Source organism: Oncorhynchus tshawytscha, linkage group LG13 (genome assembly GCF_018296145.1).
Source record: "Oncorhynchus tshawytscha isolate Ot180627B linkage group LG13, Otsh_v2.0, whole genome shotgun sequence".
NCBI lineage: Eukaryota > Metazoa > Chordata > Actinopteri > Salmoniformes > Salmonidae > Oncorhynchus > Oncorhynchus tshawytscha.
In genome coordinates, this window is record NC_056441.1 from 42885202 (window position 1) to 42949253 (window position 64052).

General features: G+C 43.3%; 1 protein-coding gene across 1 annotated transcript; it reads left to right on the top strand.

Annotated features, from left to right (window-relative positions):
* The first annotated feature begins 32689 nt into the window (after window positions 1-32689).
* LOC112267341 (adhesion G protein-coupled receptor B1-like) lies at window positions 32690-60648 on the top strand. Its single transcript, XM_042295749.1, has 30 exons — window positions 32690-33169; window positions 37519-38427; window positions 39277-39426; window positions 39549-39647; window positions 39859-40029; window positions 40304-40468; window positions 42297-42461; window positions 42621-42785; window positions 42938-43039; window positions 43187-43293; window positions 43599-43793; window positions 43976-44044; window positions 45969-46077; window positions 46974-47117; window positions 47374-47443; window positions 47738-47840; window positions 48193-48236; window positions 50981-51107; window positions 54603-54706; window positions 54824-54926; window positions 55076-55226; window positions 55498-55567; window positions 55694-55760; window positions 55969-56226; window positions 56346-56444; window positions 56567-56603; window positions 56902-57566; window positions 57821-57928; window positions 58269-58319; window positions 58657-60648. Exons 2-30 carry the CDS (start codon window positions 37710-37712, stop codon window positions 58852-58854), a joined length of 4614 nt encoding a protein of 1537 aa, XP_042151683.1. The 5' UTR covers window positions 32690-33169; window positions 37519-37709; the 3' UTR covers window positions 58855-60648.
* The last annotated feature ends 3404 nt before the right edge of the window (window positions 60649-64052 follow it).

Sequence of the window (64052 nt, forward strand, 5' to 3'; positions counted from 1 at the left end):
AACCTTAAATCCGTAACCATGGGCACCCTCATAGATATCATCCTGACCAACTTGCCCTCTAAATACCCCCCTGCTATCTTCAACCAGGATCTCAGCGATCACAGCCTCATTGCTTGTGTCCGTAATGGGTCGACCTCCCCACATCACTGTCAAACGCTCCCTAAAACACTTCAGCGAGCAGGCTTTTCTAATCGAATCTGGCCCGGGTAATCCTGGAAGGATATTGACCTCATCCTGTCAGTAGAGGATGTCTGGTTGCTCTTTAAAAGTGCTTTCCTCACCATCTTCAATAAGCATTCCCCGTTCAAAAAATGTAAAACTAAGAACAGAGATAACCCTTGGTTCACCTCAGACTTGACTGCCCTTGACTAGCACAAAAATATCCTGTGGCGTACTGCATTAGCATCGAATTGCCCCCACGTTATGCCATTTTTCAGGGAATTCAGGAACCAATATACACAGTCAGTTAGGAAAGCTAAGGCTAGCTTTTTCAAACAGAAATTTGCATCCTGTAGTAGCACTAATCCCGAAAGGTTTTGGGACACTAATGTCCATGGAGAATAAGAGCAAATCTACAATAATCGATCATTTCAAGAAGCATTTTTCTATGGCTTGCCATGCTTTCAACCTGGCTACCCCTACTCCGATCATCAGCTCTGCACCCCCTGCAGAAACTCGCCAAAATCCACCCACTTCTCCTTCACCCAAATCCAGACAGCTGATGTTCTGAAAGAGCTGCAAATTCTGGATCCCATTCTGGACCCTCTCTTTCTAAAATGATCCACTGAAATTGTTGCAACCCCTATTACTAGCCTATTCAAATCAAATCAAATGTATTTATATAGCTCTTTGTACATCAGCTGATATCTCAAAGTGCTGCCCTTTCGCACCCCAGTATCTCTACTTGCACATCATCTGCACATCTATCACTCCAGTTTTAATGCTAAATTGTAATTATTTCGGCCTATTGGCCTATTTATTGTCTTACCGCCCTAATCTTACTACACTTACACACGCTGTACATAGATGTTTCTATTGTGTTATTGACTGTACGTTTGTTTATGTGTAACTCTGTGTTGTTGTTTTTGTCGCACTGCTTTGCTTTGGCCAGGGTTAGGGTTGTAAATGAGAACTTGTTCTCAACTGGTCTACATGGTTAAATTAAGGTTAAATAAATCAAATACTGACAAAGCGAACATTTTACAAATTCATAATATTTTGTAAACAGAAACACCCTATTTACATAAGTATTTAGACCCTTTGCTATGAGACTCAAAATTGAGCTCAGGTACAGCCTGTTTCCATTGATCATCCTTGAGATGTTTCTACAACCTGTGGTAAATTCAATTGATTGGACATGATTTGGAAAGGCACACACCTGTCTATATAAGGTCCCACAGTTGACAGTGCATGTCAAAGCAAAAACCAAGCCATGAGGTCGAAAGAATTATCCGTAGAGGTACTAGACAGGATTGTGCCAAGGCACAGATCTGGGGAAGGGTACTAAAACATTTCTGCATCATTCTCAAATGGAAGAAGTTTGCAAACACCAAGACACTTCCTAGAGCTGGCCTTCCAGATGGACAACCATCTCTGCAGCACTCCACAAATCAGGTCTTTATGGTAGAGTGGCTAGACGGAAGCTATTCCTCAGTGAAAGGCACATGACAGCCCACTTGGAGTTAGTCAAAAGGCACCTAAAGGACTGTCAGACCATGAGAAACAAGATTCTCTGGTCTGATGAAACCAAGATTGAACTATTTGGCCTGAATTCAAAGTGTTACGTCTGGAGGAAACCTGGCACCATCCCTACGGTGAAGCATGGTGGTGGCAGCCTCATGCTGTGGAGATGTTTTTCAGCGGCATGGACTGGGAGACTAGTCAGAATCAAGGGAAAGATGAAGGGAGCAAAGTAAAGAGAGATCCTTGATGAAAACCTGCTCCAGAGTGCTCAGGACATCAGACTGAGGTGAAGGTTCGCCTTCCAACAGGACAATGACCCTAAGCACACAGCCAAGGCAATGCATGAATGACTTTGGAGACAGCTAGACCCCAGACTTGAACCCGATCAAACATCTCTGGAGAGATCTGAAAATAGCTGTGCATCAATTCTCCCCATCCAACCTGACAGAGCTTGAGAGGGTCTGCAGAGAAAAATGGGAGAAACTCCCTAAATACAGGTGTGCCAAGCTTGTAGCGTCATTCCCAAGAAGAGTCAAGGCAGTACTCGCTGCCAAAGGTGCTTCAACAAAGTTCTGAGTAACGTGTCTGAATATTAATGTAAATGTGATATTTCATTTTTGGGGGGCAAACATTTCTAAAACACTATACATTTCTAAAACACTATATACAGTAAAACTGAAGAGTAAGACTAAAATGCATCAACTATGCCATCCAATAAGGAGGAAGTAAAGGGGGGAGGGTGGCCTCCCTTAAAAGTCCAATTTAGTTTTTGCAATATCAAATCATTTCTGGATAACAATTCAAAAATGAACAAAAATAGCTTCTTAGAAAAATGGTATATCTCAAGCAAGAATTTTGCTAGGATTGTCTAGGAGTGCTCTGAGAGATGGGCCTATTTGGGGGAGCCTAATGGGAGGAGCCTCTGTACGTAAACCTGTGATACTCCGTTTAGTATGATTTGTTATGTTATGTTAGGTTGCATTATGAATGGGATAGCGGTAATACAATATCATACGAACTAGATTATGAATGGAATAGTGGTCGTGCAATATCATACAAACTAGATTACGAATGGAATAGTGGTCGTACAATATCATACAAACTAGATTATGAATGGAATAGTGGTCGTGCAATACGAACTAGATTATGAATGGAATAGTGCTCGTACAATAACATGCAAATTAGAGAACATACACTGGGTATACAAAACATTAGGAACACCTGCACTTTCCATGACACAGCTATCCTGGTCAGTCTATGATCCCTTATTGATGTCACCTTTTAAATCCACTTCAATCAGTGTAAATGAAGGGGAGGAGAAAAGTTAAAGAAGTATTTTTCAAGCCTTGAGACAGTTGAGTCATGGATTGTGTATGTGTGCCATTCAGAGGGTGAATGGGCAAGAGAAAATATTTAAGTGCCTTTGAAAAGGGTATGGTAGGAGGTGCAGGCGCACCGGTTTTAGTGTGTCAAGAACTGCAATGCTTCTGGGTTTTCCCGTGTGTATCAAGAATCACCCAAAGGACATCCAGCCAACTTGACACAACTGTGGGAAGCATTGGAATCAACATGGGCAAGCATCCCTGTGGAATGCTTTTGACACCTTCTAGTCCATGCCCCGACTAATTGAGGCTGTTTTGAGGGCTAAAGTTCCTAATGTTTTGTACACTTACTGTATAGTATCATAAGTTTTACCTGGTCATACAATAGCATACAAATTGGATGAAGTTAGTTATTATTCATCTTGAAGGATGTATAGTATTATATTTTATATCTTTCTCTGAGACCAGGTTGCTTGTTGAGTTGTAACAACAAAGGAGAATTAAGGGAAGAATTTATGTTGGTAGTTAGAACTTCTTAAGGCAAAGGTGGGACGCTAGCGTCCCATCTCGACAACATCCGGTGGAATTGCAGAGCGTAAAATTCAACATACAAAAATCGTAATATTAAACAGTCATGAAAATACAAGTGTTGTACATCATTTAAAAGCTTAACTTCTTGTTAATCCAGCCGCTTTGTCAGATTTCAAAAAGGCTTTACTGCAAAAGCATACCATGCGACTATCTAAAGACAGCGCCCCGCATACAACAGCATTAAAACATTTTCCAAACCAGCAGAGGCGTCACAAAAGTCAGAAATAGTGATAAAATAAATTACCTTTGAAGATCTACCTCTGTTTCCAATCCCAAGGGTCCCAGCTGCACAACAAATGGTCATTTTGTTCGATAAAGTCCTTCTTTATATCCCAAAAAAGTAATTTTAGTTGGTGCGTTTGATTCAGTAATCCACACGTACCACTAGTTCAACATGCATTCAAAGGAATCCCAAAAGTTAACAATAAACTTCATCCAAACAAGTCAAACAACGTTTCTAATCAATCCTCACGTACCCTAATATGTAAATAAATTATACAATTTAAGACGGAATGTAGTATGTTCAATACCGGAGATAAATAACGAGGTGCGCGCCCTCATCCACGAGCGCCACAAAACTACAGTCAAAATGAGAGCCACCTTGAAAAACTACAACTACTAATTCCTTTTTCAAAAACAAGCTTGAAACCCTTTCTAAAGACTGTTGACATCTAGTGGAATCCATAGGAACTGCAATCTAGGAGGATTTCCTTTGAATTTCCCATAGACAAGCATTTCAATGGGTGGTTACCTCAAAAAAAACTATTCCAGATATATTCTCCTCGGGTTTCTGCCTGCCAAATCAATTATGTTATAGGCCTTGTTGTCGGTTTTTCATCTAGTAGAATTCGCTGCACACTACTGAGGAAGAGAATTGTCTTTCGAGAACCAGGTGTGTCTGACAATATCTGATAATCAGCTGAGGGGACGCGCTGTACCAAAATGAACGAATGGTGGGAATCGACACAATTGTGGGTTGGATGAAGCATTCTCAGTAGGATGAGCCTAGTGTGCTGATATTTGTTGCTTACTGCATTCATCTTTACTAAACAGTACGTTCTAAATAGTATTTAGTACGATTAGAACACAGTAAGCAATTTAAGTAGTAAACAAGACAGATTTCGGACACGGCCAATGACTTCTCGGCTATTGAGTCTATTGAGCTGTTGAAGTATCAGTCCATGGTACTGCTTATTGTTATCCTCTTCCTTGTTATACAACCTAACGCTTTTGAGCATGGACTAGTAATAGCTTAATCATACAGGGGGCAATTATTTACAGTGCTTTGTGTAACAACAACGTCCCTGAGCTACAGAACACTCTGGACATGCTCTAAAAATGGTACAAACATGTCGGTTTGTTTGTTAATGTGAAGGTTATCAACAGCATGTCTTGATTCTTTTGTCAATGTACAGTATTAAACTCTTGCGCCAGAGGTACGTACACACGGCAAGGGGCCATTTCAGTGTTCCCAAAAATGGCATCCATTCATCATGCAGTTCATTTGAATTGATGACACCCTGTTGGTGCCTGTCGTAGTCACTGTTATCAAGATATACTGCCATGTAGATGTCCTCACCGATGTCCTCACTGTTGGTGTTTTTATTGACGGGCTGTTCCTCCTATCTTTCATTTGAAAACACCATCTTTAACGTCAGAAAATGTTTGTTTACAAAAATATATTTGTATTTATTATGGATCCCATTAGCAACATGAAGGCAGTTTATTCCATTTTTAAACATTACAATGCCTTCACAGATTTCACAACACACTGTGTGCCCTCAGGCCCCTACTCCCCCACTACCACATATCTACATTACTAAATCCTTGTATATGTATCGTGTGTGCGTGTGCGTGTGCGTGTGTGCCAATGTTTGTGTTGCTTCACAATCCCCACTGTTCCAAAAGTTGTTGTTTTTTAAATCTAATTTTACTGCTTGCGTAAGTTACTTGATATGGAATAGAGTTCCATGTAGTCATGGCTCTATTTAGTACTGTGTGCCTCCCATAGTCTGTTCTGGACTTGGGGACTTTGAAGAGACCTCTTGTGGCATGTCTTGTGGGGTATGCATGAGTGTCCGAGCTGTGTGCCAGTAGTTTATTTAGACAGACAGCTCGGTGCATTAAACATGTCAATACCTCTCATAAATAAAAGTTGTGATCTAGTCAATCTCTCCTCCTTTCAGCCAGGAGAGATTGACATGCATGTTATTAATATTAGCTCTCTGTGTATATCCAAGGGCCAGCCGTGCTGCCCTGTTCTGAGCCAATTGCAATTTTCCTAAGTCCTTTTCTGTGGCACCTGACCACACGACTGAACAGTAGTCAATGTACGACAAAACTAGGGCCTGTAGGACCTGCCTTGTTGAAAGTGTTGTTAAGAAGGCAGAGCATTGCTTTATTATAGACAGACTTCTCCCCATCTTAGCTACTACTGCATCAATATGTTTTGACCATGACAGTTTACAATCTAGTGTTACTCCAAACAGTTTAGTCATCTCAACTTGCTCAATTTCCACATTATTTACTACAAGATTTAGTTGAGGTTTAGGGTTTAGCGAGTGTTTTGTTCCAAATACAATGCTTTTAGTTTTAGAAATATTTAGGGCTAACATTCCTTGTCACCCACTCTGAAACTAACTGCAGCTCTTTGTTGAGTTGCCCCCAGCCTTTCAGAAAATAAGTGTACAGTTTGATTAACTTGTCACCACTTTGTGCCATTGGAGATGGAGTTTGTTTTGTTTCTCAGAATAGCCTGCCTAAGCAAAATAGGGAATATTAAGTGTAGTAGCCTCCAGTACGGGACATTGGGCAAGATTGTAATTGTCTCTGTATTAGATTCTCTGCCATTGTCATTGTTCACTGTCATTGTCTCTGTCATAGATTCAAAAGCAAACACAACAAATGCATTATATTCCCAAAGCATCTCAACTGATAGAGTTGGATTTAATGTGTCTATAGTCTGTACTCACTATAGATGTATAGTTGTTGGGAAACATGACAAACTGTACAGATACAGGGAGGGATAGGGCCTAAACAAAGATCATCTGCGATTTAATCAGTGCTTGTAAGAATTGTTGTACTGACAGTGCTTGTAAGAATTGTTGTACTGACAGTGCTTGCTTCCCTAACTGTTCCTTGATACTTCTTGACCCATTCTGTTCAATTTGCCACTGTAAAGGATGGATTCAGGAGGAAAAAGACCACACACTTGCATAGCATGTTTTCAAACATTTGTATTTCTCCAGCATCATCCTTTCTTCACCTTTGTTGACACAGTAAAACCATGTATTTCTCTGCCATTTCTCTGCCGTTCTTCATCCTGTTTGTCATAGAGGAGCTTTTTAAGCCACGGTCACCACTCAGCGCACACCGTTACATTCTTCTGATGCCTCCTCAGACTCTGCACTGCTCAGGTGGAGGTCCTTCTACTCAGTGGACTCTTCTCCTCCTTGCACCACTTCACATGATGCACACATCAAACAGAGCGTGGCCTCACATCGCCCCGTCTTCACAACAGAAGGCCTGCGTTGATGACACACGCAATTTGAGCATATATTACCATCATCAGCACAATGGTGGAAGAGGATGGACATACGTCACCAAGGGACTATGTGTTAGTGTCTACCCTGCTCAGAGTTGACATTAAACACACTTGATAGACCAAATGCACAACCGGATGACATGTATTGTAGTGTACGTTAGATTTCCTCTTGGTGTGTGATGTCAGCACTTGACCTAATTTCCATTCACCTTGGTTTGGTTAGTCCTCCAGTTCATTTTGATGAGCTCCTTAAGGGAATTGTTGATGTGAGGGTTTTATTTTAAAGGCCCAGTGCAGTAAAGAAAACAGATGTTCATTTGTTTATATATATTTCCATACTATGAGGTTGGAATAATACTGTGAAATTGTGAAAATTATGATAATGCCCTTTTAGTGTGGGAGCTGTTTTTTTTTTTTAACACCTAAAACTTCAGCCTGTTGTGAAGGGATGGAGTTTTGACCTGCCTGAGGACATCACCAGGTGGTAAATTAGTTAATAGACTGATAAGAAAGAGAGTTCCAAACCTCTCTGCCAATAACAGAGAGTTTTCAGTTTTAGCCTCCACACTCAGTCCAGACGGTCCTAGCAAAATTCTTGCTTGAAAAAAACTGTTCTTTGCTAAGAAACTATTTGTTTCTTTTTGACCGTTTTAATTGAAAACATTTACAGTAAGGTACTTCATTTTTACCCAGAAATGATTTGATATTGAGATTTTAAAAAATGGCTGCATTGGACCTATTGGAAGTATACAGTGCCTTGCGAAAGTATTCGGCCCCCTTGAACTTTGCAACCTTTTGCCACATTTCAGGCTTCAAACATAAAGATATAAAACTGTATTTTTTTGTGAAGAATCAACAACAAGTGGGACACAATCATGAAGTGGAACGACATTTATTGGATATTTCAAACTTTTTTAACAAATCAAAAACTGAAAAATTGGGCGTGCAAAATTATTTAGCCCCCTTAAGTTAATACTTTGTAGCGCCACCTTTTGCTGCGATTACAGCTGTAAGTCGCTTGGGGTATGTCTCTATCAGTTTTGCACATCGAGAGACTGACATTTTTTCCCATTCCTCCTTGAAAAACAGCTCGAGCTCAGTGAGGTTGGAATGTGGCAAAAGGTCGCAAAGTTCAAGGGGGCCGAATACTTTCGCAAGGCACTGTATTTGCTGAATATTGTCATCATACACTTACTGTACGTAAACTAACATAATTATCAACAGGTCACTATGACAGCAACTATCAACATAGCCAAAAAATGCAAACTTGATCGATCCCGTCGAGGGAGGAGCAGCTTTTTTTATATGACCGTAAAAACATTCTTATGATTACTAGAAAATGTGTTGGCACCTTCAATTCTTGCACATTTTCTCATAAAAGGTATATTTCTACACTGTCTGCTCAGACAAATTTGCCAAACTGCTCAATTTGGAAACAATCAGAACTCCCGTACCTATCCCTCGTGATGAAGGCAGACAACGGCTTGCTTCTAGCTGCTGTCTGATGAAGAGGACCAGATATAGCTATTTCCCAAAGACTGAAATTAAATAAATATCTGTTTTTGAGTGCACTTGAAATATGCAGCATGCAATACAAATTGACTTAAGCGTATGAAGAAGTAACTCTGTTGACCATTTAGCCACTTTATTGAATGCGCTGTTACAGCCAATGTTTGTAATGTTCCATTTTTCAATGATTACAAGCATACCCATAACATGATGCAGCCATCACTATGCTTAAAAATGGGGAGAGTAGTACTCAGTAATGCGTTGGATTGGATTTGCCCCAAACATAACTTTTTATTCAGGACAAAGAGTTAATTGCTTTGCCACAGTTTTTACAATATTACTTTAGTGCCTTGTTGCAAATAGGATGCATATTTTGGTATATTTTTATTCTGTACAGCTTCTTTCTGTCAATTAGGTTACTATTGTGGAGTAACTACAATGTTGTTGATCCTCAGTTCTCTCTTATCATAGCCAATCAACTCTGTTACTGTTTTAAAGTCACAATCACTGAGCGGTTTCCTTCCTCTCTGGCAACTGAGTTAGGAACGACGCCTGTATCTTTGTAGTGACTGGGTGCATTGATACACCATCCAAAGTGGAATTAATACACTTCACTATATTCAAAGGGATATTCAATGTCTACCAATAGGTGCCCTTCTCTCCCTGGTCTTTGTGGTTGAATGACCTTACAGGTGTTGCGTGTGGGGTGTACAGAGATGATAGTCCTTAAACAATCCTGTTAAACAATATTATTGCAAACAAAGTGAGTCCATGCAACTTATTATGTGACTTGTTAAGTACATTTCTACTCCTGAAAATGTAAAATGTAAAAAATGTAAAAACATAACTTTATCCACTTTATCGTTATGGGATATTGTGTATAGGCCAGTGACACAAAAATCTGAATTTAATCCATTTTAAATGCAGACTGTAACACAACAAAATGTGGAAAAAGTCAAGGGGTGTGATGAATGCTTTCTGAAGGCACTGTACATAGTGATGGCAGGGCTAGTTCAAACTGCAGGGCTTGGTGAATATATCATGGGAGACAAAAGTAAGGGACGATAATGAATAAAGATGCTCAAACAAGCACATGTATCTGTAGTGGGTGTTCTTCAACTCTGAAATGCACTAGATTGTAACACAAAACCCACAAAGAAAAGACAACAGGCAAATGCATATGTGGTCCCAATGTCTGAATAGTGACGGCAGAGCGAGTTCAAACTGCAGAAGGATGGTTCTCCTCACAGATGAGTGAAACAGACAATACTTGGTGAATAGACCTTTGTGATCTCTGGGAGCAGGACACAGGGGAGCTGAAAATATTGTGTGAGACAGAAGTGAGAGACAAGAATGAATCAAATAAATCCTCACAGCAAAGGAATGTAGTTTGTGAGCTCAAAAATTAACATCCTGACAGTCTGAGACTGGGTGATCACCAATCATTCTACTCCAACTATTGACAGGGATAATGTGGCATTCCTTATTTGTCAGTATGAATGAAGTTAGTGGGCCGGTCCTTGACCAAGAATGACATGCAAGCTAGTGATAAAGCTATCTGCTTCTGCCAGCTAGCAACAGATCTGCTTGTTGCAACTACCTAGCTCACTCTTCTAAATTGGGACTCATTTTACAGCTTACACTGATTGTATGACGTTTCTATAACAAAATAGTTAGATTACAAATAAATGAACAAGACTTTACCTGATCTCTCGAGATGTCACCAACTGTCTACTACCTTGACAGTGGTGCAAAGTACTTAAGTAAAAATACTTAAGTCGTTTTTTGGGGTATCTGTACTTTACTTTATTATTTCTATTTTTGACAACTTTTACTTTACTACATTCCTAAAAAATATATATACTTTTTACTTCATACAGGAATTTTTTATTATTTATACTTTAACTTTTGATACTTCAGTATATTTTTGCAATTACATTTACATTTGATACTCAAGTAAATTTAAAACCAAATACTTTTACACTTTTACTCCAGTAGTATTTTACTGGGTGACTTTCACTTTTACTTGGCCTCCCGGGTGGCGCAGTGGTCTAAGGCACTGCATCACAGTGCTAGCTGTGCCACCAGAGATTCTGGGTTTGAGCCCAATTGGCCCAGCGGGTTAGGGAGGGTTTGGCCAGCAGGGATATCCTTGTCTCATCGCGCACTAGCGACTCCCGTGTTGGGCCGGGCGCAGTGCACGCTGACCAGGTCGCCAGGTGTACGGTGTTTCCTCCAACACATTGGTGCAGCTGGCTTCCGGGTTGGATGTGCATTGTGTTAAGAAGCAGTGCGCCTTGGTTGGGTTGTGTTTCGGAGGACGCATGGCTCTCGACCTTCGCCTCTCGAGTCCGTGCGGGAGTTGCAGCGACAAGACTAACTACTACCAATTGGGGAGAAAAAGGGGTAAAATAAAAAAATACTTTTACTTGAGTCATTTTCTATTAAGATATCTTTACTTTTACTCAAGTATGACATTTGGGTACTTATTCCACCACTGTGCCTTACATACAGATAACGTGATTGGCAGACGTGATCAGCAGAGATAGTAGAATGGATAGTACACAAGTTTTGATTGATTTACAGTTTAGTACTCAACGAGGTTTGCTTGTCCAGCTAGCAAACATTAAAGTAAGTATTTTGAAAATCTAAAACTGACATTTCCAACAAATGGAAATGTGCTCAGAATAAATAAATATACACAATATATAAAAACCAGCTCGTCCATCGACAGTGATTGGACTATCTGCTTTAGTTTTGGAGATGATCAACACCTAACACTATAATTTTAATTTATTGGTCAAGAGTTTGTTTACTATTTTCCCTCTACATTATGGTGTCAATCATTAGGGTCCAACTGTGTCAGAATGCTATGCCAATTATGATTATTAAGAGGTAGGCAGCACAAGGTCATTGCACTACTACCGTAATAATAATAATATCATTTTCTAATTATTAAGATGTAATTATTAATTAAAATCGGTTTAATAATAATATTCTTAACTTAATAAGAAGTCCTCTTATCTTAATAACAACTTATTAACTTTTTATACATTTGGTAGTTTGGGAGGTAATGTTGTTTTGCTCCTATTTCTGTTTTCCAATTTTATTACCTGATCTTTCCAGACCCATAGAAATACATATTCTGGGGTTATTTTCATTCACAGATTGAGTCACTTCAATACATGAGGGAAATGTGTTGCTTTTATAGAATCCTACAGTTTTTTACCATCTTCCTCAATGTGCCGTTTCTCACAAATCCACAATTTTGGCAAACACATTGAAACTTTTCTTTCACAGTGTTACTTTCCTCGCTTATTTTGGTGTACACCTGTTACATAATTTATTTTGCCACAGTTCCTGCTTTCACTTCAATGACCAGTGGAGAAATTGCCATGTGGTTGGATTACCTACCTATAACTTTAACGCCTGTGTTACTGTTTTCCTCCTCTTCTGACGAGGAGTATGAAGGATCGGACCAATGCGCAGCGTGGTAAGTGTTCATGTTATATTTATTAAACTGACCACAAACATAATAAAGGTGAAACCACAACAAAACAGTCCTATTAGGTCACAAAACAGGAAACAACTACCCACAACCCATAGTGGGAAAACAGGCTGCCTAAGTATGGTTCTCAATCAGAGACAACGATAAACAGCTGCCTCTGATTGGGAACCATATCAGGCCAAACACAGCAATACAAAAACAAAAACACAATACAAAAACACATAGAATGCCCACCCCAACTCACGCCCTGACCAAACTAAAATAGAGACATAAAAAAGGAACTAAGGTCAGGACGTGACAGCCTGTCATGCCCTGACCATAGAGAGCCTTTGTTTTTCTATGGTATAGTAGGTCAGGGCGTGACTGGGGGGGTTTCTAGTTATTATTTTCTATGTGGGATTCTAGTTTAGTTTTTCTATGTTGGTGTTTAGTATGATTCCCAATTAGAGGCAGCTGGCTATCGTTGTCTCTAATTGGGGATCATATTTAAGTAGCATTTTTTCCCGCCTGTGTTTTATGGGATATTGTTTTGAGTTAGTGCACGTAAGCACTTCTTTAGTCATGGGTCATTGTTTATCGTTTGTTTTGCTAAGTTTTCACTTTATAATAAATTATGTGTAAACCATATCGCGCTGCTTCTTGGTCCGTCTCTACAAACAAACATGACAACGCCTCTGTAGCATAAATTAGTCAAGTCACATTCCTGAAAGATATGATGACATGGTGTATTTGGAATACATTATCAGTTGATGGAACACATTAGTACTTCAGGCTGCCTTGAAAGATGTATCTATATAAAATTGGGATATCACTCAGATGACTGAAAAAAAATGCGAGTGTCACTTGTCAATGTTGTTTATGAATGGAAAAGTAGTGCTTGCTTGCCAAGTCTAATGTATTCAACTTCCATTACTGTCAATCCACTGTTATTCTTCTAATTCATTACTTCCTACATTTAAAAAGTAAATGTCGGCATCGGAAATGGCTCCCGATTCCCTATATAGAGCCCCATGGGCCCTGGTCAAAAGTAGTGCACTATATTGGAAATAGTGTACCATTTGGGAGGCAGCCTATGTCAGATTGGTTCATGTTGCTGTAGCCACCCTGACAGAGTGTATAATAGTGTTATTTCCTTTCAGAGCCAGTCACAGCCAGTCAAAAAGCAGTTTGAATTCGACTGTGACTCCTTCACAGTGAGATGTGATGTATTCTGACGGCTGGGACGTCTAATGAATCACACAAAAATGATACAGGAGAGTCTGTATAATATGCATTTGTCTGCGTCCCAAACAGCACCTTATTAATTGTATAGGGCTCTGGTCAAATTGATTGCACTTAATAGGGAATAAGGTGCCATTTGGGACAAAACCCATTGTGTCAAGTGCCTCTGATAAAAATCTGGAAAGTTCTCTGTGACAGCAGAGTGATCCAATTAAGATAGGTCTGTGCAAGTCTAGTATATAAATTAGCGTTCACACACGCACAAGCATGCTGAAATACACTCAGCATCTTTATGTGAGTAGTACCACATCTAATAGTACCACCATGTCCTCTGAGTGAATTCAGCGCACATTGACTCATAACGTTACATGTCTTAATTAGATCTCTTGGCACATTGGATAGTGATTAATCTAATATTATTAAAGAGGAAACATTAATGACATATTACATTGTCCTCGGGATGTTCTCCCTGCTGAGATAATAGAGTGAACCTATCATTAGATTGGTTACGTATATGCCAGATTATGAAGGCTCTCCTCATTTCGTTTGGTTGTTGCACGTCATACAGTATAGCCTGATATTGATATATTTATATACAAATAAACATGAGCTGTTTTTAGCCTGCTTCTTATCCGCCAGCTATACACCATCCATATAACTGTTTCTCTCTGGCCTCCTTATGATTTAAGCATACAAAGACCAAGATGCATCTATAGTTGAGCACAACAGATTTTTAATTTGAATGTATTTATTGCCCACTGAGTTTGTGATCCAAAAGGAGAGCAAAAAAATCCTCTCCTCACAGGTCTGCTGACCCAGAGAAGTGTCTGACCCAGAGAAGTGTCTGACCCAGAGAAGTGTCTGACCCAGAGAAGTGTCTGACCCAGAGAAGCGTCTGACCCAGAGAAGCGTCTGACCCAGAGAAGCGTCTGACCCAGAGAAGCGTCTGACCCAGAGAAGCGTCTGACCCAGAGAAGCGTCTGACCCAGAGAAGCGTCTGACCCAGAGAAGTGTCTGACCCAGAGAAGTGTCTGCTTGTGTGTGTGAAATACTTTCTACAAGATCAAATCGCACTGTTTTCACGAAGCCCCTCTCTCCATGTTTGTAAATGGGAGAGAGATTTTTTTGTGCTATCCAGTTGTGAAAAGGTACTTTTTGAGTAAAGGTTGTTGAGTCAAAGAAACAATCTCCTAACTTCCGTAACCACAGCATTCTTTATCAAACTCAAACACTGTGTACTTGGTCAACTTTAGAAATGCTTTTGTAATAAAGTGTACACAAGTACAATACAAGTACTGTATCCGAGCATATCCTCCCATCAATGTTTCTCTCATGACATCACAGTGAGCCCCTTGCAGAACTGATCAAAGAAGGTCCTTGAGACGACTGGAAATAAGAAGTACGTGTACTAATAAACAAGAGTCACCCTTGAAAAAGAGCTGTGGTTTCAAATGAAAAATTGTGAGGAAGAGAAGAGAAAGAGCCCCAGTATTCATCTGCGCATTTGCCAGTCTCCACAGCAAAACTCTGGCAAAAATGGACTTCCTGCCAGCCCAAATATGGGCAGCCATCGATGAGGTGTGCAACCAATGACTCATCAGCTAGCCACCTACGTACACTAGCCTAACATGAGATATAGATGGAAAGAGATAGAAAGATAGAGACATAAAAAATGAGAAAAGATATGAACCACTGCACCGGTTGAAAAAGCAACCTTGTGCACAGATATTGACCTGCAAACCAACCCGCATGTTAGGTTACATTCATAGATCTGACAGGAGAGACAAAGCTTCAGAGGGAAATGCACAGTTTCTGCAGACTGTGATAAGTCCTTTGTTCCATTGTAGGCAGTGAGTTGAAGTACACTATATATACAAAAGTGTGTGGACACCCATTCAAATTAGTGGATTTGGCTATTTCAGCCATACCCGTTGCTGACAGGTGTATAAAATTGAGCTCATGGGGGCCTCCTGGGTGGCGCAGTGGTTAAGGGTGCTGTACTGCAGCACCAGCTGTGCCATCAGAGTCCCTGGGTTCGCGCCCAGGCTCTGTCGTAACTGGCCGTGACCGGGAGGTCTGTGGGGCGACGCACAATTGGCCTAGCGTCGTCCGGGTTAGGGAGGGCTTGGTCGGTAGGGGTGTCCTTGTCTCATCGTGCACCAGCGACTCCTGTGGTGGGCCGGCGCAGTGTGCGCTAACCAAGGTGCACGGTGTTTCCTCCGACACATTGGTGCGGCTGACTTCCGGGTTGGATGCGCACTGTGTTAAGACATGACTTTCGTACGGGAGTTGTAGCGATGAGACAAGATAGTAGCTACTACAACAATTGGATACCACGAAAAAGGGGTCAAATAAAAATAAAATGAAAAATTGAGCTCACAACCACGCAATCTCCATAGAGAAACATTTTCAGTAGAATGGCCTTACTGATAAAATCAAATTTATTCATATTGCCCGTACATCAGCTGATATCTCAAAGTGCTGTACCCAGCCTAAAACCCCAAACAGCAAGCAATGCAGGTGTAGAAGCACAGTGGCTAGTAAAAACTCCCTAGAAAGGCCAAAACCTAGGAAGAAACCTAGAGAGGAACCAGGCTATGTGGGGTGGCCAGTCCTCTTCTGGCTGTGCTGGGTGGAGATTATAACAGAACATGGCCAAGATGTTCAAATGTTCATAAATGACCAGCATGGTCCAATAATAATAAGGCAGAACAGTTGAAACTGGAGCAGCAGCACGGCCAGGTGGACTGGGGACAGCAAGGAGTCATCATGTCAGGTAGTCCTGAGGCATGGTCCTAGGGCTCAGGTCCTCCGAGAGAGAGAAAGAAAGAGAGAAAAAGAGAATTAGAGAGAGCACACTTAAATTCACACAGGACACCGAATAGGACAGGAGAAGTACTCCAGAAATATAACAAACTGACACTAGCCCCCCGACACATAAACTACTGCAGCATAAATACTGGAGGCTGAGACAGGAGGGGTCAGGAGACACTGTGGCCCCATCCGAGGACACCCCCGGACAGGGCCAAACAGGATGAGCTGATGAGCTCAGTGACTTTCAACGTGGCACCATCATAGAATGCTACCTTTCCAACAAGTCAGTTTGTCAAATTTCTGCCCTGCTAGAGCTGCCCCGGTCAACTGTAAGTGCTGTTAATGTGAAGTGGAAACGTCAACTCAGCCGCGGAGTGGTAGGCCACACAAGCTCACAGAATGGGACGCCTCGGTTGCAAAACTCACTACCGAGTTCCAAACTGCCTTTGGAAGCAACGTCAGTACAAGAACTGTTCGTCGGAGCTTCATGAAATGGCTTTCCGAGAAGCTCACTATGTAAGATCCCTATGTGCAATGCCAAGCGTCGGCTGGAGTGGTGTAAAGCTGGCCACCATTGGTCTCTGGAGCAGTGGAAACACATTCTCTTCACTTCTCCATCTGGCAGTCCGACAGACAAATCTCGTTTGGCGAATGCTAGGAGAACGCTACCTACCCCAATGCGTAGTGCCAACTATAAAGTTTGGTGGAGGAGAAATGGTGGTCTGGGGCTGTTTTTCATTGTTCGGGCTAGGCCTCTTAGTTCCAGTGAAGAAAAATCTTAATGCTACAGTATGTACAATGACATTCTGGACGATTCTGTGCTTCCAACATTGTGGCAACATTTTGGGGAAGGCCCTTTCCTGTTTCAGCATGACCATGCCCTCGTGCACAAAGCGAGGTCCATACAGAAATGTTTTGTAGAGATCGGTGTGGAAGAACTTGACCAGTCTGCAGAGAGCCCTGACCTCAACCCCATCGAAACACCTTTGGTATGAGATGAATTGAAACGCAGACTGCCCGACCTCACTAATGCTCTTGTGGCTGAATGGAAGCAAATCCCTGCAGCAATGTTCCAACATCTAGTGGAAAGCCTTCCCAAAATAGCAGCATATTAACACCCATGATTTTGGAATGTTCGACGAGCAGGTGTCCACATACTTTTGGTCATGTAGTGTACATGTTGTGAGCACTTGTGTTTGTACACTGATTGTTCTACAACTGGTCCCTGATACATCAATATTATGCAGAGAACTTTAAAAAAATGAATGACTGCATTTGTTTGTTCACAGGAGAAGTATTGTGAGAGGACAAATCCGAGACGCCGCCTATGATTGAAAGTAAAGGGAGTCATAGCTAGACAATACAAATGCTGATCAATGAGCACAAAACCACCCAGCTCATACAGTAGTTTACCATTGTTAACCACGTTAGATGGTGACATCAATAAATACCACAGCCATGGATGTTTTGACATCTCTGTGTTCGATGCCGAGACATGTAGCGTATGACTCAGTGCCGAGTCATACGCAACTCAATTTGAGATACATACAGGGCACTGTTGTCTCATTGACTCATCTATTTCAGAGTTATTTCAATTTTAATTCATATGGCATGGAAAGTAAATATATGAAAGATGTGTCAGGTAAATGTAAACACAACTGGAGACACCTTTGTCACCTTTGGTACCTGTTATTGACACGGCAGCGCTACTGTAGCTAAACGAGTGTAGGAGGGGTTGTTAACTAACTGTAAACAATTTTAGCTGGCTAGCTAAAAAAATACATTTATACAAAATGTCATTGCAAACCCTTTGCTTCAGTGTGTGCACCAATGAATTGCTATTAGATAGTGCAGCATCTTTACGTAGTCAGCACTACTAATTCCTGACTGGTTACCTCACTATCTGGCCCCTGTTATGAATTGGCCTTCCTTTCCAACTCATCACTGCATAATCATGAAGGCCTAGTGATTCATATCATATTAGGTCTATGTCTCTCTAAAGGTGTTATGACATTATCAGTTTACCTCCCTACCTACAAAACAAGGGTTCCTCAGTATACCATCCATCCAAATTATAATGCCTCTCTGGTACTGTTCTTGTTATAGTTGATCCAGAGACGAACAGCAGACTGGTGTCTTGCTGATTTAAACAGGGTTTGCTTTGTTGGCAGGGTCCGTGGCAGCAACGTCCTGTTGATCATCACTGATACCAACACAAACACAAGCACCCTGTTGTGTCCACATCGACTCAGCTCAGTACTGAGGCCCTATAGGTTATCAATTGGAAAGCGATTTTGACAGACTTCATTGCCACACTAGGTGTCTTACCACCTGTAAAAGTCATTAATTGAGCTGGCCCATGTGGTTATTATATGGTTATGAAGTAAACCATGCTGCTACGGCCTATTATGCTGTAGACATGGTATGGAGTTTGTAGACCCTGCTGGATATTGCATTAGCCAAAGTCAATTTCCTACAATCGATCACCTGTTGTCTTTTCAAACGGAAAAGTCTTTCAGCCCAAATGCCCAATGCTACATGTTATATTGATCCCAATTCACAGGCATTATCTAACCAACGTTGACATTCAGTGGAACCAATCGTTGCTTGAGCCCTTGGACAATGGCCCAGAGTTTACCATGACTTCTAGATGAACACCAATGGGGTCATTGATCCAAGCCATTGGCTGTGTCCCAAATTTTCCCATTATAGTGCACACATTCTGCTCAGGGCCCATAGGGCTCTGGTCAAAAGAAGTGCACTATGTAGGGAATAGGTAGCCAATTGAAACACACACCATGAGACTCCAGCACTGCCCAGCCCTTGGCTGTCACTCACTAGGCCATCTTCACAAGAGGGAGAACAACACAGAGGAGGAGTGAAGGGAAGGTATATGGAGAGAAAGTATCAGAGATGTCTGGGGATGAGAGGAGGTGAGAGCTGGCGTCTGGGTGAGGAAAAAGCAGTGAGACTGTTCCTGTTTGAACTCCAGGAAGAGTAGCGGCTGCCTTGGCAACAGCTAATGGGGATCCTAATAAATACTAAATACTGTGTCTGCTTGTGCACACACTGGTGGTTTGTAGTAGGTGTATTATGTAATTGAGAATGACAGGCACATGTATTGTATTCTCTCTTGAACTGTATTCTATTACACTCTGTACAAAACTATAATAAGTATTTTACAAACTTCCATTTTTTACAGTCTGCAATCAATCAATATATTGGCTTAGTTTAGGTATTTAAGGTTTTGTTCTTATCTTACAACAAAGAGGGTAAAGGTTCTTCTGAATGACAGTGCTCCTTGCAGTGACCTTCTTTCCTTCACTTCCTGTCCCTCTGCGAAGGCCTTATCTTTAAGTAGGTAGACCAGGCCACTCTGTCCCCACTAAGGATATCCAGGAATAAACCCACCCCTGTTACAAAGACAGAGACAGATATGTGTTACATAGACAGGTCATGGGGCACCCCATCATCATCGTGTGGGAGAAAGATGGACACTGGTCCCCATAATGGTTAAAGATGATTGTTCTGTGTGTACAGGAAAGTAAGGGTATGGATCTACAGTAAAGGGGGTATTTTAACTATAAAGGCCTTCAGAGGAAACCAGACACGGAATGAGAGGCCATTAAAGTCTATAGGAAATTGAGACCTTGGGCTAGATTCAATCAGACTAAACTTTAACCGGTGATAGCAGATACCTGCATAGCGGATGTTTCGGTGGTGTCGGAGATGGAACTGCGTTGGAGCCGTCAAATCGGTGAGCAGATGCTCTTGTGATCATTGTCACGAAGACACATCCGCCCCACTCGCGTTAGAAGTTCAGAACAAGAGAGTGTAGGCTATATAGGAATAATGACACTCAAATAGAAAAATCATTCAACCAAATAATGAAGATTTCTATCATCCTAACCCAGGGGTATATTACATATTCCAGTGTTCAAAAGTGTACACAAGGCCGCATGGGATTAAAGCGACACCGTGCAGCCAATGGCAATGTCCACTTTAGGTATAATGCCTCCGATACCTACACAATTACCGCTATAAGGATGTTGGCTAAAGCAGATCTGATTTGAATCGAGCCTCAGAGTCAGAAACACCTTCCTTTTCTGTTTGTTTTATAACTGGTCTCTAATATTTTGTCATCTAAAACCACCTGTTATCCTCTTCTTCCTGTGTGGGTCTGGGTAGTTTTTTGGGTGGGCAAACTGATCCATTTACTCAGACAGCAAACAACACTGCGGGCCAGTAATATAGCCAAGAAATGCTTCAAATGTGAGATATGAGCACTAATGAAAGTATTGAGACCCTTCCCTTTTTCCACATTTTGTTATGTTACAACTTTATTATAAATTGGATTAAATCAAAAAATGTCCTCATCAATCGACAAGAACAGATACCTTATTTACGTGTTCAGACCCTTTGCTATGAGGGTCATCTCACCCATCTCTCCAAGGTGGCATAGCAGTTCAGACGTCTTTTGTCCTCGTCTTGTCGTGTCCTGTATATATATATATTTACAACTTTTTTCACATTCATTTTATTTTTATTTTCCATCAACTCATCTTCAAAACACTCTCCTGCAATCCGCCTCACCGATTTATATTTATAAAAAAGTATTATTTACCTCAAATCTGTAATCCTCCAAGAAGCTAGCCAGAAACTCCAAGAAGCTAGCCTGAAACTAGCCAGAAGCTAATCCAGAAGCTAATCAGAAGCTAGTTCAGAAGCTAGTTAGCTTCTTTACTGGCAAATCGTTAGTATTCAGCTAACCACGGTTTGTGGTCATCAGCTATCCTTTAGCTCGAAAATCTATCGCCAGTTCTGTACGGCGCAGCGCGGCTCGGAACGGAACATACCGGACCAATTTTTCTCTCCATGTCCCTGGATTTCAACTGCTCTCTGGACATTCATACCCGGATCTCACAGCTAGCTAGCTGCTATCCGTGTGACTATCGGCCTTCGTCGATTCCGGAGCAAACATCAATTATTCCGGAGCTAGCCAGCTCTGTCAATCACTCCTGAGTTCCATCAATCACTCCTGGGCTGCAGTCACCTATCCGGACCCGTTTTACTGCCTACGCGGAGCCCCACCGGGCCTTCACAACTGGACTGCCGACGTTATCTACCCGAAGGAGATCCGGCTGGCTCCTCCGTCGCGACGTTACCTGAACGCCCATCTGCGGCCTGCTAACCGTTATCTGTCTTACCGGCTGCTATCTGAATAGACAATCGGACAATTTATTTATTTTTATTATTATTATGTTTTCTTCTTGGGCCTCTATAACTATATCTATTGTTTTATTTTTGTTGTTGTTGTGTGATTTGGATTAATCCCCTCTACCACACGGAACCCCACTAATCTACTGACGGAACGCAAGAGGTGGCTAACAACAGACCTCCATCCTATGCTAGCTTGCTACCGATGGCCTGGCTAGCTGTCTAAATCGCCGTGACCCCCAACCAACCTCTCCACTCACTGGACCCTTTTGATCACTCGAGTAAGCATGCCTCTCCTTAATGTCAATATGTCTTGTCCATTGCTGTTCTGGTTAGTGTTTATTGGCTTATTTCACTGTAGAGCCTCTAGTCCTGCTCACTATACCTTATCCAACCTATTAGTTCCACCACCCACACATGCAATGACATCTCCTGGTTTCAATGATGTTTCTAGAGACAATATCTCTCTCTTCATCACTCAATACCTAGGTTTACCTCCACTGTATTCATATACTACCACACCTTTGTCTGTACATTATACCTTGATGCTATTTTACCGCCCCCAGAAACCTCCTTTTATTCTATGTTCCAGACGTTCTAGACGACCAATTCTCATAGCTTTTAGCCGTACCCTTATTCTACTCCTCCTATGTTCCTCTGGCGATGTAGAGGTGAATCCAGGCCCTGCAGTGCCTAGCTCCACTCCTATTCCCCAGGCGCTCTCTTTTGACGACTTCTGTAACCGTAATAGCCTTGGTTTCATGCATGTTAACATTAGAAGCCTCCTCCCTAAGTTTGTTCTACTCACTGCTTTAGCACACTCTGCCAACCCGGATGTTCTAGCTGTGTCTGAATCCTGGCTTAGGAAGACCACCAAAAATTCAGAAATTTTAATTCCAAACTACAACATTTTCAGACAAGATAGAACTGCCAAAGGGGGCGGTGTTGCAATCTACTGCAAAGATAGCCTGCAGAGGATGTCCTACTATCCAGGTCTGTACCCAAACAATTTGAACTTCTACTTTTAAAAATCCACCTCTCTAAAAACAAGTCTCTCACCGTTGCCGCCTGCTATAGACCACCCTCTGCCCCCAGCTGTGCTCTGGACACCATATGTGAACTGATTTCCCCCCATCTATCTTCAGAGTTCGTGCTGCTAGGTGACCTAAACTGGAACATGCTTAACACCCCAGCCATCCTACAATCTAAACTTGATGCCCTCAATCTCACACAAATTATCAAGGAACCTACCAGGTACCTCCCCAAAGCCTTAAACACGGGCACCCTCATAGATATCATCCTAACCAACTTCCCCTCTAAATACACCTCTGCTGTCTTCAACCAAGATCTCAGCGATCACTGCCTCATTGCCTGCATCTGTAATGGGTCAGCGGTCAAACGACCTCCACTCATCACTGTAAAACGCTCCCTGAAACACTTCTGCGAGCAGGCCTTTCTAATCGACCTGGCCGGGGTATCCTGGAAGGATATTGATCTCATCCCGTCAGTAGTGGATGCCTGGATATTTTTTTAAATGCCTTCCTAACCATCTTAAATAAACATGCCCCATTCAAGAAATTTAGAACCAGGAACAGATATAGCCCTTGGTTCTCCCCAGACCTGACTGCCCTTAACCAACACAAAAACATCCTATGGCGTTCTGCATTAGCATCGAACAGCCCCGTGATATGCAGCTGTTCAGGGAAGCTAGAAACCATTATACACAGGCAGTTAGAAAAGCCAAGGCTAGCTTTTTCAAGCAGAAATTTGCTTCCTGCAACACTAACTCAAAAAGTTCTGGGACACTGTAAAGTCCATGGAGAATAAGAACACCTCCTCCCAGCTGCCCACTGCACTGAAGATAGGAAACACTGTCACCACTGATAAATCCACCATAATTGAGAATTTCAATAAGCATTTTTCTACGGCTGGCCATGCTTTCCACCTGGCTACTCCTACTCCGGTCAACAGCACTGCACCCCCAACAGCAACTCGCCCAAGCCTTCCCCATTTCTCCTTCTCCCAAATCCATTCAGCTGATGTTCTGAAAGAGCTGCAAAATCTGGACCCCTACAAATCAGCCGGTCTAGACAATCTGGACCCTTTCTTTCTAAAATTATCTGCCGAAATTGTTGCCACCCCTATTACTAGCCTGTTCAACCTCTCTTTCGTGTCGTCTGAGATTCCCAAAGATTGGAAAGCAGCTGCGGTCATCCCCCTCTTCAAAGGGGAGGACACTCTTGACCCAAACTGCTACAGACCTATATCTATCCTACCGTGCCTTTCTAAGGTCTTCGAAAGCCAAATCAACAAACAGATTACCGACCATTTCGAATCTCACCATACCTTCTCTGCTATGCAATCTGGTTTCAGAGCTGGTCATGGGTGCACCTCAGCCACGCTCAAGGTCCTAAACGATATCTTAACCGCCATCGATAAGAAACATTACTGTGCAGCCGTATTCATTGATCTGGCCAAGGCTTTCGACTCTGTCAATCACCACATCCTCATCGGCAGACTCGACAGCCTTGGTTTCTCAAATGATTGCCTCGCCTGGTTCACCAACTACTTCTCTGATAGAGTTCAGTGTGTCAAATCGGAGGGTCTGCTGTCCGGACCTCTGGCAGTCTCTATCGGGGTGCCACAGGGTTCAATTCTTGGACCGACTCTCTTCTCTGTATACATCAATGAGGTCGCTCTTGCTGCTGGTGAGTCTCTGATCCACCTCTACGCAGACGACACCATTCTGTATACTTCCGGCCCTTCATTGGACACTGTGTTAACAACCCTCCAGGCAAGCTTCAATGCCATACAACTCTCCTTCCGTGGCCTCCAATTGCTCTTAAATACAAGTAAAACTAAATGCATGCTCTTCAACCGATCGCTACCTGCACCTAACCGCCTGTCCAACATCACTACTCTGGACAGCTCTGACTTAGAATACGTGGACAACTACAAATACTTAGGTGTCTGGTTAGACTGTAAACTCTCCTTCCAGACCCATATCAAACATCTCCAATCCAAAGTTAAATCTAGAATTGGCTTCCTATTTCGCAACAAAGCATCCTTCACTCATGCTGCCAAACATACCCTTGTAAAACTGACCATCCTACCAATCCTCGACTTTGGCGATGTCATTTACAAAATAGCCTCCAATACCCTACTCAACAAATTGGATGCAGTCTATCACAGTGCAATCCGTTTTGTCACCAAAGCCCCATATACTACCCACCATTGCGACCTGTACGCTCTCGTTGGCTGGCCCTCGCTTCATACTCGTCGCCAAACCCACTGGCTCCATGTCATCTACAAGACCCTGCTAGGTAAAGTCTGGAAACACTTATCTCCCTCACTAGCTTTAAGCACCAACTGTCAGAGCAGCTCACAGATTACTGCACCTGTACATAGCCCACCTATAATTTAGCCCAAACAACTACCTCTTTCCCAACTGTATTTAATTTTAATGTATTTATTTATTTTGCTCCTTTGCACCCCATTATTTTTATTTCTACTTTGCACATTCTTCCATTGCAAAACTACCATTCCAGTGTTTTACTTGCTATATTGTATTTACTTTGCCACCATGGCCTTTTTTGCCTTTACCTCCCTTCTCACCTCATTTGCTCACATTGTATATAGACTTGTTTATACTGTATTATTGACTGTATGTTTGTTTTACTCCATGTGTAACTCTGTGTCGTTGTATCTGTCAAACTGCTTTGCTTTATCTTGGCCAGGTCGCAATTGTAAATGAGAACTTGTTCTCAACTTGCCTACCTGGTTAAATAAAGGTAAAATAAAAATAAAATAAATAAAAATGAGCTCAGGTGCATCCTGTTTCCATTGAGCATCCTTGAGATGTTTCCACAACTTGATTGGAGTCCACCTGAGAAACGAGTTTCTCTGGTCTGATGGAACCAAGACTTAACTCTTGTCCTGAATGCCAAGCGTCGTGTCTGGAAGAAACCTGGCCCTGTCACACCCTGATCTGTTTCACCCCTTGTTCTTGTCTTTTTCTTGTTCCTGTTTTCTAGTTTTCCCAGTTTTGACCATTCTGCCTGCCCTGACACTGAACCTGCCTGCCATTCTTTACCTTGTCACACCACTCTGGATTATTGACCTCTGCCTGCCCTGACACTGAGCCTGCCTGCCATTCTTTACCCTGTCACACCACCCTGGATTATGGACCTCTGCCTGCCCTGACACTGAGCCTGCCTGCCATTCTTTACCTTGTCACACCACCCTGGATTATTGACCTCTGCCTGCGCTGACCCTGAGACTGCCTGCCATTCTGTACCTTTTGGACTCTGATCTGGATTACTGACCTCTGCCTGCTCTTGACTTGTCGTTTTTCCTGCCCCCTGTTCTAGTAATAAACTTTTGTTACTTCGACATGTCTGCATCTGGGTCTTCTCCTGAAATGTGATAGGTACCATCACTACGATGAAGCATGATGCTGGCAGCATCATGCTGTGGGGATGTTTTTCAGCGGCAAGGACTGGGAGACCAGTCAGGATTGAGGGGAAGATGATCCTTGATGAAAACCTGCTTCAGAGCGCTCAGGACCTCCGACTGGGGCGAAAGGTTCACCTTCCAAACAGGACAACGACACTTGGCACACAGCCAAGACAACACGGGAGTGGCTTTGGGACAAGTCTCCGAATGTCCTTGAGTGGCCCAGCCAGAGCCCAGACTTGAACTAGATCAAACATCACAGGAGAGACCTGAAAATCGCTGTGCAGCGACGTTCCCATCCAACCTGACAGCTTGAGAGGATCTGCAGAGAAGAAAGGTAGAAACTCCCCAAATACAGGTGTGCCAAGCTTGTAGTGTCAGACCCAAGAAGATGTGATGCTGTAATCGCTGTAAATCGCCAAATGGTATGTGTAACCTTGTATAAGTGGTGTGGTTTCAGGCCATACTAATTTTGCTGTCTGGGTTTGCAAATAATGACATGGCTATTGCGAATATTTGACAATGGCACAGACACACAGACAGGTAAGGCAGTTCTACCCCCACCCTATTGTTTTCTGCACTTGATATTGATATTTAATTCATACAACAACTAATTAGGCCAAGCTTAATCCCTATGATTATTGGGATATCAAGACTGTTGTATGGACTCCTGCCACAATGTAAGCAAATCACATTTCTCATGGGAAATCGCATTATATCCCACTTGAATCCATTCTGAAAATCCTCCGTTTTTCCCTCTGCTGCTCCCCCTTTATTTTTTCACAAGCAATTATATATTCATACATTTCAGTGCCGCTAGGAATGGTTTAACAATCGGAACTGTTGTGTAGCATTTAGGCACATTTCAGTCCACTCTAGGGGATGTTGCGGGGTCACCAGCAGGTCATGCTAATTTGTTGTCTGTTGTCCTGGCAGTGTATTGACCTGTTTCTGGGATATCTCCTCTTGTGGTTTTTACTTGGGGAATAGGTGCCATACACATTGGGCAGAGAAGTAGAGGTGCCCATTAATACAACACTGAAACCAGCCTTTACTCTGACCTCGTGCATGCATTCGTGTGTGTTTCTCACACACTTTCTCATACCAAACAACAGGGAGTTTACACTTGCATATTATACACTTGTTGTAGCCTCCATTGCATATGATACACTTGTTGTAGCCTCCATTGCATATGATACACTTGTTGTAGCCTCCATTGCATATGATACACTGATTGTAGCCTCCATAGCAGATGTCGCTGTAATGAATTCTCAGGGAGAAAAAGGTGTAGATTCACGTGCAGAGCGCGGCAGGTGTTTATTTCATCTTCGGCGGAAAGCAGAAATCATGGTCACAGGCAGGCAATGGTTATACACAGGTTGGCAAAAAGGCAGGCGACTCAAAACTAGGACTGAAGGCTATAACTGGTTCTCACAAACGAGCTAGGCAAAGGCTTAGTAGAGTCAAAACTAACAATACCTCACAAAGGCACAAACAGAATGAACTGAACTAAATAAGGAGCTGATGAGACCAGGTGAGTAACTAACACAGGTGAAATCAATGAACAAAAATGAAAGACAGGGTTATGTTCAAGAACACAAAGAAACAGAACACAAGGTTGACTAAGAAAAAGAAATACAGAACCTTACAGTTGCACTTGTTGTAGCCTCCATTGCAGGAGGCAAGGCAGAGATTAAGCCTGCTGCTGAGAGATACAGTATAAAAGCAAGCGTTGCACACCTAGAAGGTTGTGACAAGTACTGTGACTGACAGAGTTCATTTAGACATACATTGCAAACAACACTAAGTTTAAAAAATGTACCCATGGAGACGCATGTTTATTTATTTATTTAATGGCCCCTATTTTACCAGGTAAGACGACTGAGAACATGTTCTATTTTACAGCAACGACCTGCATGGGGAATAGTTACGGGGGAGAGGTGATGAATGAGCCAATTGGAAACTCGGGATGATTAGGTGGCCATGATGGTATGAATATCAGGGTTAACAACCCTACTCTTACAATAAGTGCCATGGGATCTTCAGTGACCACAGAGAGATAGGACACCCACCCCATCTGAAAGATGGCACACTATGCAGGGAAATGTCCCTTTCACTGCCCTGGGGCATTGGGATCTCCTTAGACCAGATGGAGGAGTACCCCCTACTTGACCTCCAACAACACTTCCAGCAGCATCTGGTCTCACATGATCCAGGGACCAACCAGGACTGACCTTGCTTAGCTTCAGAGACAAGCCTGCAGTGGGATGCATATCATGATGAATAATGTTGCTCATGCTGATGATAAAAGTAGTAGTAGTAGTAGTAGTAGTAGTAGTAGTAGTAGTAGTAGTAGTAGTAGTAGTTGCAGCAGCAGTAGTAGCAGTAGTAGTAAAAGTAGTAGCAGTAACAGTAAAAGTAGTAGTAGCAGCAGCAGCAGTAGTAGCAGTAGTAGTAAAAGTAGTAGCAGTAGTAGTAGTAGTAGCAGCAGCAGCAGTCGTAGTAACAGTAGCAGTAGAAGTAGTAGTAGTAACAGTAGCAGCAGCAGTAGTAGTAACAGTAGCTGTAGCAGTAGAAGTCGTAGCAGTAGTAACAGTAGTAGTAGCAGTAGTAGTAGCAGTAGTAGTAACAGTAGCAGCAGTAACAGTAGTAGTAGCAGTAGTAGTAACAGTAGCAGTAGTAGTAGCAATAGTAGAAGTAGCAGTAGTAGCAGTAACAGTAGTAGTAGCAGTAACAGTAGTAGTAGTAGTATCAGTAGCAGTAGTAGTCGTAGCAGTAATAGTAGAAGTAGTAGCAGTAACAGTAGTAGTAGTGGTAGCAGCAGTAGTAGTCATAGCAGTACTAGTAGTAACAGTAGTATTAGCAGTAACAGTAGCAGTGGTAGTCGTAGCTGTAGTAGTAGTAGTAGTAGTAGAAGTAGCAGTAACAGTAGTAGTAGCAGTAGTAGTCATAGCAGAAGCAGTAGTCGTAAGCAGTAGCAGTAGTAGAAGTAGCAGTAGTAGAAGTATCAGTAGTAGCAGTAACAGTAGTAGTAGCAGTAGTACTCGTAGCAGTAGCTGTAACAGTAGTAGTAACAGTAGCAGTAGTAGTAGTAGTAGTAGCAGTATTAGTAGTAGTAGTAGTAGCAGTAGTAGTCATAGCAGTAGTAGTAGTAACAGTAGTAGTAGCCGTAGCAGTAACAGTAGTAATAGTAGTAGTCGTAGAAGTAGCAGTAACAGTAATGGTAGCAGTAGCAGTGGTAGTCGTAGCTGTAGTGGTAGTAGTAGTAGAAGTAGCAGTAACAGTAGTAGTAGCAGTAGTAGTCATAGCAGTAGCAGTAACAGTAGCAGTAGCAGTGGTAGTCATAGCAGTAGTAGTAGTAGTAGTAGTAGAAGTAACAGTAGCAGTAGTAGTAGAAGTATCAGTAGTAGCAGTAACAGTAGTAGTAGCAGTAGTACTAGTAGCAAAACTAGTAGTAGCAGTAGCTGTAACAGTAGCACTAACAGTTGTAGTAGCAGTAGCAGTAGTAGTCGTAGTTGTTGTAGTAGCAGTAGCAGTAGCAGTAGTAGTCATAGCGGTAGCAGTAGTCGTAGCAGTAGCTGTAGTAGTAGAAGTATCAGTAGTAGCAGTAACAGTAGTAGTAGCAGTAGTACTCGTAGCAGTACTAGTAGTAGCAGTAACAGTTGCAGTAGTAGTCGTAGCTGTAGTAGTAGTAGTAGTAGTAGTAGTAGTAGAAGTAGCAGTAGTAACAGTTGTAGTAGCAGTAGTAGCAGTAGCAGTAGCAGCAGTAGTCATAGCAGTAGCAGTAGTAGTAGTAACAGTAGTAGCAGTAGCAGTAGCAGTAACAGTAGCAGTAGTAGTAGCAGAAGCAGTAGTAGTCATAGCAGTAGCAGTAGTCATAGCAGTAGCGGAAGTAGTAACAGTAGTAGTAGTAGCAGCAGTAACAGTAGTAGATGAAGCACTATTTAGTAGTAGTACTTGTACTGTACTCTACTAGTATATTGTAGTAACCGTAGTTACCCACAGACCCAGATTCTTGTCAATATTAACATGTATACAAGCAGTATGCTCTTTCTATATAGTATTAGCACATTGTTACATTGTAGTGCATGGTATGTGTAGCTTTCTATTGTCAATGATGCAGGGGTTGCCTCTGTTTGGGCATGACGCTGACTCTGCTACTGGGTGCAAATGCTTCAAGCAGCCTCTAAAATAGCAAAGTGAAGGGCTGGCCTGGGCCATGTAAGATGGCTTGTGCGGAGGAAGCAGTGGATGCAATGGTGGTGATTCCTCACAACTTTTCCTCCCACCCTTATGGGAATTTGTGTACATACCAGTATCAGTAGGCTACGTTAATCTTAAATGATGTTAGGGCATACAGCATATGGGGTAGGTCAAATAGAGAGATCAGAGTTATAGATTAGGTTAGTCCAATGTGTCCCCCTTTCACCCTTAAAAATGTATAGGAATGTTACTACTAAAAACTCATACAAGCACTTATGAGTTGTAAATGTCCATGCAAATACACAGGTCACAGAAGGTTTTTCTAGATCATGTCAGTATGCAAGTTGGATGGTTTGTTTTTTTGCTGCTGTCTGGCATGTACTCCTCTGCCTTCTCAGATCCTAATTAGCAGTGTTAGAGCTCTCCACAGTTTTCCTCTGTCTGTCCTGTTGGCCTATCATCAGCGGCTTTTTGTCCCAAATGGAACACTATTCAATAGATAGTGTACTACTTTTGATCAGAGCCTTGTCAAAAGTAGTGCACTGTATAAGGAATAGGGTGCCATTTGGCCTGCCATCACTGTCTCACATTGGGGGTTTTCCTGAACAGCAGGTGAACCCCACTCTCCACTGCTGAGTGTCTAATAACTGATCTGATTACACAATTAGTAGAGTTCACTTGGTATCTTCAGGAGTTCTGTACATTTATGTAACTCAATGTCTCAATGGCACACTATTCCCTATATAATGCTGTACTTTTGACCAGAGCCCACTGGGACACATGGAGATATCAAGTCAAGTCTGGGCCCTGGTCAAAAGTAGTGCGCTATAATATAGGGAATAGTGTGCCATTTGGGATGCACTCTTGGTATCCCCACATGATCTGTAAATGAATGTACCTCAGTGGCAGATAAGTAACAAGATCGCTCCTCCATACTGCTTAAACGTTCACACGTGTTGTTAGTGCATAGTAAAATAGTAATAAATGTGTTCTTATACAAGTATCAGAGTTGAATCTAATGACCAGGCTACATGCATGCACAAGCATGATTCTCCCTGTAACAGCATACCTCTATGTCGTTGCCTGCAGGCCACTTAAAATACCTTTTAAGTAATAAATGTGTTCTTATACAAGTATCAGAGTTGAATCTAATGACCAGGCTACGTGCATGCACAAGCATGATTCTCCCTGTAACAGCATACCTCTATGTCGTTGCCTGCAGGCCACTTAAAATACCTTTTAAGTGGCATTTCAGGCCTCATGAAGGATGTCAGCGCAGCAGCGTTCAGATGCCTTGACTCAACTCCCCTTTGTCACAGTCGGTTGTAGTGAGTGTGGTCGCCACCGCCACTAGTAAGGTCTACGCGTCATTACTGTATGTTTGTCTCTTTCGCCAGTTATGTGGGATGCCACCCATGTCACATACTCTATCACATTATGAATTACATAGTGCACGTGTGCTTGAAGCCCCCAATCTTCTATGACCATTTACTGACCATATGAGCATTCCGCCATGTGTCTGCCCTTTTATGGACCTCATGATGTTGTCATTAAGAAACGGGGAGGATCAGTTACGAGCTACAACTCGTGTTGCTTGTTGTTTATATAATGTTGAGTCATGTAGTCCGAGTTTTTTTCATCCAAATCATGCGCAACCGCCTCCCTAAACAGTTGTATATGGGCCTGCCTGTATCGCAGTTAGAGCCAAGAAATCCACGAATTTGACGCCCCTATCGGTGCTCTCCCTCCCTGCAGCACTGGGACGAACGCGCGCGTTCGGAAAGCCCATGCAGAGCGACCTACTCCGCAGAGGCGGTGGAGTGTGTTGGCTGCTGCAGCAACAGGTTTTCATTCCTTCCGAAAGTGCTTCAGTCTAGCCCCTACAACAACTTTTGATTGGCGTGTCACGTGTTTCAGATTCTGTTGCGTCAATTCAGAATCGTTGGAAAGTCATGCACTTGCTATTTGAGTAAACATAATGTTGAACTGGGGTTGGGCAAGCCAAGGGTCATGCATGCAAAGGTTTTATTTTCACTGCAGCCGTTATCCCCTAACTAAAGCTTTTATTCAACTCAGCCCACTAAACATCGATTGCCAAACACCTAGCAGCTGCTCTGTCAATATAATATTTATTCGCTTGCACCTGTAGCCCATAACCATATACTTTACCCAAATGATAATGATTTTTTAATCATCAAGGTAATGATTTTAGTTATCCCATCTTATGCCCTATAGGCTTCTTCATAATTTTGCAGATATGGTGCGTGACATAATATTATGTTCACTTGAGGCGCTCATAGCATTAGTTCCCATGGCAGTCTATATATCTATTGTAAACTATGTAGACAACAGCTCCCCTTTTCGGTGCCCATGCTCATGCGTCCATCTCTGCGTAGTTTACTGCTCACATCGTCTTTCTCTCTCCCTCCACTTCTCTATCGCCCTCCCTTTCCTGTCGCTTCCGCCCTCCCTCTACACACTCATACGCACACATACATACTTTTCCCCCGCGCTCCCCCCACCTTCACGCTGGCTCATTCACTTCCATGTGTTATCCACGCAGAGATTCCGACTCAGAGCAGGGGGGGGGGCGGAGTAGGATAAATACTACTGAGAAGAGGCCACAAGGCACACTGAGACTGAAACCCACTTGCAGTGCAAGAACCACAAGCAGGACTACGAAGCCGGGAGTAAAAGTACCAACAATATATTGGAGCTCGTAAAGGAAAGACAAGAACACATATTCTGTTTTCAGGACTTTTTGGAGCTCCAATATACAATCAATTCGAAATGTGGCTATAGTCAGTTTATCTGGATATAGCAACAGAGAAAAGTTGGTAGTACACTCTTTGGAGTTTGGTCAGAGTCTTTTAATTTGACATTTGCTTGTGGAAGTGGACACTGCTCTAGAACTTTGGATCGATCCGACACAGTCGGGTCTGGACTTGCCATTTACAGTTTCTGCTGTCGCCCCTTGCTGAACGTTTTGGCCCGAACATTCTTCGATGACAACATGAAGACTTCGAAAGTTGCTTCCTGAATCCAGCTCGAGTAACTGTGGACCTTTGAATGGAGAGTGTGCACTAATAGAACGTTCTTAAGGTACGGTAGTAGCCTATTCTATTGTTTGATTCATTTTATCGTGTTTTGTTGCTTTGACCGTTTAATATTGTGCTTGGTCAATTAGTGCTTGATGAAATAGTTGGTATTCCAAGTACATTATTATCTTTGTCTTGATGTGTTTACATGGAAGCTTATGTGAGGAAGTTGTCTCTGCATATGTGAAAACCCGCTAGACTTCGGGAGAGTTGAGGTACTGGAATGCATCAGTTTCTTCAGTGCAGCGCCAGGCGCATTGAGACTCAGTCGGTTGTAAATGGTGCTGAACAATAACCTTTTGACTCGGTCGCTGTCCATGGTGCTGAACACGGAATGTCGGGTTCAGTCTAAAGCTCTGTCAAAGTCTTTCCGTTTGTCTGCGATCGTCTTATTGGTGCAACATTGTGACTTCAGAACACATTATTGCAGCAATCTGCACATTGGATTCATGATTAGCCTACAACAACACGACACAACATGAGGAGCTGTATGCATGTGAAACAAGCTTGCAAATGCAAATCATTTCAACCGGTCTTACACGTATTGCTCCATGTCCTTTAGGTTATTTTTCTAGGAGCCAAGGAACTATCATTCCACCTTGTGAATAGCCGTCCTGATCCATTTAGGCAGCACGGACCTGAACGGTATATGTTGCATTACATGATCCCAAAAGATCTTCCACATATCAATGATGTCATGCAATGACTTTACCCTTGGAGATACTGTATCAACTTGATGACTCCATTGTAAGTTTTCACACAGCCGGGAAATATTTCTCAATGTCCCTGCGCACTACATTTCATTTCATATAGAGTTACTTTACAGACACGGACACAGACAGAAGTCATAAGAAACCGTGTGCAATGAGCTTGTCAATTGGAAGTGATTTTGATGACAGCATGAAGTTGTATCATGTTTATCATGAATGTCAGACATAAACATTTCTGCCGTGGGAGTGGTGATATATTCATCAACAGGTTGCTCTACCAAAGTTTCTCAGTGTTCCGCGATATGGTTCCTTTTAACGGTTCAATATTTCCAACTGTCATGGTCATACCCTGCTGAACTCTGATGAATCTCTGAATTTGATTTGAGTTAATAATGTCTGATAAGAACCTATCATTTGATAATGCAGCATTTGCTATTGCTTGAATAAAGAATAGCACATACTGTATAGCAATGATTTCATGGTTACCATTTCAGTTTTTTGTTTATTCAACGACTATGAAACTAGAAAAACACTTCATAATCATCAAACAGTGTCTACTGGCTTTGATGACCTTCTTAATGCATGATATCAGTGCATGTTGTTTTGGCATGACGAAGGCGTTCATGTTACGCTTTGGAACTTAAGACACATGGATGACTTGTTTTCAAATCAAGAATTTCATTTGCTAACTGGCTGTCTGCTGGCATTGTACAGCATTCACCTCCAAAAGTGCATTTGGAAAACACACACACACACACACAAACACACACGTTTGCCACAGAAACTGATTTGACTCTCACCGTAGGTCTCCAAAACAAAGGGGGACTTTTAGAGGCAGTAATGCTTTATAATGTGAATAATTAGGATACATGCGTTAAAGTGCTAACAAACAAGTCCGCTCTCATAGAAAGACACAGGGGGGGGGTACACTTGGATGGAAACAGGCATATTTAAAGGATGCCAAAACCTGAGTGACATTTAGTGTGGGAGAGAGCCTTTCTCTCACACCCATCACAAGTGGGTCTAAGAGCTCATGTAGTCTTGGGCTGTGTTGATTTTCCTCGTCAGCACCCTTTTTCTTGTGGTGTCACATGAACTTGTAAAACGAGAGCCAAACGGCCACAGAGTTTAAGGATGGTGCCCTGCATGTGCCTGCCTTGGTTTGCACATGGCACGCAATTGAAGAGATACAGCGTGAGCCTTTTCATTAACTTGATGGCACTGAGAGCAAAAGGGTTTTTGCTTCCTTCAAGTTTTTACTTTTGCCATGAAAGTCAGCAGAAAGAGAGCAATCTTACAGAATGACCGTCCCTCCCACGTTCCCCTCACCATTCCCCCACTCCCCCACTCCTCCCCTAGGGCTTCTACCACAGATGGTTCAGTTTCAGATGGCTTTCTCTTATCTTTCCCTTCTTCAACCTCTGCACAAAAAGATACAAAGTGACAGAGGATTTGGGGACTTGTTGGCCACCTGCGGCAGCTGTGTCCTTCATTTGCTGCATGTTATCGTTTCAGAAGAGCCAAGGAGATGTCCCTGTGTTAAAACAGTTCATATACAGATTACATGCAGTGCAGAGTAGAGCAAATAACAATGTATTGTCTCTGTGGCAATATGCTGTGACTGCAACTTGTTTAGAGTAGTCAAATACACTGTCAACTGCTCTATGATTGCCTTCAAAACAACCACATACAAAGGGTAATGGTTTCTATGGCAGCACTAGAACTCCTAACCCCCCCCACACACACACACACACACACAGACCTGCACACACACCCTTACTTTCTCACAGCGCTCCATTAGTCATGCAAACAAATGGCCCTTCTGCCTTAAAGCACTTCTTCTATCTCTGTAGATCCCCTGTGAAGTCTTGAATCATTGTACAACTTCCACATGTTGTACACAGTCCTAAGTGCACATCCACAGAGAGAAACAGGAGCGTTTTTCACTGGGCTGTTAGTGCTGTTGGATACATGGTGTTATGCAAAGCACATCATCATCTCTTTGATGAAAAGTGGCACTTGAAAACTGTGCATCACAGCACAAACAGAGAGCACCTGATGGTAATTTAGCCTTTTCCTCTCTTCTCAATTTTACAACAATATGCACCAAAAATGTATAACAGCTGTTTCCATAACTACCAACTGCTTACGCCTAGGCTGCCTGTATTTGCAGCAATGTTGTTGTCAACAGCAAGATAGAGCAAGAGGAGGGGAGTAAGAGAGAGACTATAAAGAGAGAGAGAGGCTGTAAATGTGACAGCCGGACATTTTTCCTTTCTCTCCTCAGTTTTCGCCTCACTAGAAGCCCATTCATGGAGCTTCCGGCTGGTATCTGGGAGGCCGAGGGAGGAGAGAGAGCGAGAGACATACTCCCACACAAAGCATAGGTCTACCTCAGAGGGAGGGTATAGGAAGGAGCTTTTTGCAGAGCGAGATGGAGGGGGAAAGGAATGATAGGGTCTAGCTTTAAAAGATGCAGGTGCACCGCTAGTGAGAAAACAAGAGAAGGAGGAGGCCTTGCGGAAGTTTTGCGAGCATTTAATGTTTTCTGCTATATCATTCTGCACCTGGTTATACCTTTTGTTCCTCAACACACCCAATAATGTAGCCAAGACTTTGAGCCCCCTTAGAGACTTACTTATAAAATGTGAATATTCATGAATTACTTAGCATCATTTGGTGGATTAATCCGGTTTCAGGGCTTCTGTGGGCATTAATCACTAGCACAAGAAGACTGGGCTGCCACAGTGACACTTGGCAGAATGAATATCCTTGCCCTGCATGCATGAGACAGTTGTTGCTGAGCAACAGTCTTCTTCTCTCCTTATTCCCTCCTTAGCCCCCAAACGCCCCAAACCCAAGTAGCCATAACACCTAGACATTGTGCAAACTCATCAAGTATAAGGTGCCACATGAAGAGTCCAGCACAGGGACATTGATCTTGTGTGCTCTTTGCTGCAGGGCCAGATAGGGTATTCATATACATGACTTGACAGATACAGATGTAGGATCTTAATTGGAGCCAGTTTGCTACAGAAGGAAGATAACATTGCAGCAACAGGAAGTGTGAATTATTATGTGGAGAGTATAAGTGACTCCAAGCGTTGTCTCCGGTTCCCAATGGCAACGCGCTGGCACAGACGTCAGCCTGACGCACACTGGTTAGCGTTTAGTGGCACATTCCCGTGTGTGGGAGGAAACAGTGAGAGAGGGAGAGAAATTGAGAGAGAGAGAGCAGAGGCTAGCCCGCTGCAAAGGACTGTAATTGCAGGTCCACACACTGTTATTATACTCTGGACCCTCAGTTCATTTGTTCATTGGAGAGATCTGATGCTGCACAGAAATGCACAGTAATGCTAATCACAGGCTCAGTACTCAAGGTGGGGATAAAAAAAAAACATTTCACCTTTATTTATACAGGTATGTCAATTAAGTAAATGAAGACCAAATATGTATTAACAATGACAACATGTGCAGGTTGCAATGCGTATAATCATCATATGAAAATCAAATATTAGTTAGTTCGGAAAAATTCCTGAATTTACCATTGGACTGAGGTTCGTATTGGTAGTTGTTGATCAGAGAATTGTTACGCTTAGTGACCTGTCATGTTTCATTTTTTTGTCTCCCCTTTATCCAACAGACACATCTTTGACACATGACTGTCTGTCTGTCCCACTGAAGCCTTTGAGCCCCATCTAATTCCTCAGAGACTAAACCAACAAGGACCAAGCAACCGAAGTCACATCGCAAGAAATTGCATAAATAGAGGAGAGAGAAAAGAGTGAAATCGATTTGTGTCTCCTCGAAACATCCTCTCAAAGCGACCACACAATGACGTGGTCACCTCCCCAGTCCGGGCCCTTTGTGGCCCTTTTGGCCCTTCTTTTCCTCGGTTTGACTTCCAGCGTCCCTTCCGGCCCGGCCTCTGATACCTGCGCCTCCCTGGAGCAGAGCCGCTTCTTCGGGCTGTTCTCTTCGACCGCCAACCTGCCCTCCACGCCGTGCTCCTGGACCCTGCAGAACCCAGACCCTCGCCGCTACACCGTCTACATGAAGATCACCAAGCCCACCGACTCCTGCCTGCCCCGCCAGGTCAAGACCTTCCAGTTCGACTCCTTCATCGAGACCTCTCGCACCTACCTGGGTATGGAGAGCTTTGATGAAGTCGTCAGATTGTGCGACGCTTCAACTTCTGTAACCTACCTGGAGTCCAGCAAGCAGTTCCTGCAGCTCCGCAAGGTGGCGCCAAGACACGGCCTGGAGATTGTGGAGGGAGAGAGCAGCGGTGAGTTCAAGGCCGAGTTCCTGGTGGTGGGCAAGAGGAACCCCAGTATGCCAGCCTGTCAGAAGCTGTGCCAGTGGCTGGAGAATTGTTTGTCCACCAGCACCCATCTCAACCCCTGCGGCATCATGAACACCCCCTGCCAGTGCTGGGAGACCCCCGTCAGGAAGCCCGGCGGCTGCTACCGTGGAGGCGTCTACCTGGAGAAGTGCATCCCAACCCCCCGAGACACTGGACGTGAAATTGTACGCGACGCCGAGATCATAAGTGAGTAGAGTTACCACCATTTAATCTGCTAATTGTGTTATGCTCAATGTCCATGACTCCAACATGTTTGTTTTTGTTAAGAGTATAGAGTCTAGACTAGATCTCTGTCTGGCAGATTGGAGACATGTTCCCTTGGAAGCACAAGCTGATTCCAACTCATCAACCCTACCTCACTCTCCATGTGGTTGAGATGCCCCCCTTTGCTGATATAGAGAATGTGGGGTTCTGATAAAGATGTGCTTTTTGCTGCCCCAGTATCATAAGGCGTAAATGAAGGGTGTTTAGTAAGAGACTGTGGGGCTCCTTAAGGGCTAAATGGTCAGATAGCTCCCAATGCACATGTGTTAGCTTGCCTTTTTGTTTTCTTGGATGGCGGACATGTTTACTGGCTCTTTGCTGAGGGATTGAGGGATGCGAGAGATACACACACAGCGTGCACAAAGCCCCCACAGTTAGCTTGCACAGGAAATCGAAGCCAAGCACTTGCAGTAACCGTAGCAACGCTCCAGCCTTGCACACCATGCTTTCCACGGTGCTGGAAAGCAAACAATCATTTCAAATTAAAAAAATGTATCTGGTATGGCTTCTCACAAAGAGCTGTCCTTGTGCATTTCTCAGCTCCCTGACATGCACACTAATTACCCGTTTCTGTTTTTTACATCGAAATCCTTAAGAAAACTTTACCTGAAAAATCTATTTACATTCTTACTGAACTGTAGCAATTTCGATATGTCAGTTTCTGCGCAGTAGAATGAGTTCAGGTCCTTCAGACTATTGTCTCCACATCTACGTACCAGTGTCATCCTCTGTATCATGTGTGCAATGTGCCTCTTCTCTTCTCTCCCGCAGAGGGCTGGAGTGGGTGGGGCCGCTGGTCTGAGTGCAGTATGGAGTGCGGGGGTGGAGTCCAGGTGCGCAGCCGAGCCTGTCAGCCAGAGGATAGTGTGTGTGAAGGCGTGGTCGAAGAGGGGCGGGCCTGCAACCCTCAGCCCTGCATTGGTGAGTCTACCTGTCAACCTAGCTGTCCGTCTGTTTTCTTGTCAGCCTGTATTGCCCAACCTACTGTCTGTCTTTGTGTTGATCTGTTTGTTCAGCTCACTAACCATCCTTTACCTCCACAGGTCAAGTGCACAGCCGTAGCCAAGCCCTGGCTTCCATCGTCGGCCTGAAAAGAGACAACGCTGATGTTCCTATCACTGGAGTTGTGGCCCCTCAAACAGGTGAGACATACATTCTAGGAGGAAAAAATCCAGCTTTAGGAGTAGTTGGAGAGGTGTTTACAATAGCATAATAACCAGTATAATATTGTCAAATTTAAGATACCAGTAGACCATTTGCAGTGTTCGATGTATAGCTTCGATGTCTACCATATTACAAGTGTTACTGCCGCCGAACCTTCAGCGCTGACTCTTTGACCCCTGACCTTTGTAGTGGACGCTGCTGCGGTTGCAGATGAGTGGTCCCCCTGGAGTGTGTGTTCAGTGAGCTGTGGAGAGGGCTGGCAGGCCCGCTCCCGTTTCTGTGTTACCTCCTCCTACAGCACCCAATGCACCGGCCCCCTCCGCGAGAACCGGCCCTGCAACAACAACATGGTCTGCCCCGGTAAGTGGTAGCTCATTTACCGGGGGCCGTGTTTAGGGTGGTGTTTAGGGTGTGTGTGTGTGTTCCTCTAGATAGGTTGGCAACTATGGTAAAGATCACAACCTCCACCTAGTGGATAGCTCATGAAATTGTCCCCTCCCTGAACAGTCAACACCCAAAGACACTACAACTCAGTTACTTACAATGAATTCATATTTATTTTGCGGGCAAATGAACCAAAAATGTAAAAATGTATATTTGGTGACATGGGCTGAATTTTTCCTCTTGTTTTCAGTTGATGGAGCTTGGGACGAGTGGTCCCCATGGAGCCTGTGCTCTTCCACCTGCGGCCGTGGTTACCGTGACCGCACCCGCACCTGCAAGCAGCCCCAGAACGGAGGAGAACCCTGCAAGGGACCCATCAAACAGACCAAGTTCTGCAACATCGCAGTCTGCCCAGGTTAGCCTTAATGCTTACTTAATTATGATGTGTGCCATTTAGCAGACTCTTTCATCCAAAGCAACTTACAAAAGTGAGTGCATACATTTAAGTATACGTGACCCTAGCGGGAATTGATCTCACAACCCTAGCGCCATGCTCTTACCAACTCAGCCACAGGACCACTTACTTACTCATCTTAATGAGAATATCTCTGTCAATGGGGTAGCCTTCAACACCCTCACTGACCCATGTGGGAAGAACTCTGACTGACTAAGATACTTTCACTTTCAAGACTTCTCTCTTCCCTCCTTCCTTTCTACCCATCCTACCTATTCTGACTATGAGTGGTTATCTGGGGAGTCAAATATTAGTTTGTCATCACAACTGACGAACTGTATCTGCAGAACAAATGCCTGCAGGGCTTAGTCATGGGCGGTACAGGCATTGAGTAATACACTCCTCACTCACACACACACACCAACATGTCGGAGCTTCAGTTCTCTCTCTGTTGATACATACACACCGCCCACTGACAGTGAGGTGGGTTAGTCCTCTTCTCTCTCTCACCTACGTACATAAATATTTAGTCCGTCTGGTACTTAGATGTTTTTGTAGATATTATAACAATGGCTTTTCATTTGCAATTCCATTTTTCCCTTAGCAAATGACTGATTTTCTGCTGCTCCTCAAAACAGCTGAGTTGGTTAATTTAATGTGCCTTGGCCATGTAGTTTTACACTGTGGACAGCAGATGGCAATATGCTCCACCAAAAGATGGGCGCTGTAAATGACTGTCATAACTTTGGGAAAATCTCATTTCTAAAGTGAATATATATTTCACCTGAAATTGAAGGGGTTTTGAGGACAAATCATCTTTAATAGTCTATTTGACCCAATAAGAAAACACTTACTTTGGCTTCCAAAAGAAATATTTGGGAATATCCAGGAAATCTAAAATGTCATTAACCTTTTTTGTCTCTTTATCCATTAATAATGATTTATTCAATTTCTGACAAATTGTCTTGCCCTTTGGAAAATATTAAATATTTAAATATTACTTTTATTTATTTTTACAAACTGCCTGTCATGTATTTTCATCAGGCCAATTTTCCTCCTTGCATACCAAAGATTAGACAAGGAGGACAGTGCTTAGAGCAGAATTAAAAGTAAAGTGTTGCACTGAATCAAGTCCCCCATCCATTCCCATTAGAACAAAATAAAAAAAGGTTCCTGCTCACCCGTGTAGGCTGAAGGGCTAACTTAACGAGGTGGAACTCTGTGAGCGATGGAATCCGATGTCCTCCAGAGACTCCTGAATTAGGCCTGCCATCCTGTGTTGGGAAACATTGACTGCGTCCTAAATGGCACCCTGTTCCCTATATAGTGCATTACTTTTGACCAGGGCCCATAGGATAGCTATGGGGCTTTGGTCAAACGTAGTGCACTATTAAGGGAATAGGGTGCCATTTGGGACACATCCATTAGAAAAATAGGCCCATCATCTTTCCTCCCATATGATACATTGTATTAGGCCTATGTTGACCTGCATTGAGCAAGCAGTCATTTTTCTCCCTTAAAATACACTACACTTGATCAGGCTCGAACAACTGGTGGTTTTGTGCATCGTTTGAGGAAGGAAATTGGCATGGGAGCCTTTTAGAGTTAGAGACATCTGCAGTGGTGCATGAAGGACAAAACAGAACAGAGTTTGGGCCTTCACTGCTACTCAGTCTCAAAGTAGGACATGTTCAAATGTTAATAGCATCTTTGTGCCATGATGATTACTATAATGGCCCGAGGTTTGATGGTGTCCTAATTCTCCACCTCCCTCTCTGGTTCCCTCTAGTGGATGGTGCCTGGAACGAATGGTCTGGTTGGACCACCTGCTCCACCTCTTGCTCCAATGGCACCAAGCAGAGGACACGTGAATGCAACGGGCCGTCCTACGGAGGTTCGGAGTGCCGTGGTGACTGGCGTGAGACCAATAACTGCTTCCTGAAGGATTGCCCAGGTAGATAGCTTGCAACACCAAGTTTGAAACGGAAACCTCTTTTGTCATAATAACTCTTCAACTAACCAGTTCCAGGGGTAGTCTATGGGTGAAAGGCCACTGCCTACTGGTCAGTCTGTTCAGGGTCAAGGGGTAACATTGTGTTTTGTCTCTCTCTAGTTGATGGACGCTGGTTATCATGGAGCTCATGGGGAAGCTGCAGTAAGACCTGTGGGGGAGGAAGCCAGCAGAGACAGAGGATGTGCGAAGGACCTTACTTCAGTGGAGAGACTTGCCCTGGAGAGAGAGGAGAGCTGAGACGCTGCAATGAGAAAAGATGCCCAGGTCAGTGAGTCAAAACAAACATGGCTGACATACAATTAAATGGTTCAACACAAAACAAAACTATTCAAATACAACTTGACTAGAGAAAACCAATAAATACTTTGATTCAATGCACCAAAATGTGTAACCAAGTCTCCCTCTCTTCTTTTCAGAACCCCATGAGATCTGTCAGGAGGAGACCGATGGTGATGTTGTATGGAAGAGAACCCCAGCAGGAGATATGGCAGCCGTGACCTGTCCTACAGACTCCACCGGTACAGTACATTAACACATGGAGCACATTATTTTTTATAATACATACATTTACTTCACTTCAATGTACATGTACTTCACATGTTTAAGTAGTGTAATCCTCCCTGTGTAAGATCATGCTGACCTCCAGTACTCCGTTGTACACACAGGCATGATCTTGCGCCGATGCACCCTTGGCGCTGTAGGCCTTGCTTATTGGGAGAACCCGACCCACATCAAGTGCATCTCCAAGAACTACCAGGACATTTCCTTATTGGTAAGTTGACTACGCCAGAAAGGAGTGTCTTGAGATGTATCCTCCAACAAACCTGCTAGTTATGATCATCTGTTGCTGGATCACACAATTAGTAGTCAAACCTCGCAACTCTGAAGACGTTGCCCTTAACTACAAACCCTTAGAGACGGGGCTCATTACAATACCTAATATGATGATAGTTCAAAAACACATCTCCACAGCCTATGATTTCCCAGCGGTGTACTCAAGCTACAGTGTATCAGTACACCAACTAGAGTTTCAATGACCTAGTGTGACCTCTCTACTTATACCCTCCCTTCCCATAGGCCCAGCATGGTGTTGATAAGGCTCAGAAGGGCCTGATGGCTGATGGGATTTCTGAGGTGATCTCCCGGCTGAGGGCCACCTCTGATGAGGGGACCAAGTACAGCGGAGACCTGTTGTCCATCATGGATGTCCTCAGGAACACCACTGAGATCTACAAGGGAGTTGGATACAGCCTGAGCAATGCTGATGTGGAGGTCAGCCTGAAATACTGTTGTTTTTGAATTAAGCATTGAAAACAACATTGTAATGTGCATTGTCACTCACACAGAGTAAGCTATTCCTTTTTGCCATGTGTATGCCCTCACACTCCTCCAGCAAAGTATGATTTGGGCTTTATCAAGTCTAACACCTATCGCTCATATCTCCTTCTCTACAGAACTATGCCCAGACAATCAGCAACTTACTGAAGGAGGAACATCATGACAAATGGGAGGAGGCACAGCTGGTGAGTGTCAAGTTCTGACAGCAGTGTATTTATGCAATGCAACATATGAATAGGTGTGAGTGGATGCTTGTATGACTATGTAACTGAGAAAAAGAGTGGAGGAGAACGTTTTTCTTCCTTTGTCAGGTTTTTGCAACTGTGTGAGGGATGGAGTGGAAGGAGAAAGTTTGGTCTGTGTTGTTGTCACTGTTGTTGTAAGAGTGAGAGTGAATGGGGGGTTGGTCTGTGTTGTTGTCACTGTTGTTGTAAGTGTGAGAGCGAATGGGGGGGGTTGGTCTGTGTTGTTGTCACTGTTGTTGTAAGTGTGAGAGCGAATGGGGGGTTTGGTCTGTGTTGTTGTCACTGTTGTTGTAAGTGTGAGAGCGGATGGGGGAGTTTGGTCTGTGTTGTTGTCACTGTTGTTGTAAGTGTGAGAGCGAATGGGGGGGTTGGTCTGTGTTGTTGTCACTGTTGTTGTAAGTGTGAGAGCGAATGGGGGGTTGGTCTGTGTTGTTGTCACTGTTGTTGTAAGTGTGAGAGCGAATGGGGGGGTTTGGTCTGTGTTGCTGTTGTAAGTGTGAGAGCGAATGGGGGGAGTTTGGTCTGTGTTGTTGTTGTAAGTGTGAGAGCGAATGGGGGGGAGTGGTAACTGGTGGTACCTTATTATCACCCCCAAATAAAGCATTCAGTTCCCTACTAAAGAGTAGACACCAGAGAAAGAACAGGACACCCAGAGACATTTCTGAATATTGATTAAAAAGGAATAGAACATGAGTCATATCAATCCACAACCCCTTGACTTCCCTCACACCATCCTATACTGAAGATAGTGTTAGGGGCATGTTTCCCATAAACAAGGATAGCACACTACCATACTGTTTAACTCATGTGTGTCTCACATGAACCATTACAAATAAGGGATAAGTAGAAATCCATGGAACTTGTTTTTGGCATCTTATGCTCTGGATCAGACGTGCCTCTCATGAATTTGAATGAATCCTCTTGGCGTTTTTATCTCATATATGTCGTAACATTTTGCAATATGTTGATTTTGATACTTGAAAGATGAAAACCCTGTTCAAGTTAACTGTGGCCCCCAGCCTCGTGGATAGGATTACTCAGGTTGTTATCTACATGGCTAGAGAAAGGTAATACATATATTAGTGTGGATAACTCAAGTCACTAATCAAAAGGCCCACATTTCAGGGAACAAAAATGTACGTGTCAAATTGAAGATGAACTGATTATGAACTAGCAGTGTTTCAGTTAGGAGAGAGTTGTCGCTCGGGGCAGAGAGAAAGAACGAGGCAGGCAGGGAGAATCTCAACGCCCACTCTCCAATCTGTGCATCTCCATACCAACCCAAAGACCATGGTCGTTGTCAAGAAGGGACACGTGCACAGACACTGTACATTGTGCAATATGTATCACACAGACGTACACACACCTTTCGCCCACATCGCAATTGTTCTGCGTCAGAGAGACGTAAGAGCCCTCCCTCCCTTCCACAGCAGCCTGCTGACTGATGCCCATGTATGGCCCTCCGGAAGTTAGGAGGCTCCACTGTGGATGATAGTGCTTTTCACTGCTCAGGGACATTAGTATTGTAAAAGAATGAAACAAAGTATGAAAGGCATTACATATACAGTGCGGTATAAGGCCTATACATTATTTTTTTCTCTATATGCACAGCTTAGATAAGCAATGCTAATACCCTCTATGAACAACGAATAGTCTCCCAGCCGGCAAAACTGGCATTGTAATAATGACGCAATTTCAACCAGATTTCAACCAGTTCTGGTTGTAAATGGGTTGAAATGACGTTAATTCAACCGACTTCAAACAATCCCTGGATGTTTAGGATTTCTTTTATATTAATTTACGGTCTCCCCTCCTCCCTTATTCCTTCTCTCTCTCTCCCTCCCTCCTCCGGTCTCTCCTCTAGATGGGCACTAACATCAAGGAGTTCTTGCAGCTTGTCGAGGACTTTGTGGACATGATCGGTATGCAGATGAAGGACTTCCAAGACATTTATGAAGTCACCGAGAATTTAGGTGAGCCACAAATTTTCCCTGCCAGCTGTTCTCTGCTCTTACCCCCAAGATAATGATGATTTGTCTTTACCTTTATCCGGCCACAGAGTGCATCAATCTTAATCATGTCACAAGAGACGTTCTAGATTAGTGGGGTAAATGCATCTGTTATCACTATGACATTTTGGCAGGCCCATTAGTAGCTATCCATCTTCAAGATAGCACAGAACCAGATCATCGAAATATGTCAAAAATACAAATAGATCAACAAAAACAATTCACATGCTTCGAAGATAGTAAAAAGTAGAAAACAAGTGTAGAGTAACAGTGAAATGCTTAATTACGGGTCTTTTTCCAACAATGCAGATTTAAAGATTTTTAAAAATGATATATAGAAATAGTGACACAAAGAATAAATACACAGTGAATAACGAATAAAAATACAGAAAAAATAACATGGCTATATACAGGGTGCACCGAGTCGATGTGCAGGGGTACAAGTAATGTTAAGCTGGATGCAAAGATGCAAAGCTTAACCCCATCCTGCAAGTTACCAATTACGTGGGAAGAAGCTAGAAGCAGATTGGGTTTTACATAAACTCTCAGAAAAGACACACTGTCCAAACTGTAGAACTCACGCTTATTTTTCTCATTGCGTCAGCAATTTCTTGCCATGTCGTCTTGGCTATGGCAAAGGTGACATTCACAATCGCAGTTCACACAGGATTCAGCAGTAACTCCTCCAGACAGATAAAGACATGACGCATGAAGCCATAGCTGTCCTCCGCTTGTTCAGGCGTCAATGAATTGATTCTTCACTTACCAGACCCTAACGGAGTCAATGTATCCTATACACAACATGTATTCCAGGAACACTCTTTAACACAACATCTTATGTCTCTTTTTCTCCTCTCCAGTGTTGAGCATCCATAAGCGCCCCACAACCATGACCACCGACTTCACCTTCCCAGTGAGAGGATGGAGAGGCATGATGGACTGGGTCAGGACCTCAGAGGAGAAGATCACTGTTTCCCGTGATGCTCTGTCCATCGACCAGTCTGGTGAGAATGCCATATGTACTGTAGTTAAAGAGTGTACATTCACAACCACTGATGCATACACAGCTAGTCTGCATATATAAATGACATGCATGTATTATTTGTTTAAGGAAACAGATAGAAGACAGTACAACAAACAGTTCTACCAACTCAAAAAGTCTCAAAAGCTCTTGTCTGTCCCTGTTGACGTCTACCATTTTCTTCTCTCCTAGTGAAACAGTGGAATAATGATAATAATTGTAGGTTTTGTCTGTTACAGAGGGCACCACTGCATTTGTGACCGGGATCATTCTCTACAGAAACCTCAGCTCTATCTTGTCCTTCCAAAGGTAGCCTTCCTTACTGAATGACTGATACTGCTCACTTTTACAGTGCCTTCTAGATATACAGTACCTTGATGAAGGTAGACTGTCCTCAGTTGAAACCTAAATGGGGCTAGGACTCAGTGACTTACAGACATGTGGTTACTCACGGTGAAAAACAACAATATGCAAATAATTTTAGAATTCCCCTGAAGTAGCCAGCCATTGATTGCCATTGAATCAACTACTGGAATTAAACCTACAGTACTTTTACAAAACTGTGCTTTATTTGACCAAATGTCCTGTCTCTTATCCCTTCAGTAACAGCACCGTCCTCAACTCCAAGGTAGTCACAGTTATGGTCAAGCCCACCCCAGGCCTGCTGTCCCCCCCAGTGGAAATCGAGTTCCCCCACCAACATAATGTAAGTTTACTCTGGATAATGGCTCTTCAGAACTACATGTTTTTAACAAGCATCCAACATTTGACATTTCCTGTACACTTGCAGTGCCACAATTACTTTTGAAATCGTGTTAATCTTTAAACCACAAACTTCAGAGTTATACATTAAGTTGCATAAATAAACCTGCGCCATTATGGTAATGAGGAGTGGCGTGAAAGTTAGCGTGAAAAAAAAAAGTTTGATGGTGGTTAGCACCATGCTGTTGCATCTCACACATATGGTGGTGGATGGAGGACTCCAACTGTGCTTCAATTGTGCACCATACGCATTTCCTTTTTCTTAGATCCTTACCCCACCTTTTCTCTTTTCCTAGGACACCATAAATGAAACTTGCATCTCCTGGGATGAGAGTGAAACGTAAGTGGTGACTAATGTTGTTCACATCCCGTTTGTGTATTTCCATTCATAAATGTCCATATTTTCATCATTTTGTCATGCCATTTGGGGATAGTTGATTATTCCCGCCAGCTCAAAGATCCATTCACTCCTGCTTCTGTCATTTTACATGACCATTCACCCTTTAGCTATATAAGTCACTGTGATGCAGTAGTGTTGCATCTCTTGTAATGTCAATCATCTATACTAGCAGGGACAGAGCATCAATAGACCATGTTGACATGACCCATCTCTCTGAGCTTTATTGGTAGCAGCCTCGCTCATCCTCAGAGCCCCCTGTGACACCTTTCACGGATCAACAGGTCATCAGGATCCATTCATACCGCACTAACTAGAGAGGGACACAACACAGAGGCAACATTGAAGTAGTAAAATTTCATTCTAATCATCCAAAGACAATTGGCAACTCTTCTTCTCCCATCTCTCCCGTTGTCATGTTGTCCTTTTAAAGGTTAACAGAGGTTAAAAGGAAGTGAAACATGGACGTTTCAAACAAAATGTTTAGATGCATTTTAATGCATTACGAACAGACCCTGGCATTCTGTTTACCCCCAGCTCTGGATCTCTCACCGTGGGGCTTAGGATGCATGCATCCTAAATAGCACTCTATTCCCTATAGAGCACACTAATTTTGACCATAGCACCATAAGGGACTATTTTGGAGGCAGCCAGCCGTACATTTACATTTAGATTTGTACACTTGTGGATCACAGATAAACACTGCAATGCATTCAACTGAGGCCCTATCCACATCCGAATCCCTTCCCATCTGAGAAAAGCAGCCTAAGTCAAAAGAGAGAAGAAGAAAAAGAGGAAGAGGAGAAAATGTAATTAGCTCATACACTTTCAGAAGGGAGGGGGTACGTGCCTCCAGCTAAATTAGATTAATTTTGGACAGCGGATGTGATTAATGACTAGATGGAGGAGAGGTGGGAATGGTAGAGAGGGAGAGAGGGAGAAGCCCTGGATCAGAGTTTGGGTCAATGTTTACTCTGTGGAGCAGCACTTGTTTGGTTTTGAGGCAGGCTCATGGGGGAGATGCCATGTCAATCCACGCCCAACTGTCTATGCTATGCTATAGACACACAGATTGAGGGCTAGCGCTAAGCTAGGCTAGTCTAGAGTCAGTGTCCACCTCTCAGTGAGATGCTGTTAGCGTTCGATATTAGACATAAGACTCATTCCAAGCTAACCTACTCTGTCTGATCCCCATTCGAAGCTACACAGTCAGATATTTACAGTTAAACAAACCTTTCCGAGGAACAATGCCTCCTAGTCTACCCTCTACTTCACCTTACAACTTCTAACCCATCTGAGCGACCTGAGAAATCTCACAGGCAAGCAGGTAATTAACTGAATTGGATACAGAGCAAAGCCTCCTCTCCCAGATGACTTTCCTGTTGACTACCTACTAGGGACTACTGCCGTTTCCACCTCCCTGCTTTACCTGACAGTGAGATGGCTTATGTCTGGGTAGGAGGGCTGGCTAGGAGGGCTGGCTGGTAGTGGTGTTCTATTTCCACCACAGCTTTTTGCTCCATTTTCCCCCTGACACTCACAACATGTGAAACACTGTGAGGTGGCAAGATCTTCTGCTGCACAGTACGGCCTGATAACTTTACCCCCATGTGACATAAGGATTTTGTCACAGAATATGTGACACGCTTGTGTATCGTCCCTCATTCTTCTATGATGAGGAAAAGGGGTTGTTGCTGTCTGGAGATTGCTGATTACAATGTCTTTTAGTGGTCATTGATGACAAGACTTTTCCCTTTGTCTCAATACCTAAAACTGGATATTCTTGGATGAAAATCCATAGTGGCCATCTTACCTGAGAGTTAACATCATACACCGTAGATATTCAAAAGGTTTAGAGAAGACCCCATGGCAGTCATATAGAGGTCATGTGGTGAAGTGATTCCCATGCCCAAACCATAAGGCCATGCATGGTTTAGCAGAAGGGCACAAATGAAATCCATTCTCATCCACAGAAAACACTCATATTTCTTATTTTACTCATACATTTGAGAAAGTCTGCTGGAAGAAATGCTCTTTTACAATTTCCTCTTTCAGTATATTGACTTTAGGCTTGTTGGGGTCCTCCAGTGTCCACCATTTCATATATACTACTGCTTGTGAAAGATAGTCAAAGAATATAAATTAGACAGATCATTTTTTATGTTTTTGGTATAGCATTAGCGACAATAGTGTTCATCCCGCAGCAGAGCCACCATTTCAGGTGTTAGAACTACTCATTATAACGAAACAGTTTGTCTTGTGAAAACAACAGGTTTATTCTTATATCATTACAGTGTAATAAGAACTTAGATTTGGATCAAACTCACACACATATCACATATCATATCAATCACGTATTAAAAATATACATTCTCATGGTAGAGCATAGCACTTGCAACGCCGGGGTTGCGGGTTCGATTCCCACACGGGGACCAGTATGAAAAATGTATGCACTCACTACTTCTGCTGAATGACTAAAATGTCAAATGTACATTTCAAATTACCATGCAAAACTGAAAGACCTGTGATTTGCTACTACAAATGTTCTGGGCATATTTTATGTGGTCTTATTATATTCTACTCTGACAACTGTTTGGGATGTAGAGGATAATTTGAATCATTTCTCCGAAAAATGTTTCCTCACTCATACATAACCCGCTGTTCTCTTTCACTCTTGCCCTGTGCAGTTCTTCGCTGCTTGGATCTTGGTCTGCGCGTAGCTGCAGAGCGGTCGCTGTTGATTCATTCAGAACCAAATGCGTGTGTGACAGGCTCTCCACCTTCGCCATTTTAGCGCGTCTAAACCCTGATATGGTAAGTGATGCGCCTATTTACCGTGTGTTTCTTTAATGTTAATGTTCGTTTTGTGTGTGTGGTGATAGAATGAAATGTAAACATAGGCGTTGTTTTTCGAATGACTGGGTTTCGCGCTGCCAGCTTCCTCGTCTTTGTCTCCGTGCAGGTAGGTGCCATTGACCATAGTTTTGATAGCCTGGTGATTTTAATGATCAGGTAACTGTGCAACATGCTGATATCCGATAGAAATGACATGCAGTATGTATCAACATAACTGTCGAATAATTGTGATAATAGGCCTAGTCGTTACATTTTAAAGATGGTTTTCAATACAATTTCTTAATCAAATATGTGGAAATTACATATGGCGTGTCTGCGTTAATAATCGGAGGCAATTCTGTGTAATTATTAACAATTGAATGAAATAGACAAATTCAAGTTGAAAAACATAATGCTAAATGTTTTCATTGTAGCCTACAAATAGAGTGAATAGCGGACGTTACAGGCATCACCTGAACAATGTGTATGGTATTCAGGCACTTAGGCTTTTCATCATATTTGAATGTGTTCTACATATATCAGAAATGTGTTTCCATTTGGTCAAGTTTCTTAATTCATTCATTTTGGGTATTCAAATTCATAGGGAGTTGCATTCCATAGTTTTCACAGCATGCACTGACTTGGTGAAACATATACTTTGATTAGTGTATTCATTTTATCAATATGTATAGAGCTCCATTGCGCAAATGCAATGTATAATTTACCCCGTTTAGATTGTGCCTCCATAGCGTTCACTCTCTAGTTGCCCTGGTAACGACTTCTGCGGTGCAAGCTCATCTGTGTGATTTTTTGGTAACTGGGATATTGAGGAAGAACAAACCCCATCCCCTCCCCCTATACAAACCCCCAGGTCAGAGATAATGGTTTACCCATTTGTGCAGTGCTGGTGCTGAGCTTGCTGCAATGAACAAAACCACAGTGACAATCAACAGATGGGACTTGCTATTAAAATTCAGAGAAAAGCATGTGTCTCTCAGATGGCTTTAATTGCGCATACGATTATCTTCCATTCCACTGCAAATATCACATACTAAACTGTGGTGGGCCCAGCAGAAGCATGTCCAAGCCTATACAAAAGCACAGCCAGTAAGTATGCTTGGACTGCATGATTCTGCTGTATCCAGCGGAAGATGCTGCCAATCTGAACATAAGAGATGCAATCTGGGCTTTGTTTGTCTCTAGACCTGTTGTCATCATTTGATTTGTCTCTGTTGTCAGTCTGGAAAAGAGAAAGGCAGCTACAGCGCCCCCTGTGTTTGTGAGACAACGTCAAAAACCAGCCACCCCGGCCAGCTACGCCAATCATTTTGTCCCCCACGGGCTGCATCAAGTCTCTCTGAATAATGGCAAAGATGCTGGCCAATGAGAGGCACACCTCTGGTTGTGCATTGATGGTTCCACCCGCCCCACCATCCTTTGATGTGTACTATAGACATTTTCAATACTGTCCCTCCGCCTGCCAGCTGTATGGGAGAGAACAGCCAGACACTGCAGTGTTTCAGCTCTCATTTGATAAGGTCTGCTTCCTGGACCCTGCACCAAATGAGAACGTGTCTTGGACACATGGTCAAAGAGGCAGGAGTGGCCCACCTAGTTAGTCAGTGAAGATAACCTTGACCAATGGACCCCGATTAGAGCTGTGCGCACTGGGTAATCAAGCCTTATCACAAATGAAAATGCGCACTTAATAGGCACCATAAAGACTTTTTTTGTTGTCCTGATTCTAGGTTTAGGAGAACATGGGAACATTGGGATTCCGTCAAGGGCAAACTCAAGACAGGTTGAATTACAGTTTCATTCAGTAGCCCATGTCGAAAGGCTGCATCAACCCATATAGACAGATAGATAGGGAGGGATATAGTGAAGCTAGCATACTGCTGCCACTGTTATTTTTCTCCCTGGCATTAGCAAGAGGTAGAAGCAAAAGGCAGTTCAGCGCACCCCTTCGCTGTCTGCCATCTGGTTTGGAAGCCTCTGATGTAGTTGGATAGATTTCGAAACAAATTTGCTGTGCTAATTTAGTATTTGGCTGCCTTAGGCGGTGTTTGCCAGCTGTGCAGGGATATGAGGTAGGTCCACACAGAGAGCAGATAGCGACAGAGACAGCCTTCCCAGGCACCGCATTCATCCCCATTTTAGCCTCTCAGACATTATCTGCAAGGCCAAAGCCGTAACCATTTTACCTTTCAACTACAAAGTGACGTCCCAAGGATCCCAGATAGCCAATTTATTGTCTTCCTTAGCATTTAGCTCGCTTTATAAGGGCCACAATTCCTAACCCCTATCAAAATGCCTAGTTAGACTCTTCGCTTATGAAGAAGGCTTCCACCTTGGGTGCCTGGACATGATTGGTCCGCGTTTCATTTGCACCCCGGTGATGCAGATTAATCTAAGGTGTTCAATTAACTCAACCCCCACAAAAGATATCAAAGCAGGGGGACGGTAGGCGAGGCAATAAGCCCCAGCCAGTTAGCTGGTGGGTGCGGGTGGGGGCCACTGGCTCCCTCTCATCAGTACTGGTGCCCTCGTGGGCCCCACAGGTGAGTCAGCAACAGGGCTAACAGGGGCGCGACATCCTCCCGTGTGCCCGCCGCCGGGAGTTCAGTGTGCCAGGGCTGTCTGACAATGGTGGCACCTCCGATGGCTCTAGCAGTGCTCTAAGCTCCTGTCAGAGACGTGGGAGGGCAGGGGGTGTCCGATGAATGCACGGGATAACAGTCCACCTGTCCACTGCAGGGAGGGGTGAGAAGATACTAGGCACACACACAGACACTGTAAAAATCCCCTCATAGAAAGACACAACAGCATATAAATCTATGCAGATATCAGCTTGTAAGGATGGGTGGAGATACGTAGAAGGTTACTACTGCAGCTATAGTGCTGTCGCACCACAATGGCAGGAGAAAATAACAGCAAGCCACCATGCTGAAATACCCAGGATATTTCTCTCTCTCACCCTCTGCTTAGTAGCGGGAGATATATGTTCTGTATCCTTCTCGCCTCATTTGCTGGTTCAAAAGCTCAATGGGGAAACGCAGTGACCTCGGCTGAGTTTCTGGCTCGCCGCTTCATCTTTCTGACACGTTCACCTTGGGGTCACCTTGCCTTAGCAGTGGCCTAATTGTGCCATTCAGTTGTCTGCCTACAGGGAGCCGTCTGCTGTTCCAGATAGCGCAGCAGAGAGCCTGCCCACAAGGCTCACTGCTAGTGTGTGTGTGTGTGTGTGTGTGTGTGTGTGTGTGTGTGTGTGTGTGTGTGTGTGTGTGTGTGTGTGTGTGTGTGTGTGTGTGTGTGTGTGTGTGTGTGTGTGTGTGTGTGTGTGTGTGTGTGTGTGTGTGTGTGTGTGTGTGTGTGTTGTTCATTTTCTGGTGTTAGCCTTTTTCAAGTGGGTGTGTTTGTTGCTGTGCACCGTACTAAGGGAATGCGTTGTGTTGTCTTGTCTCCTCTCTACAGAACATGGATAAGAATCTTCTTCCCTCTGTGACACTCATCGTGGGCTGTGGGGTCTCCTCTCTCACCCTTCTGCTCCTCATCATTATCTATGTCTCCGTCTGGAAGTAAGTGCCCCCTGGAAGCAAAACCACTATTTCACATTTCAGTAATATCATATGTTTTTGTGTGAGCAACACTCTTTGTCTTCCCCCCATCCTCACTCTCTCCATTTCGTCCTCCAGGTATATCCGCTCGGAGCGCTCAGTGATCCTCATCAACTTCTGCCTCTCCATTATCTGCTCCAATGCCCTCATTCTGGTTGGACAAACCCAGGCTCGCAACAAGGTAGGGCACCATTCTAACCAATCCCCTCTCTTCTTTTTCTTCTTTTCTATTGCTTAGACTGACTTCCTGCTTTGAGGCCTTGGGGATTAGCCGCACCACTGACACCGTTCTTCTCTCACTCTCTTTCTCTCTTTCCCTCCTTCCTTCAGGTGGTGTGTGGTGTGGTGGCCGCCCTCCTTCACTTCTTCTTCCTCTCATCTTTCTGCTGGGTGCTGACGGAAGCATGGCAGTCCTACATGGCTGTCACGGGCCGTCTGCGCAACCGCATCATCCGCAAGCGTTTCCTCTGCTTGGGCTGGGGTACGTGCCCTAATAATGGCTTTCTGTCTGTCACTGTGTCTGTATTTCTGTCCAGAGAAATATAATTGCTATAAAGGGCATCCCCATTCAAAGAGTAGAAAAAGTAACTATATTTGTATGAGTCTGTCAATGTGTCTGTTGTTCCTTTTCCAGACTTCACCTAATTCCAACCATCTTTGGACATTCTAACTGCATGTTTTCCTCCCTTTCTGGCATGTTGTCTTCTCGTTCAACCTTAACTCTGTTCCTTCTCTCCCCCTCTGTCTTATAGGACTCCCTGCTCTGGTGGTGGCTGTGTCTGTTGGATTTACCAAGGCTAAGGGATATGGCACCGTCAACTAGTACGTTGAACCTCAATCTGTCTCTTCCTCCTCACCTCTCTCTCTTTCTTCTACCTCTCTCTCTCTCTCTAACTCCCTTACCCTAGCTCATGTAATAATGGCTCTTGTTCTGTCTGTTCCCTGTAGCTGCTGGCTCTCTCTGGAGGGTGGACTCCTCTACTCGTTCGTTGGGCCCGCTGCTGCTGTTGTTCTGGTATATATCCCTGTATATCTAAAATATATATATATATTTTTTGAAACCTTCAAATACTTATGAATGAATGCTTTTACCATGCATTATCTTATGACATATAGTAGTTAAACCAATGGCTACCCATTGTTAAACATACTGTTAACCACAGTTAAACCCATTGCTCACTACAATTGTCTCACTCACTGTGTCTTTAACTTCTTTTGAACAGGTGAACATGGTAATTGGCATCCTGGTCTTCAACAAACTGGTGTCCAAGGACGGCATCACCGATGTCAAACTGAAGGAGCGAGCGGGAGCGTCCCTGTGGAGCTCCTGCGTGATTCTGCCCCTGCTGGCCCTCACCTGGATGTCCGCTGTCCTGGCCATGACCGACCGCCGCTCCGCTCTCTTCCAGATCCTCTTCGCTGTCTTTGACTCCCTGGAAGGGTTCATAATTGTCATGGTGCACTGCATCCTGCGTAGAGAGGCAAGCACAACTTTTTCAAGTATTATTTTTCCTATGTTTTGGTTTGTATTGAGGGGTGTTCTGAAAGAGTACATCAGAATGTAGCTGACTGTTTGGTCATTTTGCCACCGTTCTAATAGGTCCAAGAGGCAGTGAAATGCAGAGTTGTTGACCGTAAGGACGATGGCAATGGAGATTCTGGCAGTTCCATCCAAAATAGCCACCACACCCAGCTCATGGTGAGTGTCTTTGGTTATGCTTATGTCTTGAATGAAATCATTATGAACGATTGAATCGTGTGTTTTCAATGTAAAAGTTTTTAATAAATACTAAGAAACCTTCTCTTTGTATTTTTTTGCAGTCTGATTTTGAGAAGGATGCTGAATCCAACAGACCCGGTGAGTGTCTTTCCTTTCATTACCCCCCCTAACCATTTTTCCATTCACTTACTAAAATGCCGTTCATTCCTGAAGGGCATAGGGCCTTTATTTGTCCATTTAGAATTAAGATATTTTAGAGGCGTGTTGCTACTTAAAGAAAACATTTCAGCACAACCTTTGATTATTTCTGAATCTATTATTTACCTTTGACCATCCTTTCAATCAATGGGAATCAACAGAAATGCCCAGCATGATTGTACTGTAAGTGCACTATCTTACCTATTTTCCCCCACCCCTTCCCTCCTCTCTAATCTAGGTGGTATGAACTCCTCCTGTGAGGAGAAGATGCCCCTCCCACCTCAGCTGCCCCTCCCCATGAGCTCCAACTTCCACACCCTGCCCTCCCACACCACCAAGGCCCACATGCAGGCCGTGCCCGAGTACTCCAGCCACACCCTCACTCTGAAGAGGGAGAAGAGTTGGCTGCATGGCGGCATGGACCCGTCCTCCTGCGGGAAACCCATTTATGTGTGCGACGGTGAGCTCTTCCAGCAGCTGGATGCAGACCTGGTGTGCGGCCAGGCGGAGGGGAGCTGCCCCGACGGTAGCGGCTACTTGCTCCTGCCCAACACCACCTCCACCCTTCGCAAGGCCAAAGAGGACCCGTCCAAGTACAACATCAGCGTGGAGCAGCTTCCACAGACCAGGCTGGTTCATCTCAGTGGGCCCTTCGCTGAGCCCCAGGCTGCCTTCGGACTCAAGACGCTACCGTCCGACCGGGTCAGCGTGTCCTACTCGGAGAGGGACTCTCCCATCCAGAACATCCACAACATGTCCAGCGAGTCTCACATCACCCACAGCAGCCTGGGAGACACCTTCGACTCTATGAACTCCATGATGTCCAAGAGCGAGACCATCTCCACACTGTCCATGAGCTCCCTGGAGAGACAGAAGTCCCGTTATGCTGAATTAGATTTCGAGGTATGTATCTTTTGTAACCAACAAAAAGTTATTATATAACAAATACTGTATTATCATGTTAACAGCACATCTATAAACTTGTAATAAACATGTAATAATGTCAAAGAGCTACATTTAAGCAAACTCAAGTGCATGTTTGTATATTAACCAATAATCTAGATAGAATTCATCAGTAGCTAAATTCAATTTGTCTAAAATTCAGTCATTTTGTGCCATTTGCTGACCTACTATTCCTTTTCCCATGTGTCCCGTAGAAGATCATGCACACAAGGAAACGTCACCAGAACATGTTCCAGGACCTCAACAGGAAATTACATCATGCTGAGAAACAAGACAGAGAGTCCCCTGCTTCAGACAGCAAGGTAAATAATCATATAGAAATCTATTTTACAGTGTACGTAAAGATTCACATAGTTATTTTATTGAAGATAAATACAGTAGAAAATAAATGGGTAGTCGCTAGGCTAGACAATGTTAACCAAAAGAGAGAGAGACCATTCCAAGCCGAGGAACATCTTTAATCAGATTCGTCATGCAGACATGCTGAGTCTTTATTTACATAAGAGTATTGTTCTTGAAGAAAACTTGACCTCAGCAAACCACATTGACCTCAGCAAACCCCTTTCACCTCAGCTGTTAATTGCATTAACAGTCTTTTAAGATAATTACTTAAACTATGCATTTTTGTCTTCTTTCTTACAGTCTGTGAGATGGAGTGTGTCCTCTGGAGGAAGTGACAAAACAAACCACAGCGTGAGTCCTATTACCCATACTGGTCTAACTTTCTGAATACACCTTTTTAGGCATTTTAAATAGGGCATACTCTGCATTGCAATGCACCACTAGCCCCCAGTATAAGAGGAACAGTTAATGCACATTACACAATTATATTGGGATTTTTAAGTTACCTTAAAGGTAGTTAGTTAATGGCTTGACAGTTGGTGGATTAAACAAGGAATACTACAATGAATGACCATCATCCAGATTCACAATTTTCAAAAAAATATAGGTCCAGCTTTATTGCATTGAACATACCGAATCTAATGTGGTGATACAAATACTCATGGCCTTCCACTTTTCACCTCATCAGGACAAGCAGCAGCAACAGGTGGAGAGACCCTGGGATGGGGTCCAGAGGACGCAACATTCACCGCCTGCCTGGGTGCGGAAAGACCTAGAGCCCCTGGCCGTGTCGCCCCTGCATATGCAGCAGGTGGAGTGGGAGAAGGCTGGAGCCACCATCTCAATGGTCAGCCAGGACATCATTGACCTGCAGACGGAGGTCTGAGAGGATGAGCCTGAGATTGTTCCTTATAGTTCAAACTCGGTCACCTATTCTATTGGTTTGGGGAGAAGAAGAGCCATGGATCCACATGGAGAGAGGAGAGGAAGCCAAGAACGAACAAGCGAAGAGAGGTAGGGGAAGAGAGAGCTGAGAGAGTGCTGAACCCAGAATACATGTCTACAAACCCTCGACAGGAGAAAGATGGAGAGAGATGAAAGGAGGGAAGCTATTGTGTTGTCAAGATTTGTTTTCCAGCAAGGACATGATAATGAGCAACACTAGAGAAGCAGTTTGATATTGACTGGTGGTTAGTGTCAGATAGTGACGGAAGGTTCCAAGGACTGGTTCTGGTTCTGTTTGTGGTCTGACCACAGTGGTTTCCTTTAATCTTCCGACTGGTTTCAAGAGAGGTGTGGTCGACATGGTTAACATGCGGTCAACAGGCCACTTCGACTCGTTTTAAAACAGTGGGTTTCACTCTACCCCTGAGCTCTAACCAAACCGAACATTTGTACTTTTGTGTTTGCTGCCAAGGCATCTTCCAAGTTAGCTAGGACAAGGCAAGAAGAGACAACTGGACTCCCATCAGACTTGGTGTCTGAACTCAACGCTGTGGTTTATGGACACACCCTTTAATTGCTGTGTTGTAGCTATTATTTTCTCGCTTCGCCAGGAAGTGCATCTAAAGAGCTGCAAAGACTCTTCCATGAGAACTCTCTTCTTGAGACTATGATGCCTATACTGGAGACAAGGCTTGATCATGCTTACAGAGCAGAACATTATTATTATCATGTTATTATATTATTATTATTATTACCTGTATTTTGTTTTATTGTTTTAGCATCGATCTCAGTTTTCAAAAGGACTGCATAGCATTCAGACAGTCAGCGTGTTGGTGGGAACCCTGGTTATGCCTGTGTTCTGCCTCCGCAGCACATGGCAGGCACCTGGAAGAACATCAAGCTCTGTTACAGGAAGAGCAGTGTATTCTGGGAACTGCTGAGCAGCATCATTAGGAAGTGTTGGACAAAGACCATTAGATTCCCACCTCCAGTTCCCAATAAACAAGAGCCCCCGCTATTGGACCTCTTTTCCTTCCTGCGACACACACAGCCTTGCAGAAAGAGCTCTAGATCCCAGGACTATAAGCTGTGAGGCACTTGCCAATGACATGACTTCACTTCCGCAGTGCCAGCTACAAAGGACTCCGACACAACATCCTTGTGTTTTAAAACCATCAGTGTGAAACTAGTGCAATATGATGGGCGCTTGATGCTCAAGCTGGACTGATATCAGAATTATAAGGCTGGTTTTTCTTAAGATGTTTCAATACTCTTTTATAACATGTTCCTCATATTTACAGAGAATACAGATACTTTGTTGTGTAACAAATATGTATTAGTAATGAAACACATTAATTCAATAGAGGTTTGCTTGTGTTCCGAGTGAAAGCGCAAGACTACAAATTATTTGGAGGTCTGTGATTAGTAGATTATTCTAATTCTAAAAAGCAAATGTTATCTAGAATTAATAATAGCCTATAAGAATATATCTAAAAACAGTGCTTCAGGATAACTGTTTTGACTCCATACCTCACTGTGTGGAGTAACTGAACCTCATGTCTTCTGTAATAGTGTGTTTTTGATAATCTTGTCAATATTGCACTACAGTATGTGCCAAAAATCTTTCCTGTCCCCTATTTCCTTCCTAGCCATAGTGCCCCCCTCTTGTTGTAAATGTATAGTTTTGAGAGCACAAGATGAATGTGATTTTTTGGAATAAAATAAAAACATATCTATATTACTACATGTGAGCTGTCCTTGTTGATACCTGAAATGATGTTGGCACTGGCATGGTCTTATTTACCTGAATAAATTCAATTATTTAGCTGGATCTGGCACCCCACAACCCTTAGCCTGTATATTCACTCATCTCTACTAGAGCATGTCGATATGGACAAGAATCCATATTATAATTCTGTATATTGACTGAATTATCATGATAACCATCAAAAGAATGATAAACGGCCCAGCTCTAAACCCTACTGCCAAATAGTTCAACTCTATAGCTCATTTGTACATGATATTTGGAAGGTTAAGGAAGTTTTCTTTTAGTTAACCACAACACACCGTTTGGTCATCTACTGCTTATATCACAGACCATCATCCACCATGTTCTGTGATGGTGTTTCAAGCTGAATTAGAGCTTCATTGTAACTATTCCAAGCACCAGATCAAGTAATATCATAGAAATAGGACAATAGTGTAATAAGCACGAGAGGGAACTAAATTAAATGGATGCTGGTTTAGTTTGTCGCATAGCTTTTATAATCCTGTCAAACTACAGCCACGGGCATCAATTGGGTCTCTAAATATAGAACTAAGTCCCATGTAAAAAGGCAATCTGCAAGATGATAAAAGTGCGCCGCTTCACAGCTCTATTTTCATATGAGACGTATAAGCTTTGTGCCAAGTTGATGTGACCCATTCCAGAAATATGAACATCAACACAGATAGAAATCTACAGTATTATGTGGGAGAAGATAAAATAGGATATTGACCTTTTTCCTAAATACAACCCAAATGTACTTTCCAGCTTTATCTATCTACAGTACAGCCGCTTTCTGTTGCCTCCTCTTTGATATCTAAATTCATGAATTCTGAGTTCATGAATTTTAATTGAACACATCTAATTCTGCTCTAAGGCATGAGAACGAATAGCTTTGCATTATCCGTCTGTTGAGCACCGCTCATTTTTACGAGGTCATCTGGAGAGCAAGCTGAGCTGGTTTGGTTGCTAGCTCTGCTTTAGAGCCCTGTTCCATTGGCCAAGTTAAAGACATGACAAATCATCCGTCTGGAGATAATGAGATTGTTGGTGATCAACTACTTGTCAAGGAATGTCCGGCTCCAACACATCAAATCAAATCAAATGTATTTATATAGCCCTTCGTACACCAGCTGATATCTCAAAGTGCTGTACAGAAACCCAGCCTAAAACCCCAAATAGCAAGCAATGCAGGTGTTGAAGCACGTTGGCTAGGAAAAACCTAGAAAGGCCAAAACCTAGGAAGAAACCTAGAGAGGAACCAGGCTATGAGGGGTGGCCAGTCCTCTTCTGGCTGTGCCGGGTGGAGATTATAACAGAACATGGCCAAGATGTTCAAATGTTCATAAATGACCAGCATGGTCAAATAATAGGTCTGGGACAGGTAGCACGTCCGGTGAACAGGTCAGGATTCCATAGCCGCAGGCAGAACAGTTGAAACTGGAGCAGCAGCACGGCCAGGTGGACTGGGGACAGCAAGGAGTCATCATGCCAGGTAGTCCTGAGGCATGGTCCTACGGCTCAGGTCCTCCGAGAGAGAGAAAGAAAGAGAGAATTAGAGAGAGCATACTTAAATTCACACAGGACACCGGATAAGACAGGAGAAGTACTCCAGATATAACAAACTGACCCTAGCCCCCCGACACATAAACTACTGCAGCATAAATACTGGAGGCTGAGACAGGAGGGGTCAGGAGACACTATGGCCCCATCCGATGATAACCCCGGACAGGGCCAAACAGGAAGGATATAACCCCACCCACTTTGCCAAAGCAAAGCCCCCACACCACTAGAGGGATATCTTCAACCACCAACTTACCATCCTGAGACAAGACCGAGTATAGCCCACAAAGATCTCTGCCACGGCACAACCCAAGGGGGCAACCCAGACAGGAAGATCACATCAGTGACTCACATCAGTGACATGATGCATCACTGAGGCCATTTGCCATTTCAAACAGGTTCTTCTGATATTGCGACCCTCTTAAAGTAATAGGTATTCAGCCATGAATATGAGCAATTGGTATAAGGACAGCAATCAGGAACTGAACCAACAACTCAGGCATTCCTAGCACCATGCTCCTACTGTACCAATTGAGTCACACAGGACCAGGTGTTGTCTCCTGTCCCTGAGACCACAACAGCAACATCAACAATGAGATCCAGATGCAACATCGTGCTTGACATCACCATCAATGCCCCACTGCTAATAACATCCTAAAGCCCTCAGATGCCACTCTGCTGTTCCTTCCTTCCCTCTATTCTTGTGCAATCCAAGTATCAATTAGCACCTCACTGGCAATAACAACGGGATCCGGAGGGCTGTCACTTAATTGAAGGCTGTTACCATGGAAACTGCAGATGGTGTCCAAAATGGCACCCTGTTTCCTTTATAGTAAACTACTTTTGACGAGCACTATGGGCCCTGGTCAAAAGGTAGTGCACTATATAGGGAATAGGGTCCCATTTGTGATGCAGCCAGAGACGGCTATGGTGATGGCTCCAGGAGGCTTTTAGCGGAGAGTGGAGGAGAGGAGACACCGCTGGTTCTTGCTGCAGGCAATCATGTTCCTGCCTAATGATTGTCAGCACTAATAATGTCATGAGATTGTCAAGTGTAAAACATCAATGTCATCTGAAGATGGCTCTAGTCAGTATTGCGTATGGCTCCTTCTGGTGCTTTATATTGTCTCCCATAATCACTTCCACCTGGACAGGCATTCTGTAGACTTTTGAGGAGAATGGAGAGGAGAATGAAAAGAGAAGAAAAGCAATAAGGGGTAGCACTTTACTGTAGGCCCCCTATGTATGCATTCATAAGACCTTTGTAACAGCTGCATAAGATATTATAACATCTGACATAGCCAGTCATCAACATTATGAACAGCGGATAAAGATGTTATGGAGCTGACAGGGGTGCTACAGTAAAGGGAGACCCATTATTGACGAACTCTGTAGGCTTGAGAGAAGAATTCAAAAATGGAAAGCAACATTTACTAACCTCGGGTTACCCTGAATTAGAGCATTTTTCGGTGCACGTTGGAGGCATACAGTGCATTCGGAAAGATTTCAGACCCGTTGACTTTTTCCACATTTTGTTACATTACAGCCTTATTCTAAAATGGATTAAATTGTTCCCCCCATCAATCTTCACACAATACCCCATAATAAAACAGGTTTTTACACATTAATGTATACAAATACAAATAAAGAAATATCACATTTACATAAGTATAAGTAGGTTGCAGAAATACTGATTTGACTCGTTTTGTTCAGATTGTTGAGCATGGCTGCATGTGGTCTATCCAAATCACAATTGCTTGATTGTTCAATTCAACATTTAAAATAAGTGGTGTCCTGTAGGCTATGCCTAT

Excerpts from the sequence above, each read along its gene's own strand:
- LOC112267341 (XM_042295749.1), top strand. The coding sequence starts at position 37,710 with ATGACGTGGTCACCTCCCCAGTCCGGGCCCTTTGTGGCCCTTTTGGCC. Across the intron at positions 55,761-55,968 it reads CCGCTGCTGCTGTTGTTCTG|GTGAACATGGTAATTGGCAT; the intron begins GTATATATCCCT and ends TCTTTTGAACAG. Across the intron at positions 56,445-56,566 it reads GCCACCACACCCAGCTCATG|TCTGATTTTGAGAAGGATGC; the intron begins GTGAGTGTCTTT and ends ATTTTTTTGCAG.